The sequence below is a fragment of the Thermobia domestica genome, chromosome 9 (assembly GCF_964235325.1).
Source record: "Thermobia domestica chromosome 9, izTheDome1.hap1.1, whole genome shotgun sequence".
NCBI lineage: Eukaryota > Metazoa > Arthropoda > Insecta > Zygentoma > Lepismatidae > Thermobia > Thermobia domestica.
In genome coordinates this window covers 135,802,359-135,874,447 of record NC_137462.1, presented here as the reverse complement: position 1 = coordinate 135,874,447, position 72,089 = coordinate 135,802,359, and the positions used below count along the sequence as shown (strand labels likewise).

Here is a 72,089-nt window from a genome sequence, read left to right as displayed (position 1 = left end):
ATCCATTTTCTACTACTATCATATATACAGTTGCAAGGCACTATAACAATATCTCGTCGATAGTGATTTCGACAACGCGCAAGGATCCGCTGCGAAGCACAATCGGTATTTACGAAAAGAAACACGTTTAGTGGATATACAACAAAAGATAAAAATGTATATGCGTATATCATCGTGAAATAGACAAACTTTCCGTTAAGAGTGATATTATTAAAGTTTTGAGCACTGTGCGACACTAACACTATGTTGTAAGAGGTCATATATCTATATATAAAATGCTAGGTCCATATGTTTGTCTCCAAAGGAAAGTTTATATGTTTGTCTTCTATCCTTTCGACAATGAAACCGAAAACTGGAAGTGCTTGAAACGTGCCGTTTTTATTGGTCGATTGAAAATTTTGTGTAGATTGTCCAGTTCTAATTAAATATTGGAAATCATGGCCGTTATTTCTTTATTACATTTTCTAGGAGTACACTAGAAGTGTTGAAATTTTAAAAAAGTGAAGCATCATATTCTAAGTTATACATTCCAACACCACATAATTGTAAACGGGAGTAGTATATCTCTCAGGAGTTTGTTTCCTGTAGAGGTCTAAACCGGCTGGAATTTTTAGCCCGAGCCCGGCCCGGCCAGTGAATTTACAATGTGAGGCCCGACCCCAATCCGAAATATGTTTTACACTTAGGCCCGAGCCCGGCTCGAGCTCGAGTGATAGTCAAATGAGCCCGAAATAAGCCCGAATTACATAAACTTAACTTAATAATTAATGCAAATTGTATCTTTGTTTACAGCAATTAGAGGTTTAATTTTGCAGTTGTGCTTTAAAAGTTCTCCAGAAGGAACGCTGAATATATATCGTTGTACAGTATATTTACCGAGTTAGGCCCGAAAGGCCAGAGAAATATGGTTGTATATTAAAAAATTCACGGCCCGAGTATATGCTTTCTAGGCCCGAGCCCGTACAGACCTCTAGTTTCCTGCCCAAATGACAATGGAAAACGAAGGATAACCATTTCTCCACTCTAAGATGAATTTTTATTGTTTGGAATGTTTTGCTCAAGGAACACCACATATCACTGACATAATTAATTGTGTGTGTAATGTTGTATAATGTATTTGCTTATTACATACTACATGCAAGAAGAGAGAAAACACTGATCATACCTCAATTAAAAACTGCAACCGGAAGTAGGTTCAAGTCTTGCAAACAGTGCGAGATATTGAAAAAAATAATCGAAAAAATCTCCCCTTTATGGTGCCCGATTTTTATCAAGACGTCTTTCACTTGTGTCTATAAAGGGACAGGTACGGATGTTGTGAGAAATAACAAGGAGATTGATGCTCATATGTGAATAATGCGTTGTGCAGAGAGCACAGATTCAGCTAGTATACTATTAAATTACTACGTTTATATGTTTGTGCCCAATTCTTTTTGACATACGATCTCTGAAACCACAATATGTACAACTGTTTTTCTTTTTATCGATTACAAATTTTGTGTAGATTTCCCATTTCTTATCAAGTTTTTATTACTATTATTATTATTTTTTTAACTTTCCGCTATTTTTCTATTCGACGTTTTAGGGATAATTTTGAGCCCATATGTTGTTGCTAGGGCGATTCTAAGGTTAATAGCCTTGTGTTATGCAACCAGTAGAAGAGTTACGTATAACAGGTTGGTGGGCATTGCAGGCTCATTGCTTTAATCTGAATGGTAAAACCTATTACAGGCTAGTAACTTGAAGAAAAAATAGACTGTAGAGCCACAACGAGGCGTAACAAACAAACAAACAGAAACATAATCTGACACTTCAAGTTCGCCAGTAACTCACCTTAACATTTATGTATTAAAATGCTACGTTTAAATTAGGGATGGTCAATTCCGGAATTTTTACTTTCCGGAATCCAGGAAGTAAAATCAGAAAAATTCCGGGTTCCGAAAAATTTGGCCATCCGTAGTTTAAATGTTTGTCTGTACCAATTCACTCCCGTCCTTCACATGTGTATTTAAAGGGACATGTACAGACATAGCGTAACGTTTTACTAAAATAATTTTTAAGTAACAGTTTCTCCAACTATCTATGTATACTTCTTGTCTTTGTCAGACACAGTATCTTCTGAATAATTTATCGGAAGGTACTGTGTCTGATAAAGCCAAGACGTACAAAAAGTTGGCGAAAGTGTTACATAAGAATTATTTTAGTGAAAGGTTGTGCTTTGCTCAGAGATTCTTTTACTTTACTTGAAATTACTAAAGATGAGCTATCATGAACATGTAGCATACGTGTATCTCTGTTATATTAAATAAATATTTCAACCAATGTTGATATGCATAAAACAATTCACATATTATTCATAGGGCTATATATCTAATCATGAATATATTAAAGTTCTAAATTTATATAGTTAATTTCCTTATTGTTATCAAGAAACTATGAACGATTACTGAATACAAAATAGCCAGTATGAACGTCAATCTAATCTGTACTGTTACTGCAAGGTCAAAACTTTATTTCAAAAGGAAAAACCTGTTTTAATACAATGTCTTGTGCACAGTCTATTTGAAGAGGATCTGCAACGCAGTTAACACAGCTGTAAACCAATAGTGTTTTATGCTCCAAGGTCTCTTACATTCGTTTATTCAAATTCCGAGCGAATATATTATATAAGCCACTACTAAGATGTTACGCCTGGAAATATCTATGTAGGGACTGCTGGAAAGTTATTATTTACTTGTTGGTTGCATTAGATTAGTATCAGATTACAAGTAAGTGCCGTTTCACGATGTGAAATTACGATAAGCTTCTAAACTACGCAAAGTCAATATTGAAACTGGCCGTAGTAGGTCTGTAACTTCCAATTCCAGTACAGGAGTAAGATCAAAAATGGAACGTATTCTTTGAATGTTCAAGCCATACCAGAAAATAATTTCTTGCTATCTTTTAACTGTTTTTGCTATATGAAGGTTAAATTACAAATCGGAAATGAAAGTAGATTTCACAAATTTTCGGTCGCACTAGAGGAAAAATGACAGAGATGAAACATATTTTTCAAATCCTTAATTGATTACAGAAAATACTTCTTCCTATATTTTACTGTTTTTATTCTATGTAAATTCATAATAAAATCAGAAGCAGTATTAAATTTATAACACTTGCAGTTTGAATATAGGATTACGGATGACAAGAAATCTAATCCTGGGATGCTGATGGATTACACATATCTACCTCTCTTTGTTTGTTACCGTATTTGCTCTATAGCGATCAACGTTAAATGGATAATTTTCAATTTCTAATACTTCCGATGTGACTGGAATGTTAACAGAGTAGAGCATACCTATTGTTGGGACGCTAAATCGATTCGACAGAAGACCGCAATTTGCTTTTGTTTTACCGTTTTTGATCTGTCAACATCAGTATTGAAACCGAAAGCAGAAATAAATATCTACCACTTCCGGTTTCAGTTCGGAGATGTGGCTGAAGATAGTACTTTTCTTAAGACGCTAAATACAGTTCAGAAGCCTGCTTGTTGTTGTATGTTACAGTTTTTGATTTAGAGATATCAACGTTGAGAGCAGAAATGTTTATTTCGACAATTTCCAACTTGAATACAGAGTTTATATATGAGATTAAACCTATTCTTGACACATTGAATCGATTAAAAATAAACGCTTCTCAATATCTCTTACCGTTTTTACTCTGATGCCTGTTTTGGGCAGAGAGATGGACGAACATAACCGTTCTGTAAGATTTCCGATATCTATGCATGGCATAACTTGAAATTCTAAAAACACAAAGTTTTAGCATCTCATGTCAAGATGTTAAGAAGACTCTGGAAACAAAAACTAATTTAACAATTGAATAAACGCAATTTCTTTCATTCATGGCCTTGTATTGTACTACTGCTCTGGCTAACACCGATTCTTCTGAGAATTTGTTTCTGTGACAGTGAACCTTTGGATTACACGAGCCATAGTTAGTACTACTATCATAATAGTAGTAGTAGTAAGTGGAGAATATTAGTATAGTAGTAGTAGTAGGTGATGAAACTACTAGTATATATTAGTAATAATAATTTATTACTATAGTAATGTGATCAGTATGGTAGTAAATGGTTGTGGTAGCAGCTAGTAGATTACTAGTGTAGCGCTGGTAATAGGTGTGGTAGTTCGGGCGTAATGGTAGTAGTAAAGTAATAGTGTTTTAGTAGTTATTTTAGTATGTGATGATAGTACCAATATACTAGTACTGATAGTAGTAGCTAAAACTACCACTATAGTGGAAGTAGTAGATTGTGATGATAGGATTACTATAGTGCAGTAACATTTGTAGATTATAGTCATCATCATCATCATCATCATAGGTATTCTGTCATTATTGGCAGGTCAGTTGCCACAGCCGAGAAGCTTCCATGCTCCACGATTTTCCGCTAACCTCTTCGTCTTCACGTATGATCTTTTTTTTATATATATATCATCCATTAATTGTAGCCTCCTTCGCCCTCTCGCTCTCTTTCCTGCCACCATACCTTCTAACGCGTCCCTCATGATACAATTTCTTCTCAGGCAATGTCCCAACCAGTTTCTCTTCCTCTTCTCAATAATATCTAAAAGTGTTCTTTTCTCTCCCACCATTTCTAACATCCTCTCATTCGTTTTCCGCTCGACCCAACTAATTCTTTCCATTCTTCTCCATACCCATATTTCGAAGGCCTCCAGTCGTTTTTCACCACTTTTACATAATGTCTATGTTTCCGACCCGTACAATACAACGCTCCACACGAAGCATTTCACAAGTATTCATGGTCCCACAAAACAGATTTTTCTACTCCTAAAGGCTTCTTTTCCTATTCCCACCCTTGCTTTTTTTTTCACGTTTGTACTTCATGTTATTACTAAGAATGTTACCCAGATATCGAAAACTATTCACTTGTTCCATTTTCTCCCCTCCCACTTTTATATTTAACACAGTTCCAATCACCATGGCTTTCGTCTTTCTAACATTTATTTTCATCCCATATTTTTCAAAGTCATTCCTCAAGTTTTCTAACATCCTATTGATTTTCTTTTCAGATTCTGCAACAATCGCCATATCGTCTGCAAATCTTATACATCTATTCATTCTACCTCCTAAAGAAATGTCATCTTCATCATGTAAGCTCTTTTTTACTATCTCTTCTAAATAGACATTAAAGAATGCTGACGAGAGACAGCATCCTTGTCGAACTCCCTTTCCAATTATACTTTCCTTTATCAGTTTCTCCCCTATTCTAACACTTACTTGTTGGTTCATATATAAGTTCCTTATGAGTCTTCGATTTTTCCATTCCAACCCAATCTTCTTTAGAACTCCCACAGCCTTTTCTAGATCAATACATACGACATACACCTGTTTCCCTTTTCTATAAACCTCTCACCGATCACCCTTAATAATCCAATTGCATCTTTTGTGCCCTTACCTCTCCCGAACCCTAACTGTTCGTCCTCAACTCTTTCGTTTGTTCCTCCATTCAATCTTCTGTTCAGTATTGGGAGCAGCATTTTAGCTGCATGAGATATGAGACTGATAGTTCTATAATCCTCACATCTCTTTGGGTTCGATTTCTTAGCCATTGGTATCATGATCGTCTTCAGGAAGTCTTTTGGCCACTCCCCTGTCTCATGTATTTCATTGCATAATCGGAGCAATTCTTTCTTTCCCTTGTCTCCTATATTTTTAATGAATTCGATTTGTATATTATCTATCCCGGTTGCCTTTCCATTATTAATCTCGGATATAGCCTTTTCAAACTCATCCCGAAGAATATTAAATCCTTTATCATTCTCGCCTACTTCATTTTCTAATTCAGCATTTAGACTGCACGGTCTATCCCTACTCTCATATACTAAGTCTTCAACATACCCTTTCCACCTTCCTATGACCTCCTTTCTCTCGCTGCCTATCTTCCCATTCTTATTTTCTACTGCTATTGTAATACCCCTTTGTTTCCTCTGAAATTCTATAGATTTCACCTCCTTGTATTGTACATTTCCTCGTATTTCCCAATTCTCTCTAATTCTTATATGTCCTCACATTTTCTTCTGTAAAACTTTTCCCTTGCTCTGTCTGTTTCCCTTCGTAACTCATTGTTTAACTTTCTGCCCTCTTCTGTATCAAGTTGTTTGTAGATTATAGTAGTCTTATATTAAACAGTAGCTACTAGATGATAGTAGCACTACAGTTAGAAGTAGTAATAGGTGGTGGTGGTAACACTAGGATTGTCAACTCTATAAAAGAAAATTATCGGCACTCCTCACAGGCACATATAGGCTACATAAATTTATTTCGGGGAGGTGGAAAAAGGGCATCATTTAGGGGGTTTCACAACTGCCCCCTCCAGAGTTTGGGATTTATATAGATTTTACCAATAGAATAGTAGTAAATCAGTGAAAACCGCAAAAGTTTAATTATATCAAGTGGTCTTGCCTTCCCCCAAGCAAAATATGAAATGACGCTTCTGGGTGCAAATCTTTTTTGGGGTCTAATTCAAGATGAGAATAAATTATATTACAATTTGTTAAATCACCCTTAAAATTAGACTAACTTTACAAAAAAAAAAGTTGGGATTTCGGAGGTCCGGACACTAGGACCCACCCCTTTCATGTGTTCCTGCTCTTTCATAATTCTCTAAACAAAGAATGTTTGTATTTTAAACCTTAAAATATATAGTTTAACCTATTAAAAATATCAGTGAGTTGGCAACCCTACCCAGTATAATTGTAGTAGGGTCTACTAGAATAAATTGAACGAAGAACGATAGACTACTGTATTTCGAATTATGTTTCCACGGATAAGAATCAGCTGATTAGGTATAATTTGCTTCCATAAAAAATGAGAAATTTCTTTTAAAAATGAGGGGGTAAAAAAGGAAAAGAGAAATACTATATGCATGAATGAATTCAACTTTCTCAATTCCGGTTTCCTCTACGAGAACCCTGAGGGAAAGAAGCAAAAAAAAAAAATGTTTAGTAGAAACCGGTCTGGATGACCTACTAATTTCCCTACGTATCGTCATCAGTACGGTGTCTCACCTGTAAACGACCACCACAACACTGCCTCCCTGAAATAAATTATACGTTAGATGCTATTCAACTCATTCAAAAGATCAGTCGGCTAATCGTTAATTGCTATATAACTGGAAAAGAACAAAACACGTTTCTTGAGTCCAATAACATGAGATTTTTTTTACAACAAAAATATTCATATAACAGGACAAAATGTATGAAAGTATTCTTAGAAATCTAAAAATATCATTTGTAAAAGAAATACGTTCTTTGTAATTTCTAAAGTTGCAAAAAATGAGTCGAAGTTCGTTCAGAATGTTGTGTTAGATATCGTGTCCCGCGTGACCTGTATAATATCGTTCTCCCTTCCTGATCGGAGAAGAATATCTTCACAACAGACCGCATTGAGATAAAAGAAATGTATGTGAGGTACGTAAAATTGTATGTTATATTTATAAACACTGTAGTTTTTGGACTTAACATACAACAAACGTATTATTGAAAACTCATGTTTTATAATACTTTCTGCATAAGTGTTAAATCTGTACGTACTTTCCGTATGAAACAATATAGGCGGTCAGGATTTTACATACAATGGACGAATATAACACATAGCTGACGAAGATAACATACATATACTGTATGTACAGTATGTAATATAATGAAGACTGTTAGATATCAGACGTCCTGTAATGGCATAATGTAACATCTAAGAGCAGTGCCTATGTAGCATACGGTTAGCGTATGCCCCCTACAGATTTCTGTAGTAAGCAAGAGGATTCCGTACAATATACCGCTCTCTGGAGAATGGATTTTTCTCAGTGCAGATGACGGTAGAAAAGTCTCAGGTTCGTCTTAATGCCATTCTGAACGCCTTTCTTTATGCTGATCTGTTAGAACAATTCTCATTACTGGACACGAGTAGTGGAGTTCAGCTGTAATAAAGCATCCTCTCACATAAACATGCTAATTCCACTATTTTGTTTTTCAATGCAGGTTGATGACGCAAAAGATTCTAATGAAATTTGATCTTTTGTTACTGATGTTGACTGAGATCTTTAACTCCAAAATCCTCTACTAGCCTCTTCTCTTTCTTCCTATTTCGCATAACGATTCATTCACCCTCATAGATCTAGGATCACAGCTAAAATCTTTAGGAATGTGAGACAATTTCCCACCATTACCAGCACGACAAATAACCTAGGCTTCTTGAACGGGAGTAAAATTTAAAGAGTCTCTTGTTCTAGGCATGTTTGTTCGCATGAATTAAACCACAAACGAAATACTTAATTGAATAAATAGGCACGGTGGATCAGTGGTAGAGATATTACCTCTGATGCGACGACTCCTTAATTCGATCCCAGGCAATGCAAGCTTATGATAGACAACATGGTGGCAGTAGGGTTTCTCGGGATTATTCCGTTTCCTCGCACATTATCATTCCATCAACTATGCCATAAACATTCACTTTCATTAATCTACGAAGACTAAAAATTTCAAGCAAATATCTTATTTGTATGAGTAATAATAATTATTACATAGTTGCGACTATTACATTTCTAATATATGTATTTATCTATTTATTTTACAGTCTCCCGTCCCCCACTTTCTCCAGTCGATCAGTGACCCTCGTTTACTATATAAATGGACCATCACTGCTTCACAATAACCATGCCATCCATTTCGGCGAAACTTATACTGAAATTGGGTCTTACCAAGCTTTTCAATATTACACCAACCAGATTACAATATATTACAGTTTAATATCCCTTCAGGTTAAGGGAAAAGATGATTAATTATAGTGAAAAACTGGTGGAATGAGAAAGTGGGAGGAAACAGGACTACCTCAACAAAACCCACGACCACGATGGTCTCCACTACAAACTTATTTGACAGGGAATCGGACCAGGGACCCCATGCACTAGGGGTAAGGGATCTACCACTCAGCCACTGCGTTCTCTTCAACAAGATTTCAATACAAGCAACATGGTTAATAAGATATAGCTAACAAACAGTATGATTAATTTATAAATCTTAAATATTTATTTAACTATAGTATTTTCTAAGAATGAAACAAATTAATTTATAGAAAACATAGAGCTGTGCAAAATGAGATGGTTAGGGTTAGTTCTAAATACATAATTTTCGAGAAAAATCGAATAAATTGCTGTGTAAATAGGTATCTCGTTTGTTGCCAATAATAATAACTGAAAGCTCTGTTCTGTAGGGATGTGCACGAACTAGTTCGAGCGAGTTTTCTTTGAAACTCGAATCGACTCGAAACTGACATCTTTGAGCTCAACTAGAGAACTTGGCTCGAAAAATTTCCTCCAACTCGACTGTAATTCGGGTCGAATTTCGAGTCGAGTCGAGCCAATTCGAGCTAAACCCTGTGTGTAGTTCCAAATATTCTCTTTAAGTATCCTACATAGTGAATTATCACTACAATTACTACAACTTTATTATTATTATTATTATTATTATTATTATTATTATTATTATTATTATTATTATTATTATTATTATTATTATTGTTATTATTATTATAACAACCCCATGTACAACCATGAAAGGTGGGCGGTTTGCATCTGAATACTAGAAACTAGTTGACTGTTGATCTTGGTCGTTGAGAACACTTCAGGAGGCAAGGACATCGGTCACGAGGTTCTGGGTTTGAATAAAATGAAATGAAATGAAATCTTTGAGTTTTACGACCCACGGTTATGCCGGTTAGGCTAAAGGAGACGGTGATGATGAGTAATGAATGAAATGGTGGAATGAAGAAAGTGGGAGGAAACGGGAGAACCCAGAGAAAACCCACGCACACGGTGTTTGTCCAACACAAAGTTCACTTGGCGGGGGCTGGGATCGAACCCGGGACCCCAAGCACCAGAGGTGAACGCTCTACCATTGAGCGGTTCTGGGTTTGAGTTCCGGAGGAGCAAGTATTCGGGCGCAAGCCAAAAATTGTTAAAAGTTATAGGGCGTGGGACAAACATGTTCAAAACTGCTATCTCGGATTTAATGTTGTCAACAGCTCGATCGTTTGGCTCACAGCTCATTCACTATCGAGCCGAACCGACAACTGAGCCGAGCAAACAGCTCACAGAACCGAGCTGTCTCGAACCGACGGCTCACCCGAGGCGAAGCCCAGCTCTACTATTCTGCTTAATTATTTCTGCTTCTGTTTATTTATTTGCCAGTATATATGTAAAAAAAACAATGGCTGTATCTATTATTGTTTGTATCCTGCTAACAGTGATGCAAATACTACTTGTAATATGGAAAACAATTCGTCTGTCAGCAGCATTGGTTTTCATTTCAGAATTTGGTTAAAAGTGTTCTCCCCAGTGACGTAGCACACTTTTGCGGGCCCTCCCGCAAAGTATAGAGAAGGGGCCCTAGTTGTAAAGCCGATAGAAGTAAAATTGAAGTTCTACTTCTTTAAATCTTTATTCATAGCAAGATTTCGGTGCCCCCTATACGTCAGGGCCCCCCCGCACTGCGGGGGTTGCGGGGGCAGCTGCTACGCCACTGCTTCTCCCTGTGGTTATACTACCGCATTTTATTTTGTTCGGGTTTCAGCATCGAGACTATATGAAACGTGGACCCACAATTTAAGATTGAATTCGAACTACCGTAATGTTTTATTGTTTTATTACTTTGTATTACATTACATGTTTTTTCGAAATATTATTAATGTTTTTCGTTGTTGTTGTTTTTTAAAAAGAAAAAAGATTCTCTCCAACATCGACACTTGTCTCCATGGACTTCTGATTAATCTTATACAGTATTCTACTTAATCCAATAGCACAGGGCCACGGGCAAGGGCGCCGATTTCTCTGTAAATTTGAGGGGGCATTCAGATGCAGAAGGTATATATATATATATATATATATATATATATATATATATATATATATATATATATATATATATATATATATATATATATATATATATGAAGATATTAAGACAAATTGCGCTCAAATTACGCCAAATATTGTATAGTCATAAATACAATAGGGGCCACACGAGCTTTGGGGGACCCGGGCTCCCTCGCCCCCCTTTAGAATTGGCGCCCTTGGCCACGGGCAGAGAAGCTTTGAGGATGATTAAAAATGTCCATGCTGTTCAGGTAAACTCAAACCTTCGGCGAGATCTGTTTTCCCTCAGGATTGTCAATCTAGAGTCTCAAATGAGAGCACGGTGCCTCAGTAGTAGAGTGCTTATCTCTGGTGAGTGGGGCTCCTGTTTCCATCCCCGGCCAACTAACTTTGTGGTGGACAACATCGTGTAGACTACACTCGTGCTCATAAATTAAGGATAATTCGGATACATGGTGAAACAACGCTCTGGTGGGCGGTTTTCGGTTGGAAATCACCTCGGGGTATGACCATGCGGTGCACTTGACCATTCGGTGCGCTGCCTGAGGTGCGGTCGTCGCACGGTGGCGCTGGCAGCAGTCCAAATACGCAGAGGTGTGTTGGTGCATGTCAGAGTACGGTGCAGCGTGTAAGTGTGCAGATGTTGTCAGACGTGCTAATGGAGACTGTGTGTTGAAAATGGCTCAAAGAACACATATTGATGACGTTATGAGGGGTAGAATAATAGGGAGACTGGAGGCTGGTCATACACAGCAGGTCGCAGCACGGGCCCTCCGTGTACCACAAAGTGTGATCTCAAGATTATGGCAACGATTCCAGCAGACAGGAAACGTGACCCGGCGCTACAGTACGGGACGTCCACAGTGTACAACACCACAAGAAGACCGATATCTCACCATCAGTGCCCGCAGACGGCCACGGAGTACAGCAGGTAGCCTTGCTCGGGACCTTGCCACAGCCACTGGAACAGTTGTCTCCCGACACACAGTCAACAGACGACTGAACAGACATGGTTTATTCGCACTGACCCCTGTTCAGAGGAAAGCCCGTAAAGTCTCGTGTCAAGAACACAGTACATGTCCAATGGAACAGTGGTTCCAGGTTAAGTTCACATACGAGTCCAGGTATAGTCTGAACAGTGATTCTCGCCGGGTTATCATCTGTCGTGATAACCCATAATGTCCTTGAAAGGGACCTGTATGGAGGTAGTGGTTTGATGGTGTGGGGTGGAATTATGATTGGTTCACGTACACCCCTGCATGTCTTTGACAGAGGAACTGTAACAGGTCAGGTGTATCGGGACGTCATTTTGCAATAGTATGTTTGCCTTTTCAGGGGTGCAGTGGGTCCCACCTTCCTCCTGATGGATGATAACGCACGGCCCCACCGAGCTGCCATCGTGGAGGAGTACCATGAAACAGAAGATATCAGGCGAATGGAGTGGCCTGCCTGTTCCCCAGACTTAAACGCCATCGAGCATGTCTGGGATGCTCTCGGTCGACGTATCGCTGCACGTCTTCAAACCCCTAGGACACTTCAGGAACTCCGACAGGCACTGGTGCAAGAATGGGAGGCTATACCCCAGCAGCTGCTCGACCACCTGATCCAGAGTATGCCAACCCGTTGTGCGGCTTGTGTACGTGTGCATGGTGATCATATCCCATATTGATGTCGGGATACATGCGCAGGAAACAGTGGCGTTGTGTAGCACATGTGTTTCTCAACTTATCACCAATATCATGGATACCGTGGATATCACTAATACCGTGGTACAGATATGTTTCGTTTGTTCGTATGTTGTGTTCACTATGTACATATGCTATTAGCGCTAGTTTTGTGTTGTGGCACGTTGTGTAGTACCATAATCTGCAATTACCCTTAATTTTTGAGCATGAGTGTACATGTTTTTATGTGTTTTCACGGGGTACTCCCGTTTACTCTCACTTTTTCATTCCACCAATTCTTCCATCATCATTCACTTGTTTTAATCATCGTCACCCTTAGCCTAAAGAGGATAATCATGGGACGTTAGACCGAAATACTTTCTTTCATTTCTAACGTCTCAAATCGCTTGACTACACCACATACCACCTATGAGATGTAGAACTACAGTTTAAAATGGTTTTGATTCTTGATTTTGAGTTTACTGTCTCTTTCAGCAACGAAATTATATGAGACATGGAACTACAGGTCAACGTAAAATTCGAACCAAATGAGTTCCCGCCGAGAATCGAAATCTGGGTCTTCGCCACATCAAAGGTGCGTTACGCTAACCGCTTAAACACGAAGAATCTCTACCAGTTTAAAACGGAGGCCACTAGACCAGGGAGTAAGACATATAATTAAATCATAAATCTTCACTAAAATATTGCAAAGTAATCATGAGAACACTAATAAAATATAATACAACAAGCATATCATTAACATTTATTACAGTAAGGAATTTTCACAGACTGGTAATAATTATTCCGCCATAAAATTGTCCAAGGTTTTGTAATATGTAGTCTTAAGAATTATAATTTATTTTATTACTATTTGTTTCTTTTCGTAATGACTATAATAATCGTTTTCATTTATGACTTTTCAAGTTCTTCATAACCCCTTTTCTAGATTTAGACATGACTAGGGACAAGATATCCTGCATTCTACTCATCCTGAGATCTATTTTAAAAAATATATATGAAAAGATAGGAAAACTCATATTTAATCTCAAATAAAACTACAAAAACTCAAAAAAATATTAAAGAAAAGGAAAGAAACTCAGAATTCTGAAAGTAAATCCTGATACTAAAACTGACAGAATTTCTCAGGGATGGGAACAGAGTAAATTCAGGAAGTGCTACACTTTTTTCTTTGATGAGTTCTTTATGGAAGGGTTCAGCTCAAGCAACACTAAATGGAACGTCTTCTTATACTCCTAGATTTTCTAATTAGTAATTACTTTCATCAAACCAGTTAAATACCAGAGGCGGATCCAGAGGGCGATCAGAGCGATCGCACCCCCACAGAAGAGGAAATTTTCATATTTTATATATAAATAAAACCCATCCCAGAGTTTGAAGCTCTTAAAAGTATTATAGCTCTAAGTAGCAGTATTACAACTCCCTTCCCCCCCAGAAGTCCGTCCTGGATCCGCTCCTGTTAAATACTGCACTTACTTATGGGTATTTCTTTGAGTTTTACATAAGCACAATTACAACAACGACTTTAATACTTTAGACAAAGCAGCGAAAATTGAGTACGGCTAACACGAAGCTAAATGTCATATCGTAAAACGCGAAATATAAAATAACGTTTTGTGCTGGATCTCAAATAAAAGCGATTGAGAAACACTCCTTTAGAAATAAATAAACTTTAGTTTTATGTTTAATTTTCTATTTTTTTTTATTTTTTTATTTTTTTTTACAGTGCTTGATAATCTAGAATGTCTGGTTGGGTTGGGTTATTCTGGTTGACACGTGTTTCTCACTCCTGCCATTCAATTATAGACTATTGTATTTTCCAATTAATTAAACGTCTTCATGTCTTCAATTTCCTCCACAATTCTTACTTTCTTTTTCTCTTTTTTAATTTTTTATTTTAGTTTGTTTTTAAACAATAACTTTCCTCATTCAAATTATTTAGTGCTGTTTTCCTTATGCTAGTGCGACTCATCTGCAATTTTTATTGCATTCATCACTTCCACTTACTTTGATTTTCTTGGAATGATTCTATCTTCGTCGGTATTTTGGGGAAATCCGGACCCCCACAACATACTCCCTGCATATTTGCCTTATCCAGTTTTTCCGTCTTATGCTAATTTATATTGGCAAACAAATCTGAAAAGGAGCCTGCAATTAGTGGTGGATTAAGACATTTTGAATTGATAAAGAATGGTTAAAAAAAGCACGATAAAACGTTTCTGGTTGATTATGCTCAAGGAAACATTATTTAGAATGAAGAAAATAAGAGTGTATATTTAATCTAGAGAATCAAGAAACTATACTGGAGGAGAAAATATAAACAAATATGCCTAGTTCATAGTAAAAAAAAACGTCAAAATTTCACCTTCTACACTGTGATATTCTAAACTTCAGTCTTTAGTATGGTGTTTTGAATAAATAAGAAAGGAAATTAAGACGGTGGATGTGTTATTGAAGATGTGTGAAGCAATTTTCCATATGCAATATTAAAGTTTAATCCCACTTTTATGATGTATATGTATTTTTTTATTCATTATCATTACCTCCCTATTATTTTCTTATATTTCTTTTTGGGGATATTGCCCCTTTCATTGTATATTTTTATGTGAGGTGCTCAGCGCACAAAGAATTCAAGTGCACTTTTGGTTATTTTGAACATATTTTATATTTTAAATTTCTTACTCGAAGACATTTTCGGTACTGAAAAGATTCATGCTCAAATATTGTACATAACTATTACCGTGTTAATTTTTCCATGCCTTTAAACGGAGCGTACAAACCTAGTATATCTTTTTCTTACATTTTTGGAAATCCTTTGTGCTCTGAACACCCACATTACTTTTGTTCTTACATGCTTACATTATGTTGATTGATTAGTTAGAGTTCAGTAGGTGCATCAGGAGACCCATCATGAAAAGGTCAATGACTGACACCAGGTGAATATCAAAAATTCACACCAAAACTTCTAAAATAAGTGTAAATCAAATACAATTATATATCAATTGAACAGAAATATCTAAAGAAAAAGAAAAAAGTTAAACTTACCAGATTAACATGCTGTTGAACCATCTCTCGCCCTGAGAACTCTTTGATGCGATGTGGAGTGGGGTCATCTAGGTAGTGTATAGAAACAAATTGAATATTACACTATTTAACCTGCAGTGTACTAGTCAGTTGCGTGCGAGAGGATGTGTTGCGGCAGAAATCTACGCCGGATTCATGTCTCCGAAACGAACCACAGATTATCAATCTTTTCACGAACTACCGTATATATCTACATCACGAACCAGTAAATGTGCAAAATTTGGCTTGTTATGTCTTATGTTGCTGTTGATATTGGAACAACTTAGAATTTGTTCTGACAGCGTGTAAAGCTTCCATTAAGTTTGCGTAGCTAATTTTTGCAGTGATTCGCAAGTAACGCAAAATTTACGGCTGTCAACGTTATTTTTCTCGAGTACAAGATTTTGCATATCCGCCGGCTTGTGATGCATGGGAAATAGGGTATTAGCCAGTTCGTGAAAACAGAAGAAATGTTCAATTATGTTCAGGTTTGGAGATTAGGTGGACTGTAGAAAATGTTCAGTTTCATTTTGATGTTAACTAAACCACGTTGCAACGGCTTCATGCCTCAACCATTATTATCCTGGAATAATATCTAGATCATAGGATGGACATGGTTCTCTAAAATGGCTACATAAGCACTAACAGTGAAACGATTGCTAAGCTCCGGCACAGGAATCACTAAAAACCAGGGTTTTGCGACCCACGCGATCACTGAGCGACCGCGGGTCATACTCTTTTTTGGGCATCCAACATATCTAAACACGACCCGTAGTTTGAAATAAGGTGAACAATGACTCATCGACCATATCATAGAAACGGTCCATTTTGTATGTTCGTGGCACCATTGGTATTGTACAAAAGTATTATGGTCAACCTGAAACTTGATCTCGTATGTTCGTCTCATGTAATTTGCGGCAGACTATGTTTGTCGACACAGGTGGTGGGAAGAACTTAATGAGTTCCTCCGTCACTTGCACCGCAGTCACTTTGACTCCTCTGAGTAACAAACTGTTTCAATGCTCGGCTGGACCTGTCCCTAAGGATTTTCTTTTGACCGCTGTTCCTCTTCTCAATGAAAATAAAGATAAAAGACATTGTAAAGGAAGATCAGTGTTGCAAACTTTTCGAGCAATAACGTGTAATATGTGTTGGCGCAAACAGGGAGTGAGGTACTAACGTTTTCTACACCTTAAATCAGATATTGACAAGAATTGTTGGCGTTGACTCTAAGTCTAGAAGCATCCGCTGAACAGTGTTGCCATCAACAGAAGGGAGAAATTGAGTTTGGAAGAGATACAATAACTCAATTGGAGAATAAGAGAGAAAAGGTGACTAGTGCTGTATGCTTTAAAACCTATAATGCAAGGCGGTAGAGCATGAAGAGTAGAACCGTGGTTAAATGAGATCGATAACTGACTGAGATATACGATATCTTGTAAAAGCTGACAAGTAAGGTTTGTGAAAGGTGGCAACGCTGCATAGCGTGTTGGAATCCCAACAACCTGGTTATCATATGAAAACAGCGTTCAATTTGCATGGGTTTATGTACCCGTAGGTTTTTGAAGACGCTGAAAACCATTATGAAATCAAGAGCAAAAAAAGCCGCTGCTGTGCAGCGTTGCCATCTTGTACAATCCTTAGTTCTCTGCTTTAACAAGATACCGAATATATCTGTCAATACGTGAGTTATCAATCTCACCTAACCGCGGCTACTCCTCATGCTCTTGTGCTTTGCATTATAGGTTTTAAACCATATAGTACTATTGACCTTCTCCGAGTTATTGTATCTCTTCCAAAATCAATTTCTCCCTTCTGTTGATGGCAACACTGTTCAGCGGATGCTTCTAGACTTAGAGTCAACGCCAACAATTCTTGTCAATATCTGATTTAAGGTGTACAAAACGTTAGCAACTCACTCCCTGTTTGCGCCAACACATACACGTTATTGTTCGAAAAGTTTACAAAACTGATCTGCCTTTACAATCTCTATTATCTTTATTTTCATTGCTGATTCCAATGATGACATTCACTTTAGGTCATTCCATTTACAAAAACACAACTTTGTCTTGGGTTGGCAACACTGTTCATCCCTTGCTGTTTGTCAATACACGAACAGATGTCGCCCTTTTTCTAGTTACTTCGTGCAAAGTTTCGTTTCTCTGTCTCTTTTAGTATCTGCGTTATCATGGTTGGACATTCTCAATTACAGTATATTATAAAATGGAAACATCATTTCATGACTTTGTCGTCAAGTTGGCACGGGTTAAAGTTCTCGTAGAGAGCTGCTATTTCATTAATGCGTGTTTACGGTCACATAGAATACATTTGGGGGGTGTACGTATCGCAACACGAAATTACCCAAATAAGGGACACCCTAATATATATATATATATATATATATATATATATATATATATATATATAGAGAGAGAGAGAGAGAGAGAGAGAGTAACATTGTGTTCTAGTCTGGAAAAAGCACTGTTAATGCAACTTAATTGAATTATCATTTAATAGGAAACCTTTTCTCTCTTTCTCTCTCCTTCTGTAAGAAGAAAGTGTTTCGACAAGCAGTTGCAGACTGCTGAAAGCACATTTGTCCAACTAATTAGACTGATTGTTTGATTGATATTTAAAGAAGGAACCTGGGATACGCATTATTATTATTATTATTATTATTATTATTATTATTATTATTATTATTATTATTATTATTTACAATAGTATATCTAGAGCTCCTCACTTATTCAATAGCTATTGCACGTTGCCGCGGATTCGATTCTCTGTATCCGTTTCAATGTCTTAAAATGTGAACACAATATGTTAGATCCGATTACACCTCAAACTGTAGAGCTATGTTTCATGTAGCCTCGATGATTAAATGGAAAACTAAATTAAAACAGACAACATAGGAAATGTAGTTTAAAGAAATACAGTTGATACAGGCAGTCTTCAACCTATAATATACAGCTTTACTTATTTATTTTGTAATTCAGATTTAACAGTATCTTCTCATCTATGCTATTACTAATATCTCAAAAGTATGAAATATATATATTTGTAGGCCTATATGCATGTAAGTGTGGATGTGGGTAAGCATGCACGTACTAATATGTAAGTATATTATGTACTTAGAGCTCGAAAAATAGTAATTTCATTAATTTTGAGTCATTGAGTGATGGTTCATTACCGCATATATTGCTGCCCATTTACTGATGATATAGTACATGTTAAAGATATTTTATAAAACGGAAAAAAGGAAACTTAGAAATCTGTGTGATGAACCTTGATGGCGAAATGGAATATTATATGCTTAGATTTTAATTTTTTAACCTTCAAATCATTACAAATTTCAGTTAGTTACATATTCTTATATGTGCTGCATGATTTTTTAGTCGTAAAAACATTATTGTTTTAGTAATATCACTTATATAACATATCTCCTAAAGCCAGGAAAAAAGAAAAAGAAACGGTAGATATATAAGTAGTTTTACTTCATTACGATGAACTTTTTTTTTAAAGTTCGCTTAATTTGCCAATATATAAAAAAAGTTAATAATTTCTTAAAAATATAGAATGGACGAGAATTAATTCTCGAAAATTCTTTATAACTTTTTAAACTCTTATCCAATTTTCAAGAAACAAAAAGTATTTGTTACTTACCGTACGATGGTAGAATTGTTATTTAAAAAAAAAATCACCTAAGGGCCACTATTATCCGCCCGTTATCGTAAACTTTTGGAGATGTTTGTGACCGACTTTTGCAAATACTCAGCGATACGTTTGCAAGAACTTGATGGATTCACTCCTCCAATTCATCAAGAATTTTTTATTTCGTGTGATTAATTCCCTCTTTCGCCCACTCCATAGGAAGAAATGGGAGGGTGTTAGATCACGATGCTTGATGGTGACAAGCCACACACGGACGGGATCCCACCTTGCACAAACATTAGATCATTGTAATTATCCCACGTGGATATAGTACCCTTAATATAATCTTCAACCATAGCAGGGTGCTGTTCTGCATTCATTGTGTCCCGAATGACGTGAATATCATGCTGCACTACACTGTGATATTTGGGCGATGATGGCATTTTTAAACATCCGTCCTCTTCTGCCCAATAATAACAATTATGCCTGTAAACCCAGAACATGAAACACGGATTCATCTGACTATAGGATATTATCGAAAAGATTCGGGCAGTTTTCATACCAATCAAACATCATCTCTCCGTACCCCAACTGATAATCACAGTCTTCCGGTGATAATTCCTAGCAGTAGTATGACTTCCATGGATGAATATGCAATTCATATTTCAGGGCAGTTCAGATTATGTGTTGGGTTAAACCACTTTCGCTAGATGCCTGTCTTTGTTATTTCTGAGAACTTCGAGTGAACATTTCCTGGACCGATTGCACATTTTCCTCTGTACTAAATGTTACGACCGTGTCTCCTAATTTCTGCTAGAGAACCTGTGCCTATTAGCTTTGAAGGATTCCTTATGCTATTTGCATCTATAGAAGAAACGAGGTTTTTTCACACTTCGACACCTTTAAATGCTACTACCTCAACCTTAGCTCTCTACACAGCGTATCATTCACATATGAACATGAATCTCCTTGTCATTCCTCACAACATCTGTACATGTCCCTTTATAGACATAAATGAAAGACGTCTTGATAAAAATACGCAAGGGGTACCATAAAGGGGAGATTTTTCGATTATTTTTTCAGTATCTCGCACCGTTTGCAAGATTAAGCCTACTAACGGTTGGGATTTCTAATTCATGTATGATCAGTGTTTTCTCTCTTCTTGTATGCAGTAAGTAATAAGCAAATACATTACATGCACAATTAATTATAATGTCAGTGATAAATAGCGTTGATTGGTTAAATCATTCCAAACAACAAAGATTCATCTTAGACCAGAAAAATTGTTATCCTTCGTTTTTCATTATCATTTGGGCATGAAAGAAAGGCCTGAGAAAAATGCAATCCCTGTTCATAACTGTGTTGTGTTGTAATGTATAATTCATAGGATATGAAGCTTTACTTTTTTAAAAATTTCAACACTTCCAGTGTACCCCTAAAAATGTAATAAAGAAATAACGGCCACCTTTTTTTTAAAAAAAAATATTCAATTAGAACTTGACAATTTACACAAAATTTGAAATCAACCAGTGAAAATGGCATGTTTCTAGCACTTGTGGTTTTCGAGATCTCATTGTCGAAAGGATTGGAGATAAACATATAAACTTTTCTTTGTAAACAAACATGTAAACCTAGCATTTTAATATATAAATTTTATACTCTTTGTGCATCTCTTGTTATGCGGAATGGTTCTGATAACATCTAGGTGAAGCTAAGAGAAAATCAGGATATAAATTTTGTATATACATTTATGAAACGAGACGAGACTTTTTTTTTTTCGAAAATTGAGACGAGTTAGGATATAGTTCGTCTCGGATCGAGACGAGACGAGACGATGAAACCTTATAGGTCGTCTCGTTCCTTAGGGAATACTAACCATGAACTTACAGGTGGTGTAAAGCAAATAACTAACCCTTGTTTGCTTAAAATCAACATATTTTATCAATGCAAAGTTATTTATCTACTCCTGGTTTCCTCTGCGTGATGTACTTAGAAGAGCAGTAGTCTGTTACGTCACAGAGTACCCATTTGGAAATGGCTGGACTAGTACATTAATGTAATATCCAATATCCTTAGTTTGGATTCCAATACCGCCAAATGGAACTTTTTTCTTTACTTTCGAGTGACGATATTGTAGAAGAAAATAAGGTGATCGCGAAAAAGAAAAAATGGAATTCTAAATTTTAACGAATATTTACATTTCTTGGACCATAGATATTGATAAAATGATTCTTTTACGTCTGTCTGTCTGTTCGTCATGATGTACACTTGCCCAAGGGTAATTTCATTCAACATATTTGAACCAAATTTTAAACCTAAGGCTTTTGTGATTCTCCAGGGGGAATTTTCGAACTTTCTTCCTGGTCTTATAAATAAGAGTAGTTTTATGAAAGGTAAAAAAAAAAAAAAAAAAATACTATCTTTTTTTCAAAAACGTCTCTTACGATTTTGTTTACACTTCATAAATCAATTTTATGTTATTATGTTATATTATGTTATTATGATATACCGAATAATTTATTTCGGTTATTATTCGTTAACATTTAAATATTTGAATCATTCAGTAACAATACTACAAACTCCAAAATGTGTTAGAATGAAAACAATGATTAATACACAAACTGCAAATATACCCAGCATCCCTTCTAGTAGTTCCAATAATTCTCAATGTTCTATATGTAATAAGAGTTTTCTCAACTCAAGAGGACTAACCATACATAACAGCAAGTGCCACAATGACATTAATAAGGATAAGAAAGTAATCGATGCCACCGCGAAACAACCTAGTGCGCAAGTTTCGAATACAAATGCCAATGTGATAGATGAAAATGCATTAATTTCTAAATATAGTGATATTTTACGAAAATTAAAATCATCAGTAAATATTTTACGAAGAGTTCCGCGAGGAGCAAGACATGTTATGGCAGATTTGTTATGTGAAGTGCTTGAACAGATAGTGAACTCTGACAATTTGGAATCCTGGATGAATCTGTTACTCTTCCCCTACGTAATACTTTGTATGCCTCCACATACTGTAAAAACCAATAACCTAACTACGTGGGTAAAACAAAGAATCCAAAATTGGTCAAGCAGCTCCAGTGACAATATAACAAACCAAACATCTTTGAAAAAAATAAACAGAAACGTAGAACTGACAAATTATCTAATAGCATATTTATCAAGATAATTGAAAATAAACTCGCAGATGGAGATGTACATGGAGCAGTCAGACTTCTTATTTCCGAAGATACTTTAGCTCCAACAGATGCAACCATATTGAAAGCCCTAAAAGCCAAACATCCTACACATGCATATGCATTTACAGCTCCTGATATAAATGATTTTAGCACTGATCTTAACAACGTCGCATCTAATGAATTTCTTAAAGCACTGAAATCCTTTCCTTCAGGATCGGCTGGTGGTTTAGATAGCATGCGCCCTTCAATTATCAAGGATTTGATACTATATAATAATCAAGATTCTAAAGATCGCCTAATTAAGAACATTTGTGAGTTTCTTTCAAAGATTATATCAGGTAATGTTCCTAAAGAAGTAAGACCCATTTTCTTTGGGGCATCCTTAATAGCCTTGACAAAGAAAAATGGCGGTATCAGACCCATTGCCATTGGGAATGTTTGAAGGAGACTTGCATCCAAGATTATCTGTGGGAGGATTAAACAACCACTACTCCAATTCCTTGCTCCACACCAACTTGGAGTAGGCGTTCAACATGGTGCGGAAGCGGCAGCACATACAGCACGTATCTATTACTCATACCATCATCAGAAGCCCAAAGCTTTCTTAAAAATAGATTTTAGGAACGCATTCAATGAAATAGACAGATATACAATGCTATCTATCGTCAAACAAAATTTTCCTTCGATATATCCCTATGTACACCAAAGCTATGCTGAAGCCAGTAATTTATATTATGGCAAAGATTTATAATCTTATCAGAAAGAGGAGTCCAACAAGGTGATCCTTTAGGTCCAGCATTATTTGCCGTAACATTGCAGCCTATAGTCAATAATATCAAGACAGACTTAAATATCTGGTACCTCGATGATGGTGCAATAGCTGGAGATCCGGATATTGTATTAAATACATTGAAAATGATCAACACACAGGCAGCTACAATTGGTCTGCAACTAAATTTCTCGAAATGCGAAATCAGCTTTCTTGAAACTACAAATGAACAAAAGCACACACTGTTTTCGTCATACAACCAAGTAGCTCCAGGTATCCAATTAATGTCGCCATCAAACGCTTTCCTCCTTGGAGCTGCTCTCTCAGCTGAATCAAGAAGAACTCTATTAACTGAGAAGATTAACCAGTTGGACATGTATTTCTCACGTCTATCATCAATATCTGCTCATTCTGCCTTTTACTTACTAAGAACATCATTTATTATATTTCCTACGATGTTCACCTTCATGGAAAGAAGAGGATTTACTAGAAAGATATGACAACAGTATAAAATCTGGTTTGGAGTCTATCCTAAATTGTGTCCTTGAGAATAGCACATGGCTTCAGGCATCTCTCCCAGTTAATCTTGGTGGATTAGGCATTCGAAGAGCCTTAGATTTGGCTATTCCCGCCTTCTTGGCATCATTCTACGGCTCTCAATGTCTAATAAAATCACTTCTCCAACAGAACAACAATCTCCACTGGGATTCTGAAGTTCAAGATTGTTCGTCTACATGGTCATTGTTGGTGGGCTCCGATTTACCCGACCTCAGTTTCAGGGCTAAACAATCCACATGGGAAGAGCCTATCATACAATCAAATTTTTCATTTTTACTACAGTCTTCCGACAACCCAGAAGACAAGGCCAGACTGATCGCTGCATCGTCCATTGAGGCAGGTGCTTGGCTCAAAGCTTTGTCCTCACGTCCTCTAGGCCTTCACCTGAATGATGAATCTTTTAGAATAGCAATTGCGTTAAGACTGGGAGCAGATATTTGCGAACCCCATAAATGCCAAGCGTGCAAAAATCCTGTTGACAAAAAAGGACTACATGGTCTCTCCTGCATAAAAAGCACAGGTAGACATCCTCGACACTCGAGCTGCAACGACATCATTGTGAGAGCACTCATCTCCGCAGGTGTACCGGCAATAAGGGAGCCAAATGGCTGTAGTAGAACAGATGGAAAAAGACCAGATGGGATGTCCTTAATTCCTTGGAAGAAAAGTAAAGCCTTAATTTGGGACTTCACATGCACAGACACTTTTGCACCTTCCAACCTTCCTTTCTCTTCAATCCAGGCGGGCAATGCAGCAGGTCGGAAAGAGATAGAGAAAAGAAGAAAATACAACAACCTTATGGAAAAATATCAATTCGTACCAGTTGCAGTTGAATCCGGTGGCTCGTGGGGAAGGGAAGGCCTAAACTTTATAAAGGAAGTAGGAAAACGCATCACACAGTTATCCGGTGATGAAAGGGCAACCAGCTTCCTAATTCAAAGAATAAGCATGGCGGTGCAGAGAGGTAATGTAGCTTCAATACTAGGAACCATACCTCCTGGTAAAGCACTGGAGGAGATTTTCTTACTTTAAAAACAAGAGTAATGTGTCCATATTGTTGTACACTAATTATTCTTCATTGTTATTCATTATTGTTTCAACTGCAACAATGTAATTTTAATTTTATGTTGTAACTACATACTGTAGTGTAAGTCATTTTTCTGTGAAATCAAGAAAACGAACTCACCCCAATGAAGTTTATTATTGGGGTGAGTTTTGGAATGATTTTCTCAAAAATTACTCACGCCGTTTCATTAATTAAATTTTTCATTAATATTGATAAATGGTGCACAAATAACTTCCATTAGAATATCCATAAGAGGTGTTTATTTTCTTGTGGTTAGATTTTTTGACAGTTTATGTTGTTATTTTTATTTTATAAACATATACTTAATTAATAACCCTAACATATGGCATAAGTCACGTTTTTGTAAAAATCTACAAGAGATAGTTTACTTTTATGGATAAGTTTTCTTTAAGCCAAGTTCTTTTTTTTTTTTTCGGAAACGCCTGATAACTTTATTTGTGTTTCACAAGAATATGATCATTAATAACTGGAGCAAAATGTAATGTAGAATAGGAAATTGGTGCAAGAACGTTTAGTGCGGTGGGCCTGTAACTTTTATTGGTATGGACGTAATATCGATGGCAACTAAAGATGATACTTGAATTAGGAATTTACATATTTCGGCACTAATAAGCAGCTATTGGCAAAGAGCAACGGTGGACTAGGAAACTGGACTTCGAAGAAGTAACAGATAAAGTTAAAGTGGAAGTCTACGGAGTCAAGGCAGAAAAGTAGGAATTTCAAGCTATAAAAATACTGTATAATACTATATTTATAATAACATTAACCGAAAAATAAGTTGTATATAACTATGCATATAAATTATATTTAGAATTGCGTATTTTCAAATGCGATGCTTAAAAAAATTCAACTATTATAAAATTCAGAATGTCAGTTATCAGCTATAGAAACCAGAGGTGAAAGTGGATTTTAAAAGGTAGTGGGACACATGACGTATTGCCATCCCCCGTCCCTATCTTTGCCCATTGTAGGAAGTGGAGGAACGTCATAGATACTTTTTGGAAGTGGGGTAATAGCATGCCCCCATGTTTCCCCTCACTCTTACCCCTAATAGAAACCAGAAAAGGATACCATAAAAGTTTGCCTAGGGTTTTCAAGTTCTCTATTTACGCCCTTATATGATACTTAGGATAACTGGGTATTAAAAAAAGAGACGAAATTAAGAATTCATTACGTATGAATGTGCTACTCTCATCACTTGAAGGTCAAATGCCGTTTTAAGATGACAGCGAAGATAGGCTTAACATTGGGAAAATCCCATAAGAAAACAAGACTAACAATGTTGTGATGGATTGACCTCCTACCTGAATGCTGGTGTATTGTTGAACAAAGAAGAAAAAAAGGAAAAAAGAAAGAAAACATGCTTTGTATTATTTGGGGAAGCATGACGTAAATTGGTTTAGATAAGCTATTATGAATTTGGGAAATACTTCCTGGTATACAATTTGAGTTACGATACGCCCTTTTACATTGATGAGAAAATGTTTTCTTCTTTCTGTAGGCTAATTTAAAATGTTTAGATAAACATGAACTCTTATTCTAATATTTATTCTAATGTTAGGGACTTTAATTTACAAAGACTCCTTTATGTGTTTTGAGAAGGTGTTCGTCAAGTTGATGCGAGTCATGCCGTCACATGTTTAGCTTTTAAGTGTGCAAAAGGCTTACCTTGTTCTCTCTCCCAAATTTGTCCAAAAGGTTTTATGGGATCCAAGAACACATACTTGTATATGTCGTCGACATGACCATTATACAGAGTACACGTGTTATGACTTCTTACACCATTTTAAAGATCTGTACGTTAACAGAGCCGGTTCAGAGGGGCATAAACTATTGAAAACTTTTTCTTTTTTTTTAGAAAATATCCCCGTTTTCCTCGAATTTCCCTTTTCAAGTATATGATACAGACAGTGTGCGAATTAGATAATTTATATTGGGGGGAGGGATAAAATTAGGCCAACGGGACGTAGAATCTGAACGTACAATAATTCAAAATGAGACAATATTGCCTTACCCCACACACATAAATATGATATGACATCTGTAATAAATAAGGGATTTATTAATTCAATAAATCTACGACAATAACTATGTATACGCATATTTTTTTGACATGCACACACCACACCTAACCTTTTTGAATGTGTACTCACTTTTGTGCTCGTAGTTCTCTAAGGTTTGTTTACTTAATAATTCGACAGATTGATAGCCCTGGTCACAAGCATATGTTAATTTTTCTGCTCATGTTTAAATCTTCCACTTTGCTTCATTACACACGGCCTTGCGAAAGAAAACCTTTAGAGTGAGGCATAAGTCGGCTAACACCCCTGCAGCACACGAACGGCTTGATGTTCACCTTGGTTCATGGTATATGTTGTTCGGGTGGGTAATAGACCATATTGCACGATATGGTTTCCATGGCGGACATCTTGGAAGCCGCCATCGGGGATCCAACTTGGGATTTTTAAATGTGAAGGGGGGCATGTAGGGTATCATTTGACACGAGCTCGATCTCAGGCAGCTATGTATTGTCCTTCTTGAAGAAAACACACTGCACGGCGCCTCTGCCAATCCGCATGGACTCGCAACAGCATGTCAGGGTCAATGGTTTCACAATATTGCAGAATTCGTTGCACACACAGATATCACAGATGGGTTCTTGATACAACAGGTTCTTCAGATGACCCCAGAGGAAGAAGTCGAGCGGCGGAAGATCTGGGGGTTGAGTTGGCCACTCTATCGGTCTCCATCGCCCTTCCCAATGTCCCGGAAATTGTCTATCGAACCATTGGCGTGAACATAACATATAATGAGGTGAAGCTCCGTCTTGCTGGAAAAGGGATAGGAAATCACCGCCCTCATTCAAAAGAGCAGGTAACACATCATCCTCGAGTAGATCAGGATATTTCTCACCAGTGAGAGTGCCATGGATGAAGTACGATCCAATAATGCGCTTCCCCCAGATATCACACCACACTATCACGTTTACCCAACCACCTCTTTCCTTACTTGGTGCCAACCTGGGTTTGTATCACTCCAGTATGTGTGATTTTGTTTATTGACCTCTCCGTGGACAAAAAATAATGTCTTATCACTGAAATTAACTCGTTGTGGGAACATGGGGTGTTCCTCACACCTTTCTGTGGCCCATTCATCAAACTGCACTCTCCTGTCTGGATCATCCTATGTTAACCGCTGCTGAAGTTGCAGCTTGTATTTGTGCCACTTGTTCACATGCAGCACCTGTACCACTGATAGCTGACTGATTCCTGCTGTGGATGCCACAAGACCAGAACTGCGTTTAGGGCTTTTCACAACAGTACCCAACGCTTCTGTCGCCTTGTCGTCGGCAGAAGTGGTCCGTGGGCATCCAAATCAATCGTTGTCCTGCACCGAGCCCGTCTCGTGAAACTTCTTCAACAACTTAAACACTCAACGTGTGAGATGTTCCCTCTCTCTCTCTCTCTCTGGGTGGGATGCATTATACTCAGTCGCAATCACCCTGGCAGATCGTCCACCACTTTTCTCCACTATCTCGATTCGTTATGGGATTGTTAGCGACACCTTACATCACGTGAAACAGAGAAAACATGCTGTAGTGCCAAATTTTCACCCTCTGTGACGCAATAACTTCTTAGCGGCAGGTGAAAATGTACTGCACCGCTATTTTCCTGAGATTGAGCTCGTGTCAAACGATACCCCACATACCCCTTCACATTTAAAAACCCAAAGTTGGATCCAAGATGGCCGCCATGGCAATCGCTCGTCAATATTGTCCATTACTAGGGATGGTACTTGGGTATTTACCCACTGGGTAGGTAAATAAAATTGGGTAAATACCCGGTAAATACCTAAATTTTATTTACCTACCCAAAAATGGGTATTTATTACAAACTGCAAGATTACATAAATAGAAGGCATAGTGAGTTCTAAAACAGCAGAATAAGATCTTCTAAATACAAATGTGGTTAAATAAAGATGCAAACTTGCCACACTGGAAACTCATAACTTGTATCTGGTAACATCGCTACAATCAATTCCTTTTCGAATTTAGTTCAGTACTAGTATTGAGTTGAGAGTTGTTGAGAATAGACGTGCCTCTGACCTTAGTTGAATTTCCTGTTTTCTTTTATTCAGAGAGAGAAACAAACTGAAAATGGATAAAAAGAAAAGTAATGTTTGGAGCGCTTAGAAAAGTACGAAGTGATAAATCTGTAAACTACAAGTACTGTGGTAAAAATTATAAACACGCAAATGTGAATAAAATGTCAGATCATGTGAATAAATGTTTCAAGTGTCCTGAAAGTATGAAGAAAACAATTTTAATAGGTTTACAAGGGAGAAGTTTGTCTAATTGTTGCCAAAATACTGGGATGGAATAAGTGAATGAAATTGAAAAACCTACGTCAAGTTGTATCGTGAAGGAACTCTTCTTATATGAAACTGGCACCAAAGTTTTATCAGGCACCTTCGTCACTAAAGAGTCACCAATGCTCTTATTGGTAGTTACCAGTAAGAGCATTGCTGACTCTTTACTGACGAGGGTTGCTGATAAAACTTTGATGCCAGTTTCATAGCATTGCCACTTTTATGGATACAATGACAGCTGATGGAAACGTAAGTACATATATAAAGCATAACACATGTAAGTTAATAAGTTAACCAGCTCACACACACACATCACATATATTGTTACGTTTTGGGTTGAGCGATAAGGAAGTAGTTTGCTAGCCTGCAGTGTCTATAAGTTTTCTCAAAATTCAGATAAAAATTGCAAATGGAAAAGGACAGTTAACAACTTGTGTAATTAATTAAACAATTATCTTCTTATATATGACATTGCATTTACCCTAGCCCAGCGCAAGCGTTTTCTACAAATGTACAAGTAATTTTATTTCATATAATTCAACGCCATGCTGCATGACCTTGTAAAACGAGTCAAAAAACGATGGCTGAAAAGGGGTTGGTAAAACACATTACAAGTATTTCCAAATAGACTATAGTTTGTAAAATAATGGCCAAATAAGTTAAAAAATAAGAAATGGTAAAGAGTTATGAAAACAAATGGACAACATGCAAGAAAATTTTGATGTGTTTTACTTAAGAAATGTGTGGTACTTGTTCTTTAAGACATGCATCCAAGTTCCCAAGGATTCATGTTAATCACTATATCAGTAGTTTTCATCAGAACTTCTGTTACTAGTAAGTTTCCATCGAAATTAAACGAGTGAATTACTTTTAAATAATAGCAATTTCTACGCGCTTCGTTCAGAATTAAAAGTGCGGGGAGGGCATTCTTAAAGTCTGAGCTGATACAAGGACTATTAATCTTTAATTTTTTTCAATAAATTGTATATATAATCTTTTTAATTCGCTATTTTGTTACCTGGGTTAGTACCTCGCGCAGAGAAACTTTTAAACATTGATCCTTTTACCTCCATTACATGTATACAATAAATACTGTCATTGACAAAAATATGTATAATATTTACTAACTTTCCAGGTTGAACATTCTTACTGGAACTTCCTGCTGGTCCAGCAAAAGTTCTCATTTCCCATCAATTATGTGTATATATTGGTCCGATTTCCAGCGAGACAGAAATTTGTGTTTGTATCTGGCAAATAGCAGCAGTTTTCAGGAGAAACAAGTACATACCGGTGCTAGTATGGTTTCAAAAAAATGACGATTGTGTGACGAGGACGACAATTGTCAAATGTGACGTCAGAAAGAATTTTTAACACTTGAGAAACAATCTATAAAATATAGAATTGATAAGTACAAGTGCATAATTTCAAATATGATATTATTTCGCTTTAATACATATTTTATTTCAAAAACCAATTCCAACCAAACACAATTATACACACAAATGATTGAATAGTACTTCGTTAAGATCAGGAACTTTTTTTCATTTCTAGATTCCTAGATTCCTAGATTACGTGTAAAAGTTCCCGCATTTACTCCTACCCCTACTGTGTTTTATTTGTAGTTATTAAAGCATGTATGATGTAAAGAAAATATATTTCAAGTCATGTCAGTTGTAATAACTTGTCGCCCATAGTCACTTACAGAATGTAAATAAAAAGAAAAGCACTTATCCGCGTTCCATGTACTTTTTTAGTTTCTTTATTTGTAGCAAAATAAATGTAGTCTTTTTCAGAGTCATCAGTTTTTAAAAATATGTTTCTGGAGAAACTTGCTTCTTCTATGTTATTATTATCAAAACAGGAGCGACCACATAACTCATTTCTATTAATGAAAATAATAAATTTATTGCCTTTTGATATTTGTTGTAGCTTCTACTGGATCTACTGTTACTTTTTCATTATTTTATACACTGCTAAAGAACGTCTGTATCACATATAGGATTGAAAAAGAAAAAAACCCTTATATTTACCTAATTTGGGTAAATACCTGGGTATTTACCCAAGGTAAATACCCAAAAAATATTTACCGGTAAAAATCCCATCATTATCCATTACCCACCCGAACAACATATACCATGAAGGGAGTGTGAACGGAGCCGTTCATGTGCACAGGAGTGTTAACCGACTTAAGCCTCACTCTGTATTTTAGTATTATGAAAACCACTAAAATTATCAGTTAAACTGGACTTACCTTTAAAAAAAATCGAGAAATGGATTGTTGCTGGTTCAAATTTCTGACATCAAAGTCAAATCGAATGCCAAATATTTTAGAACTCTAAATTCAAATTTCGATCTTGCACTTCTACTCCTCCCTAATGCTGTATTCTCCACGATTTTTTTTTTCAAATATCGATTCCGTGACGGAGTTAAGGAAGTCAACACTTACAATTACTTTACTGTTAGGTTACAGATGATTTTATACACTATGTGCTACGTTATCAAACGAAGTATAAATATTACATTGATGTTTTCCAGACAGCATTATTGGCGTGGACAGCAAACTGTACAGCGAAAAGAAAGATGGAAAACTGAAGGGTTAACTTTCAAAAGCCCGCTCCACTTGAAGTGTTTATACAGACACGGACAATAAATCGTATTAGTAAATGCTGAAACAAATCTTCGATTATGCGCTTACCTTCACAAACGTGTCTGCTCACTACGGACGCATTCCCAGCATGTATGTTAATATTAGCCAAGAGATAATATAGAACTGAGATTTTGAGTGCAGTCTGTAAAAGATAGTGATGTCCAGGCAATAATAGTTCGCTTAAGTTCTATTAAGTCTGCTTGTTCTATTTATTGAATATTATGAATATTATGCAAACTTGCAAACTAAAATGAAATATATAAAAATTAAAACAAAATTATAATTGATACAAATGTGGTGGATGAATATGACACGTCCGATCTTCGCAAAGTATGGTGGAAGAAGCTACTTGTTTAGTTCTTCTTCGCCAACCGCTAAGAGCATTTATAATCCATATATGATTTTATTGTGAGCAATTAGTACATTAAAATTCACGGACAATGACGAACTCAACGATACGAGGATACGGTTGCAAGTAACAACTGTAGTCATAATAATATAATTCAACTAAGCAATGGCGAAAATAATGGGGAAATTAGAAATGACCAAAACTGAATGGCTTATATCGCTCATTTCGAAATACGTCTAGTAGATTAAACTTACAAGAAAAGACAAAAATAAGTGAAATTTGGCGTTGTACTAAGCATGGTTTGAGGGGGGAAAGCGAGCATCCCCGGTGGGGATACTTCAGTTGATTACCTTGGTGGAAACAAAATGTGATTGATAGGGAAAATCCCCCTCATCCCCCCGGTAATTCGCACCCTGGATACAGACATGTAAATGGCACCGTTTGGAAAGTTGCTTTATTCTGAAGGGAATGAGGTACGGGCGAAAATCGAAGGGTAAATAGTAATATGTTAGGAAAGTTTTATATTACCTAGGTACGTCCTACTTCTTTGGAGACTTCTGGGTTATTTTAGGGATATTCATCGCACATTCGTAAATACTTTACCCTCCTTAGTTGCCAAGATATCAGATTGATATTTTATTCATACATTGCGTACACCACTTAGTATTTTTCAAAGATTTCGAGATCTGTACGTTAAGATAGGGCCGGTCCAAAGGGACCTAAACTTTCGAAAAGGTGATTTTTTAAAAAAAAAATCCATTTTTTCAAATTTCCCTTTTCAAGTAGGCTATATGATACGGAAATCTAGTAGCTGATTGAGTGAAAGTCTAAAATTTGTCTTTAAAATCTCAAAATCCCAACAGGGTTGGACTATATATTTAACCTGTCTGTCCGTGTCTCCGCCTGTTCGTTCTTTCGGGAGGCAAAGATCTCAAAAACTACTTGATAGATCACCATGAATTTTGGCCAGAATGTAGAGACTCAAAAGTTAGAAATCGAGTTCGTTAAGGAATATGATATTTAAACCGGAAGTGGTGCAAATCAATCATTTCCGGTTTTGATGTTGATCACTTTAGACCCAAAATGATAATAGCTAGTGAGAAGCAGTTTCTTTTGCACCCGATTAAGAGTCTCATGAGTACATTTTATGTTCAACTTTAACTTCGTACTAAAATCGGAAGTGATAAAAATCAACCACAACTTCCGGTTTAAAATAGTGATCAATAGAGCAAAAACGATAACAGAAGCGAGAAGCGGCTATTTTGGAACCAATTTAACATTCTAAGAATAGGTACCATCTCTCTCTCTTAAACTCTATTCATATCGAAAGTAAGAGAAATAATCCACATTCATTTTTAACATTGATCGCTATAAAGTTAAAATGACAATAGGTATGGAGAACAGGTTTTTTGCAATCAATTAAGCTTTCTGAGAATATATTTCATTTCTATTCTAATATCCATACCAAAACCTGAAGCAAGGGGAGATCCAGGACGGACTTCTGGGGGGGGGGGGCGGTGGGTTGTAATACTGTTAGTTAAAGCGACTTTTACGAGCTCCAAACTCTGGGATAGGTTTTATTTATATATAATATCAAAGTTTCCTTTTCTGGAGGGGGGACGATTGCCCCGATCGTCCCCCTGGATTTGCCCCTGACCTGAAGTGCTAGAAATCTACTACCACTGCCGGTTTTAATATAATTGAGAAAAATATCACCCCATATAAACCAAACTCCTCCACGTGGTGTACACGTGATACTGTACCTGGTATCAAAGTATGAAATAGATGTGTCCTTTAGGCTAAAGAAGACGGATGGTTAATGGAAGTAAGGGAGAGAAACTGGAGAAAGCATACAGACTAGACATCACCACCACTAAATTTAATTTAAGTCTACGATTTAGATTTGATTTGAGTTTAGTGTTCCTTTCAACATTGAGACTGTATGAGACTTTGATATACAGCTTAACGAGGGAATTGAACCACATGACTTCTCCTCAGGAATAGAATATGGGTTTCCCGAGCTAAAGGCGCATACGCTATCCACATATACGTATACCTCACAGCTACGAGGAACCTCACATATTTGAGATTGAGCCAGTGTCTTGTCGCACCAGAAGTGAACATTCTTCCATTGAGCTTCCATGCTCCTTAAAAGAAAAACAAATTTATTAGTAATAACAAGAATATCTAATAGTAAAGTGTTCGTGCTGAAACAGAATAGCTCGCTCGAAGACTTCCATTCACTCATAGACCCAGCGGCAGGTGGTACGAATTGCACAGGACCTTCACACTTTGACTGCTTCAAACAGGTTTTGAAGTGTGTTTTTTCAATGACATTGTTAATTATTTCTCCTGATTTAATTAGAATTCTACTTATACTATGATATCATAATTATATATTTTCTTTTTACATTATAACAAAATAAAATTTTGGGATAATAGAAGGTACTTCGATCTTTTTTCCTCTTTCTTTCTTTTCCTTTCTTTTAGTACTTGATGAGAAGAGATCGATTAATATTCATACAAAAATATGTATGTAAGACAAATGTACGCTTATAATATGAAAAATATACCATTATGCTACTGAAATTATTTAGTTACCTGTAAGTACACCTCAAAATTTTAAAACATAAGTCATGATGGGATAAAGAAAACAGCACATTTATGTTTCAATGTACGTATTTACAATTCTTTGTTGTGTAGTGAAATTGGGACACCAAATTCATACGATCTTCAAAACGATGTACTACATTTAAAATTCACATATTTTTGAGTCCGTTAAATAAGTCACTTTCTTTAATGTTTTTTGAATATGCTTAAGGGGAGTGGGAATAATAAATTACCAGTTAACACTATTTTTGGAAAAATGAAATGAAATCTTTAAGTTTTACGTCCCACGGTTATGGCGGGTAGGCTAAAGGGGACAGTGATGATGAGAGAAATGGTGGAATGAAAAAAGTGGGAGGAAACGGGAGAACCCCGAGAAAACCCAAGAGCACGATGTTTGTCCACCACAAAGTCCACACAACTCGAGCAGGGATCGAACCAGGAACCCCAAGCAGTGGAGGTGAACCTCTACCACTGAGATTTTTTTGTGCTTAGAGGCCTGAAAAAATCTTCCTCGTTCTTTTCTTTTTTTCTTTTTTATTTAAATTTTCTTAAACTAGTTGCACGAAAGTTCTTCTAATTATTTTATTGCATAATGTTAATACTTCTTAGCGTTTTAACTAAAATTAAATTTTCTAGTAGTAAGTTCCGAATAACATAAACCAACTGGAGAAAGTGTGGATAACATATCGCGAGGCCCACCCTTCTTGTTCCTGATTTTCTTTGTTGGTATCCACTACCGTTTAAGTGGCTTCACAGTAGACTTCATGATACTGGGTGAACGCTACAGTAAAAATGTATGATTTTCTCTCGACAGACCCTGTTATTACTTTTTCTCAATTAAGTTGTGTCTATAATTTACGCCGGTTAGCAGATACAGACATGGATTTACTATAGGTAGATTGTACAATCTCAATTTAAAAGAAAGCTCCCACGTGACTATGTGGCTGCCGATGTATTGTAATGGAGCAGTTTGAGGTGTTAGGCTGAAGAGGGTCAGGCAAAATCCAATTGCAATTTTACTTCCTTCGTAGGGATTACGTTGGCAAATGTTCGGCAAAGCTGCTAATCACAGCGTTGTGACAAAGTTGGCAGTTGGATAGCCTACTATTTCCCATTGTTGGATCTACTGCTAGTACTGCTATCCTAGGAGTTTAGGTGTTTTAATTAGGCTTTCAAAAGAATAAAATTAATTTATATATTTTTTTTTTATTTTGACGTCAAAATAATTTTATAAAAATATTTTTTGTACATGTAAGTTTTTTTTTTTAAAGTTGCAATTTATAGGAAATTTACTGTCTTCTTTTGAGAGGACAATCTTGAGCAGGTGGTGTTGCTTGCAGTGTTGTCATCAATGCAGTCGACTAGACGTTGCTATCATTGGCTCAAGCAAGGATAAGGCCACCGGAAGTGAGAAGAGGAGAGGATGCAGAGATGATTCGGCTGCTGCTAAGAAGAGATGGAGAAGAAATAAGAGCTGGAGAAGACCAAGCTGGAACAGAACTCCAGACAGCACCACTGCTAAGAGCCAATGGGCTGCCCAAAAGAAGCTGGCGCTTGTCTCTTTCCTGGGCGAGAACGCAGACAGCGGCGAGCAAAAGAACCAGGATCTGCAAAAAAGACCAAAATTAATTCGTTATTAATGAGACGAAATTTCTTTCCACAACAATAATATATATGTACGTACATAACAGTGCCGAAAGAAAAAAATGATTATGCAGGAGAAAATATTCGTATTATTAAGGAAAACATATATATATATTGGTGGCTCAGCAACGTTCACTCATACAAATCACTTTAAGGACTATTAAACTATATGAGCTGCAGTGGCATAGTCTCCAGGGCGTTCACTCACCAATCTGGTGCAGCGGTATAGAGCCTTCACTTCTGGCGCGTGGGATCCCTATTCAACCCCAGCTCGCTCGAAGTGGGCTTTGTGGTAGAAAAAGCACCATGTTTGTAGGTTTTCCCAAGGTTCTCCCGTTTCATCATCACCGTCTCCTTTAGCCTAGCCGCCATAACCGTGCGTAGAACGTAAAACTGAAATATATCATTTCATTTTAAATTTAGGATTGAAAGTCTTGCTTCGCTACAAAATAATTAGTTGTGCATAGTATAGAATTTCATTTTAAAAACAGTGCTCGGTTTGATACAAGTATTGCGAGTCTTAAGGACGGTGTGGAGGTCAGACTCAACACTTCTACTATTCCTCACACACATGAGACGAGAAGAGAGAGTCCCAAATCTTGTGTCGTTGATAACATTAGAAGAGATGTTGAAGTAAGCACTACCCTCCAGGCTAAGGTTGATCAGGAGACGTGATGAGACTAGAAAATACACGATCCCTTTTCGGCATAAGACAGCTTCAACTCTTGCCTTGTAGGTTGCTCTAGCCCATGGAAGCCTTTTGCACCAGGATTTCCCAAAAATAAATTTTAGATGAGTCCTCGAGAAAATAGAGAAAAAAATCCGCTATACCAGATTGGTGAGTGAATGCCCTAGAGATTATGCCACTGCAGCTCATATAGTTTAATAGTCCTTAAAGTGATTTGTATGAGTGAACGGTGCTTAACCTATAAAAATTCTCATTATTGCAACTTTCTCTGGAACACTAAAAATTTGAAAGAGAGGACTACAAATACCATTTTAATAATACCAATAAAATTCAATAATAGGACTTTTCACCAAATTTTATTGGGTACAAAGCTTCCATGCAGCCCCACTTCAACGCCAGTCTGATATTAACCCTGACGATAACACCCTACACTTTTCTGACGTGTTGCGTCAATCAACTCTTTTCCGAATCAAAGCAAGGGGAATGGAGTTCTCGCCTCTACTGGTATTCCTTGCTCGTTAGATTGCTTCTAATATTTCTAAACAACTAGACATGATAATTTCCTTTGTTTATTTTTTGAAATTATATTTTGTTTTCCTAATGTAGATTGAGACTTATTATAGCCATTTATAACAACGGAGCTGTTATTTGTTTTTAAATAAATCTAATTATTGAATTGAAGAAAATTAAATATATCTAGGTACAAATAGATCTAAGTAGAACAGAGAAGAAAGAAAACAAATGATTGCTGATGTAGGTTATAATGATTGTGAACTCTTTTGAGGTGTGCTGTCCCGGAATTAGTTTTACCTCAGTGCTAATAAAATTAGCTACGAAAAGCAATTTTTTTCTACCTATTTAAATAATTCCGTTTTATCGTAAATTGAAGTAATTGAATTCAAAAAGATTGCTATTGGCACGAATTAGTTCTAACGAATAACGCTGACCGAAATGCAGCATTTTTGGAAAACAGTTTGGGTAACACGTCTTGAAATCGTGTGGTGTACCTGAAGCGATAATTTAGTAACGTGTTATTGTCAGGGTTAAATCATTTTCGCTGAAGGAAAACAGTATAAATCACGATTGTATATTGAGAACATAAAAGGGTATTCCGTTTTTAACAAGATATGTTTTCTGCAGTGGTAGCCACAAGAGGGAAGCACAAGCAACAAAACTGTTTTTTTGCGAGGCGGACAGTAGCGCTCAAAGTGGTGAAGCGATGAACTACTATCACTCATGAAAGCAGCAAAGTGTGACACTATTGTGGCACTAGGCACCTTCATAAATGTGCTTCGACCTTCAGTTTACACCAGAGTAAAAGATAAAGATAAAACTTAATGCTGTCTTGATGGAATGGTATAATTGAAAATTATTCGACCTCTAATTCACAACTGTTTTCTTTTCTTTTTCTTCAATTTTACTATTTGTAATTAGGATGACTGCACCGTGATTTTAATACTTTAAAATTTAAGCACTACTAATTGGCAACCCTTACAGGATAATAGGTACCATTCCTGTTTCTCAATCAGGAGGTCCCAAGTTCGAATCCGGTGGCTACTCATCGTTACACGATATTTCCGAGTTTGTACCTTAACTCCATCAAAGGATTACCGGTATGGTACGCAGTACCGTGACGTGAAAAATCAGTCCCCGGGGCGAGAGTATAGGACGGCGCCCCCCGTACATATGAGTGAGGTCGATAGATCAAATGCGAAGCGTAAGAACATTTTCAAAAACAACCCCTGCTTTTCCTTGATTTTGAGCACTTTTTTATTACTTTTTCTTCCATTATATATATATATATATATATATATATATATATATATATCGTTTCTTTTTTCCTCCCGAATTTTACGCCCCACTCGCCCCCTCCCATGGTACGCCACTGATGGTACATGTAAACACAGTTCCTGTACGCTTTTCTTTACCTTGTTATTTTTATTGGTTGTCAATAAATCCAGAGTGTAAATTTCGTTCGTGTGTTATATCTGGAAACATATTTTAAAAATAAATAAAGAAAAAAGGACATATAAGATATCAAGTGGCCTTGCATGAACCATATCGTCTAGACATTTCCTCAGTGTTTATCACTCACCTACACTTACATTTTGATGGGAATTACGTGAAACCCGATAGGAGAGAAAAAAGTAATCAATTGTCTCTTTCTCTCCCTCTCTCTATGTCTTATGGAACCCAAAGATTCAATCCCGCGTTCACAAAAGTCCTTAGCCAACCGAATCCAGTTTCTATTTCTGCGAGATCCGCCTTAATGTTGTCTTCTCATTTTTACACTCATGTCCAAAATTATTGTCGCATATCTATAACTGTCTTCTTGTAAGAATATAATTTGAAAATGATTTTGCAGAGTACTTTTAATACTGATACTATTACTGATACTAATACTGATATGTGTATAACCGGGAAATGTATATTTGTGGTAAATTTCATAGGAAAAGAATTATAAATACGAAAATCATAATGAGTAAACTAAAATGTAAGTAAATGGACAAGAAAATTTTATTTTCCTTTCATTGTTCTTATTTACTGCTCTTTTGACATGAAATTTACCACATACTTGTCTTTGCGATTATAAAATACTAACATTATAAGAAATACCGGGCGAATTCGTTATCAATTTATATTACTAGAACAACATATTTATAGTCATGCGACAATAGTTTTGAACATGAGTGTACGTACGACTTCGTAATAGGGTTGGCAACTCTGGAAAATTAAAAAAAAAAAAAAAAAAACGGGCACCGCTCTTTAAACTCCCTATGATATACTAGGTCTAAGTATGAAGTTTCTCTCTTCGGACCCATCCATGGAAAGAAAATTTACTATCGTGAACAAAAGTGCATTAGCACATGTATTCTGTATATCCTTAGTGCATTCACTAATGAGCTTAATAGATACATGAAGCTATAAATGAGAAACTGAAATAGGCATTGGTCGTTTTATTGTATTTACCAGTAACTGTCATTTCATTAAAATTATCGACACAGATGAACAAAAATATATTAATCTTTACGTGACAATTTTCGACTGGAAACTGAAATGTATTCTTTGAACTTATACTTCAACTACAGGAAATTGCTTTAAGGATTCCTTTTTAACTCTCAATGAATTACAAAATTCATCACAAGTAAATTTCAAAATTTCCCTGATACAGTCCCTGTCATCTCTTTAAAATTATCTAAACACATGAGCAAAATATATTAATCGTTGATAGATGGTGAAAGGTGATGGTTTCGGATTTACAGAATAAAAGTTTCTTTTAAAATCTGTACTTCGAACTAAAAGAGATTGCTTGGAACTAGGTAAAAAAATTGAAAAAGCGGTCATAAAGGGGCTGGTGAGAAGTTTGTACCGGCCACTGGCTTTAATCAAAATAACAGCAATATTTCCGACCAGGCCGGTGAAAAACCGACCAGTTGGCAACCCTACTTCCTAATGGACGTTTTCCGATTAGGTTTTCAGTCAAAAAATGGAAAGCGTTTCTAATTTCTTCCTTTCTGGTTACATGGCTTGCCCACCTGAGCCTCCTAGACTTGGTGACCCCTAACGATGTTTGGTAAACGGTATAAATTATGCAGTTCCTCGTTATGAAGTTTCAACCATTTCCTAATCCCATTTCTCTTGGAACCGAATATTCGGCCGAGGATTTTATTATCAAGAGACTGTTACGTTTTATGATAGGATAGGAGAACAATAGAAACAAATGCAGAGATCTTATTAAACGCTTGCAGGGACATGGGTTTAGAAGTAAATGCAGAGAAAACTAAATACATGGAAGTGCGTCGGGGCCATAATACGACAAATTATGGATGCATTAAAATATTAAATAATACTTTTGATAAAGTGGATATTTTCAAATATCTAGGATCAATATTAACAAAGGAAAATCATATTCACGAAGAAATTAAATGTTGACTAAAACCAGGAAATTCGTGTTACTATTCGGTTCAAAATCTCTTGTCGTCGCGAATTCTGTCGAGGAATTTGAAGCTTAAAATATATAAAACTATAATCATGCTTGTTGTTCTGTATGGTTGCGAAACATGGTCACTTACTCTGAGAGAAGAACATAGACTGAAAGTATTTGAGAACAAGATCCTGAGACGAATATTCGGACCCACGAGGAACTGGAATGGGGAATGGCGGAAACTTCATAACGAGGAACTACATAATTTATACGGTTTATCCAACATTGTTAGGGTCGTCAAGTCTAGGAGGCTTAGGTGGGCACGTCATGTAGACAGAATGGAAGAAAGTAGAAACACTTTCAAAGTCTTGACTGGAAGACCAATCGGAAAACGACCATTAGGAAGACCTAGGCGCAGATGGAAGGACAATATTAAGATGGATCTCGCAGAGATTGGAATACAAAGTAGAAACTGGATGTAGTTAGCTAAGGATAGAAGTCAGTGGAGAGCTTTTGTGAACGCGGCATTGAACCTCCGGGTTCCATAGGCCATAGAGTTAGTTAGTTAGTTACGTTTCATGCAAATTCTAAAATATCAAAATGAACATGTAATATAAGATGTATGATATTCAGTGCGTTCGTTTGTTTAGAATTAGTTTAACGTTCCTTTTCAGCGAGGTTCTATGAGAAGTAGACTACAGTTTAACCAAAAAGTCTGAAACAGATACGTTTCTGCCGAAATTTAATTCCGATCTTCCGTATCAAAAATAAAGTATCCCAAAAGCAATTACATACAAAGAACTTTATTGAACTTTGCCCTAAGGTTAGAAGTAAAGCAATATCACAATGGATAAAATAATTATTTTAAAAAATATGTTTATATGGTCGTTCGATACTTTTGTTCTTTGAAAATTTAGTGTTCTTTCAAGTTTAACATCCCATGATATTGCTCTTTAGACTGAAGGAAACGAATGATAAATGGAAGTAAAATTAACTTTCTTGTGCTCTCCCATTTGAAATTAAAAACAGGACTACCTAAGACACACTTGCTAGCCACTAGACCAATTTGAGGGCTTTTTTAAAAACTTTTTTTTTTTTACTTTTTCAGTTTTCCTACTTTCAGAACCCTGTCTTACTTTGATTATTATTTCACCTAATCAGATGTTAAAAAAAAAAAAAAGAAAAGAAAAGATTGGCTACAAATTTTGTGTAGCACAAGGTTAGGGCATTTTCTTTCCTCTTGTTTTATTTACTATGTTGCAAGTTTGATTTCTCGCGTAAACTCTGTGTATTAACCGGTAAAATATAGGGATGAACGTAAATAGATAAATTATGTACTGAGAAAAATCCGTTCTCTGGACAGCAGTATATTGTACAAATATAGGGAATCCTCTTGCTTACTACAGAAATCAGTACGAAGCATACGTTATTTGTATGCTATATAGGCACTGTTCTTAGATGTTACATCATGCCGTTGCAGGTTGTCTAATATTTAACAGTATTCTTTATATTATATACATATATGTGTATGTTACCTTCATCAGCTATATGTTATATATATTTATATATGTCCATTTGTACGTGAGGTGCTGACCGCCTATATTGTTTCATACGGAAAGTAGGGCCTACGTACAGATGGAACACTTATACAGAAAGTATTATAAAATATGCATTTTCAGTTACCGTATACGTTTGCTGTACGTTAAGTCCCAAAACTACATTATTTACAAATCTAACCTATGATTTTAGTACGCCACATACATTTTTTTTCTGTGTGATTATCGGATTCTCTCATGTAAAAGACAGGCCCGTAGCCAGCCCAAAAACTTGGGGGGAGGGGGGCGGATGAAGTTAGGGGGGCCCGATCCAATCATATGATAGTTCATCACCATATTATAGTTCTTTCTTAAGCTTACTGTGAAACTTCTAGGGGGCCAGCAAAAATTTAGGGGGGACCGGCCCCCCTAGACCCCCCTGGATACGGGCCTGGTAAAAGACGTATTTTTGCGATTTATATATATTCAATTGGAGTAATTAGAGCGGTTATTGGTCCATTCAAGGAGGAAAGATCTACCAGTACTAGAGGGAAGTTCTCTACAAGTGCAGAAAAAGTATTTTCATTTTCAAGATATTTCCACTTAGATAAGACTTTAAAAAAGGAACTTTAAGGATAATTGCGGCCTATACACGTAAATATATTTCTGGACTTGAAAGGGAAAAAGAAATGCTGCTAATATACAAATGCGGCCAATATACAAATGCGGCTTATATAAAAATTGTGTTTATATGACCGCGGTTAATATACGAATGTGACTTGTATACTCAAAGTTGTAGCCAAGGTAGCCCTCTTTTCTGGTTCTCAGGACGCACAGAATAAATGAAGGCTTTTGTATATTTCTTGTTGAAAGATAGACAATAACAAAGATAGACAGGATAGATAGACAAGACAGACAAGAAGTAAAGATAGACAAGAAGTAAAGTAAGCGTAAACAACATAGGGTAATCTTCTTTAAGGTAAAGAATTATATCCTAGAACAAAATTTGGTCGTCTACTTACCAAAGCCTTCATGGTGAAGATTATGTGTGTAGGAAGTGTTCGTTCAGTACGTTGCAAGTGTTGATCGAATGATGCTTCAGTAATGAAAACATCAGGCTTTTATAGGAAAATTTCAAGAGCTCCACCCCGTTAAAAATATCCTTCTTCTTAGAGACAATGCTCCCATCCTATAGCTAAGAGTATACCAGTTCGTTAACTACCTGTGACCTTGAATTAATCATCGAAGCTATATTCTAGAAAATAACGATAGTACTTCGACTAATATTCTCAAAATATTAGCATTAAATAGGAAAATAGTAGCGTTGTTAAACTATTACGAAACTAATATAAATAATTTTTTTTAAAAAAAATCTTGCAAATAATACTGTTATTTTCTGTTATTTTCATTAAAACCGAAAATTTAAAAAGCAAAACAAAAATTGAAACTCTGATTCATTTTCAAGTGAAGTTGCATCAGCAAATAATTTTCATGGTCATCCAGCACGTGGGAATTGCAGTAACTATCTATAATATGAAGCTTCCTTTGTTTCCTATGCAGCATTCCCTATGCGTAGGTACTCCGGAATATTTGTCACGATCGCATGCATGTAACATGCTTTGAAAATTGCGTAATGCAATAAGTATTTTATAGACAGGAAACCAAAGCTGTTAGTAGATTAAATATAATATGTTTTGGATAATTATCTCTCGTAAAATAAGAGCAAATGCCCCTTAGCAATGGGATTCTCTGCTTTAACATATCACGTTTATGCCCTTTAGATAAAGGAAGAGAAATGATTAATTCAATTAAATGTATTGGTGGAATGAGAATGTCTATAGGAAACGAAAGAACCCTGGCGAAACCAACGATGCTGTTTATCGCAAACGCAGATGGCCTGGGTTCGAATCACGATACCTCTTACCAGAATTGAGCGCTCTATATTGAGCCATCATGGATTAATAATTAAATAGAATAGCTTATCAAAATCTTTGTGACTGAAACAGACCTGAAGAAAGTGAACACATTCCAAGGAAAATATTAGTATCACTTACATTTGTTGTGCATTTGTTACTTTGATATACAAGACATCATAGGTGCGTCCCTTGATTCGATCCCATCTCCCACTAAGAGAACTTTGGGTGGATAAAGCCCCGTTTGTGGGAGTCTTCTTGGGGATCACACATCTTCTCCTATTTTTTTTTAAATTGCATCATTTCATTAATTATCACCATCACCGTTCTCTTAGCCAGGTTGCTTAATCGTTTAAGAAACTACTACTAGCTGAAATTGCGCTAATTACACAGTGCATGATTCTAATATGAACGTGAATCTCCTTCCCACTTCTCGCTATATCTATGGAAATCCCTTTACTAACACAAGTGAAGGACAGGAAGACTCTCAAAGGAAAGTGAATTGCTATAGACAAACACAATGTAGTATTTTAATATATTGAAGTTGGGGGCAATTTGTTGCAAGCTTGGATAAGTAATAGATGATACCAAATGCAAATACTTTTTTCTTATAATTTCATATCCGAGTAAGCCTCATTGTGGGTCCATAAGCCTTCGAAGTTGCCAGCTTGCGATAGGTTTTGTCATTCAGATTAAAGCAAAGCGCCTGAAATGTCCATCAATCCGCTATACGTAGCTCCTCTACTAGTTGCCTTTCACAAGGGTATCAACCTAGTTGCAATATTAAACTAATAGCACTGTGCTAATAGGGCCAAAACGACGCCTAAAATGAAATTAGAAAAATAAAGACTTTTTTTTGAAAATTTGAATGAGAACTGCCAAATTTACACACAATTTGAATGGTACGTTTCTAGCAATTGTGGTTTTCACAATCTCATTGTTGAAAGGATTGGCCACAAACATATATATGAACTTTTCTAGCATTTTAATATATAGATAATCAGTGGATGGCATTGAGGTGGGTAACCCCTAAGATCCCCTACATCAAGAAGAAAAGATTAGCTCAGAATCATATAGTTCTTGTAAGATTTTTCTTTCCCATTTGCTACAACTTTTCCCTAATTTTAAATGATCAATCAGTTCTTGGATTTTAAAGTTTGAATTATTAATTTTAATGCTACAAAGCAATTGTCCATCTATTTTAATTAAAAACATTCAAAATATTCAATTATTTTACTGCTACTTGCATTTAAAAGCACAACGACGCCAGCTTCAATATCTTGATTCAGCAAACGGAGATGTGAAATTTTAAGGAGTTCAATTTTCTTTTATTTCACACACAGAAAAGGATAATTTTTAAAAACTTGACCACCATCAGAATACAATATGTGTTGGGGGAGCCATAGCCACATGGGAGAATTTGCCTCTTGCCCCCTGCGCCATCGTGAATATTAGAAGTTATATTTTTCAGTTTCTATTTCCGTAACATCTCCAACTTGTTTAATATTAAATATAATCTGAATTTCTGGTCAGGAATTTAAGCACAATAACCAGGTATACGGCCACAGTTTCTTCAAGAGTTATACAAAAAAAAAAAAAAAAAAAAAAGCTCTGTATTTCGAAATACAAAACTTACATGCAAAATCATTTTACTCTTCAGTTTATAGTCGATATACATTTTTATGATAATTTACGAAATTTGGTATTTTTCTACGAATTTACTGTAAACACAACAAACTCTGGCACTTTTTTTAAAATCGAAAAATGTAATTTTACACTATTTCATATTACAAAAAAGAAGATAATGAAGAAGGAGAATAAAAAGAAGGAGTTGTGACAAGATAGTGTTATGCCACATTTTCACCGAAGATGAACTAAGAGTTTCTTATAGATCTTTGTGTAGTATTTAAGAGGCTTCATCCCGGCGAAATTAAAATACCGATAATTTTACAGTAACTATGTGATATCTTCAAATAGATACAAGGTAATTGAAATGTGGAACAAGAGCGCCCTAGACAATATTATTGTGCATGAGGTACCGTTATCACAAGTCACCTAATGGCTTTCTGTTTTCAACGTTTAGAAACGCGAAAATAAAAACCGATTTTCAAAATGGCTCGAAATCGAAAGAAGATAAGTGAGTCGTGATAACGGTATCTCATGTAAAATGAGATTGTCTATGGCGCTCTTGTTCCACATTTCGATTATCTTTTATTTATTTGAAGATATCAAATAATTACTGTAAAATTAGCGGTATTTTAATTCCGCCGGGATGAAGCCTCTTAACTGTCAGTAAGATGTTTCAGAAAGATGTTTCAGCCCCTCTCCTGTTTTACTTTTTTTCAACCAAACCATGTTGGCCTATGATATTATTTTTCTGTCTTCTCCATAACAATATCATATTCTCCCATTACAATTATACGTGTACCCTCCTGCCCTTTTGTATTTTATCTACTTTCTCATAATTTCCCTATACATTTTTTAGTTGTTTGTCGGTGCACATATCATTATCACTACTAGATTCTTCTATTTTCTCTCATCATCCTAACATCACAACTCTGTCACGAACACATTCTATTTACACAGCTTTCTCTTTCAGGCATTTACCTGTTAGTATCTCATACCATTACGACCACCTTTCTCATTACCTGAATAAAACAGAATTATAGATCGTGTCTTACTAAATTTTTCCGTATGTGATGCATTTGTGTCAACTTGGTTATTTGGTTGATTTGAGAATAATGATAAACGAAGTCAACATCGAAGTTTTTGGATAACATATGGATAAATCTGAAGGTAAGTATCCTTTATCTAATAAAGTATGATTTTATTACTGTTGTGCATCCGAAAGGGAGCACGATTATCTCCATAAACATAAGTAGTTTGGATTTTTTTAAATTTTAGAATTATATGAGACATGAACACCTCGATTTAACGATGTATCTGAACTATATTTACTCTGACTGGCAAGCGACTCTAGATCTCTCATATAAAATATGAACTCCGTCTCTGGGTATAATGGAAGATACTTTAATGAAGAATAAGGCTAAGCATCAATCGATATTGTAAAATGCTTGTCATCAGTTAAAATCAAGAAGTAGAAGTTCGTGCAAAATAATTATCGATGGAAAAAAATACACTCATACGGAGAAATAGAGAGAAAATGTACTTATCTGGAAAAAATATATGTAAATAAAATGATTGTAACAATATTTGACAGTCAATTCCTCCTAGTCAAATGAACCGGTTCTGATTGCTTTTGGTACACGAGTAGACCCTTAGATAACTTAGGTTTTCAGCACCTTTGCTTCAAGAGGGGGCGACATGTAAAAATAATCGAGAATGACCGATATTAGTGTTCCATCTATACTTTTCGAGCTGTCTCAGATGAATACTGACAAGTCCAAATTCATGTATATTGGCATGGCGTTGGGAAGAAGGTGATGTGTAAATATAATAAGACACGACCGATATTAGTGTCCAATCCTAAGTTTTGGTGGGTCAATGAGATGAATTGTGACGCTTCCGATACAGTTTAAGCCCAAATTCATCCCTCATCGACATTAGATGTAATATGGAGGGAAAAGAAGTTGACATGTGAAAATAAACGAAAACGATCCATAGTTTTAGGCATCAGTGACACGAACAGTGCCACTGTCACGCTGAAATGTCGTTTAGTTCAAGTTCAGCCCCCACTGATATAAGGGTGAGGAGATGTTACTGTCCAATCCATAGTTTTTTTTTTTTTCGGTGAGATGAGTACCAGATGACGTTTCAATCCAAGTTCATGTCTCATTTCTATTCTCACAGAGAAAGGGGTTCAAACACTTACCATAAAATGTTTCTTCTCTTCTATACGAACGGTCATTTTTAGCAAGTCTATATTTAACAGAAGAAATGTTTACTGACTGATCAACGCTTAGACCAAACTGATTAAGCTAGAAACTTTAATTTGAGACAGTACATAGTATGTGTGACGTACGGTAGTACTAAGGGAGGATTTAGGAGTTTCAAAGTAAAAAGGAGAATGTGGGTTGTAACTGTTACAATAAGATGCCCATATCTTAAAATCCCTTTAGGTTAGAGATATGGGGCCTTATGCAGAGTCGTTTTGTTACGTTGATTAGTGCCATACTAAAGAGTTCTATTAACATATGTTTCCTGCATTAGTCAGGCTTTTAGTATGATGCTAATAATGCGTCAAAACGACTCTGCATAAGGCGGATGGAATTCGAAATTTAGACTTTTCATTTAAAATAGTTAAAGATGTATTTCAGCAATTTTAAATGTTTGATATGTCATGGTAGAATGGTTCACTGAGGTTCCATAGGACGCGTTTGAATTTCGTGCAAGATTTCGAGTTCAAATGAATTTTATATGATAGATGCGGAAGTAAGAACGCAAAATATTGCTCACAGGAACACGTGTCCATTTGCTAGTTACAAAATATGCACATATGCTATGGCTCAAAGATTTTTTAACCGCACGATCGAATGAAACATATAGTTACTACAAGCCACATTGCAACGAGAATATTAAATTACGTAGAAGATGAAGTTGTATTAGCTTGAGTCTTGTAATAGGTACTGTGAAACCAAGTTAAAAAAAAAGTCGTCTAATACCTCTTAAATAGGCAGTATGTGAATGCACGAAAGCGAGACATCAGAATCGTTAGAGCTGTGCTGATCGATTGAGGTATACTTGTTCTAGTTTTTTCCTAGTTTATATTGGATTTATTTTACAGTTATTGATTCTACAGTTTAAATGAGATGTGTCTTATTAGAAATTACGGAGCATTCAAGTCTGTCTTATAAATGGTTTAGGTATGATGATTACTGGCAAAAATCCCGGGGATGATGAGGGAGACATGTCAACTCCAATCTTTTAACTGGGGGGACTGTTCCCCCAATAATCCGATTTGAAATGTGTTTCTGGAGAAGAAATGTGATTATTTGTATCCAATTGTCACAAAAAAAAGTGAGATGAAATTCATGTCCTCCCAGAATAAATCTGAAATTTGCCCGCCTCCAAATGTTGAAGACAACTCTGCTCCCCTGATCCTCCACAGCATTGTTTTGAACTTCATAAATATTTTGAATATGGCGTAAAAGAAAAAAAAAAAGATTATGGGAACGGTCTTATTCGTCACCCCCCCCCCCAATGTTTAAGACAGTTTTGCGGCGCTGATGATGATTACCATGTTTTAGAAAGAACTTACTAGCTTATTTTTGTTGACCTCTTACTGAGGTTAGATTTTATTTACTTACTTATTTACTTCTTCAGGTTTTGACGTCCAATTCTTTTTAAACTTTTGTTTTTTTTTTTTTTTTTTTTTTTAGAATTGTGTAAGTCTTAGTTTTCTTGTTTTGTTTTGCATAGTCTATTTTCAGGTTAAGATTTAATTAACATATACTATGAACAAACAGTTTGCCAAATATGGGTTTTAAACAAAGATTAGCCTTTGGCTAGCTGGGAGCTCCGCCCCTAGGCCCCCGAGTTTGCTCGGCCTACGGCCTCGCATCTCTTAGGTATCAGCCTTTGCATCAAGAGTGAATTTTGCGTTTTTGCTCTTTAATCACATTTCCTGAATTTGGCACAGCTGGGGGCTTCGCCCCCTGACCCTCACGTTTACTCGGCCTACGACCCCGCACCTCTTAAATTCACAATTCTACAAATTTCAAGTTTTTTTTCCTATTTCAACTATCTAAAAGATAATATTTTGTATCCCAAGAAAACGCCCATTTAAATAACATGGAAATTTCTTCATCCTCCTTTAGACCCCTTAAAAACTAAAAATATTTACTTTTGGATATTTTCCTGTAGGTTATTCTCGGAAGGCTACAATCATACCAAATTCATTACTCTAATAATGTCGGAAGTACCTAAACATTTTAATGTGCAGAAGATGTCCCATATAAATAACATGGGAAATATTTTTCAGTTCCCCATAAAACCACTCTAAAGTCAGAATTTTTAATTTTTAGCGATTTACTTTGTTAACGCTAACGAAAACGTATAAGCATACAGAATTTCACGTTTTTATTCTAATTCCAAGTACCTAAAATATGATATTATAGGTCAAAAAAAGGGAACATTTAAATAACATGGCTAATTTCTTCATCTCCCCTTTAGAACCCCTAAAAATTAAAAATATTCACTTCTGACAATTTTCCTGTCGGTTAGTCTCGGAAAGCTAAAATCATGCCAAATTTCAACTTTCCATGTCAACCGGAAGTATCCCTTTAATTTATGTTAGCTCATGTAGTTTTATATATAGTTAAGATAAGATAAGATTTATTATACGAGTAATACTGTTGTATCAAGAACATTTACATATCACAGCTTACAAACCATACTAGCAAAAATAAAATGTCATTTTTTTTAACAATGTGTTCGAAAATCTGCAACTATGGCAACAAGGTTTGACAGTTTATTCTAAACGCCAAAAGTAGTTATAAAAAATCACAGGATGACAAAAATTAGCGGGTGAAAGACTTTTCCTTTAGATTTGCTCTTTTATTTGCTTCTTGATTACAAGTTGACTAGTTAAAACAGTGACAATCTGATTTTCATAGGAGATAATAAGAAAAAAAGAGACGCAAACATAAAATAGCTTCCATCTTTCATAACAGAGGATCACACCTAATCCTCCTGGGCTGTTCCGTAGTTTATGTGAGGCCTCGAGCGAAAGTAAATTGTGGGACTAACGATGTAGGTGAGAATTCCATATCGAGTATAAATTAGATAACTTTTTATTATTTATATCAGTAATAGCGATATCCTACTAAATATTTAAAACAGGTTAAAGTAATAATAATAATAATAATAATAATAATAATAATAATAATAATAATAATAATAATAATAATAATAAAAATAAAATAATAATAATAATAATAATAATAATAATAATAATAATAATAATAATAATAATAATAATAATAATAATAATAATAATAATAATAATAATAATAAAGTATCGGTACACTTATTTGTGGAAAGCCTTTGGTGTTGAGAACTTTATTTTCTTGAATACAAGACACCTATGTTTACAGTTTAATAATCTACAGATTCATATCTGCTTCATGTGAATTTTATAACGAAGTTTCGCTGTGTTACAGATTAAGTCGTTTATCCATTTCGTAGATATCTTTAATATATTTTTTTATATAAGTGCATTTCGAAACATTAACAGTACACAGTTGTAAAAACGTCTTACACAATCATGATTCTTCATCTCTAAATATTTTGAATCTCAACAGTGAACTTATTACTTTTTGTGAAGGGCTTAACTGTTTCCTTCTAGTATAAGGTCTGAGGCAATTGCCGTACTTCCTCCATCCACATGCCAGCTCTGATATCAACTGATTACCATTGGCACATTCGTTTATGAAAGACGCCCAATAGCCAAACTATATTGTATTACTTCGTTCCCAACAACCAGAAGACCTTGAAATGTATCAACTGATGCAACATCACCAGGAAATAGGTTATGCCATTGTAGATATTTATTTTGTCTTGTGATTTTCAATTCAAATTGTTTAAAAATTAATATTTGAGACATTAACTAATTAGAAACAACTAGTTTTATACTAATTCTTAGTTTTCAAACTTTTATTTTTATATAATAGATTGTTTACAAGAAGGAGGGAATCCACTAGAATCAAGGACTGTCAACGTTACTGCAACATGCATTCGTAATTATGTTCTACTGCATGTATTTCATTTAGAAGGATAAGAAAAAAATAAATAAAAAATGGTCATAAAGATACACGTATATAAGGCATGCTATATCCTTTCGGCAGCATCATTCAACCATTATCCTCCTCCTAGCACCGAAGGATCTAAGGACTCTTGAAAAATGAAGGCTGCAGTAAGTATATGCTAAGAATTTTTGTTTGTTCATAGGGAATTCAATGCTCGTCTTTTCAGCAGTAAGGCAATTCGAGACACGGACCATCTTAACATGGAATCCGTGCTTCATAATCAGTTATCAGGAATCGAATCAGGATCTCCTAACGAAAGGCAAAACGCAAACGATGTTAAGATCAGAGATTACTTGGAGCTGGAAATTTATATGAAAGGAAAAATTAACATAGGCTGTCTGTAATGGATTTAGACTGATCATCATAGGGCTTCATATACCGTAGCTATATAAAGAACAGCGTGCTATAATCAGCTACCTGTATTGTGTTTAGTATGGACAGTTTGGACTTACTTATGTTCACAAACAAAATCGTATCTGTGCATGCTAGCTGTGAACGAGCTAATGGTGTAACTAAATTTGATGTTAATCATTGTCCAGAATTGAGAATTAGTCCATTTCCATTGGCTAGAGTGGCTCATTTGCAATGTATTTGTGAAGTGCACATTTCATTTTCGAACCCTAGTTACACCATACAAATATTGATCAGAATAATGGAAATATCCGTGCACTACAACGAGTAATCACTGTGAGTCAAACACTAAACATTCGTTCTCTGTGTCTGTCTTATACTATTGCTATGTTGAGTGATAGTTACTGGTAGGCGAAACGACGTAGTGCGGATTCGTATGTTTGTAAGGCTAGACCTTTCCGATTGTAAAAGAGAGCAATTCGTGGGTACGAGGTTCGTTGGATCAAGAATATTCAACACTATCAATGTGCTAGATTGACCTATAGCAACAGTTCAAGATAATGATAGTACCCTCTATATAGAACGCTCGTGGCAACATTATCGGAAGAGAAGAAAAATAGTGGACGAAAGTCTAGGTCTGGGGAATCTCCGAATTTTACAGAGGATTGTCACAAACAACTGTATTGCTAATCCGCACTGCAGAATTCAATTATCATCACGAGCTGTTTGTAAATCTCAACATCCACAGCCGGGTTGTAATTTCGAAAATTGATTTTAGAGAGAAAACGATTATGAAACATGGACCACAGCAGACTGGAAGAGAATAAGTAATATGGTCTGTTGAGTAATTTCTATCATTTTTTCTAGCACAGACCGGATTTATGTATGGAGATACCCAAAGATGTGTATCCTCTGAAGTGACTACTTCATACCACAAAATGTGAAATGACTTTGCGCTAGATAGGCCACAATTTCATAATATTCCGTTGTTCTATTATTACTTATATTTAATGTCAATGACAAATGTTGTTCACTAAGAAAAACACGTTCTTCCAGTATAATAATACACTAATATATATAGTATGATTTGAATAACGTTAGAATGTTTTTTTAATATCTTCTCTTGCATTCTCAATTTCCCAACTTGAATCCTATTGAGTACTTGTGACCAGTTTTAGAGTAACGTGTACAGCGTACATTTCTCCACCATCTCTGATCCAACTGAGTGATGAGCTGTTTCAAAAAAGGTTCACTGTTTCTCTGAGGACAATTCGCGAGTTATGTGCCTTAATTCCGTAAAGAATACAGTCTGTATTATAGGCTAAAAGAGGTCCAACGCAATTATTTTGCAGTTTGTTAAGATGTTCCATTATTTTAATAACTATGTGTATATCGTTTAGATTTGCTCTCTTTAGATGATTTGGATGATTCATTACTACATAAATACTTAAGGTTCTCATGGATTAAAGTTGTAGTATTGAATTTAGAAGTAAAGATCCTGATGTTTGTAAGAAATTACAATCGGTGAATGTATTCTATTGACTTCGAGCAGATAAAAATATTAGTTTTGAAGAGTGGTTCTCAACCGATGTGTCGCGACACACTGGTGTGTTACGCATTGCCCCAAGATATGTCGCGAAATTTTGGAATTTAAAAATCATGAAGAATTTAATAATAATTAGTTAAAATCGAGACAAATTGTACTAGTCCACACCCCCAGCGGTAGCAATAATGTTCAGTGCTATATAGAGTCATTGTAGAAACTAATTGGTTTCACTATTATAATAGATATTATTATTATTATTATTATTATTATTATTATTATTATTATTATTATTATTATTATTAAAAATATGAAACAAGTGGTTGCGATGTCCTGGATAATCAGTTAAGTGTGTCGTCAGTCAAAAGAGGTTGAGAATACTATAGTGCTGCCAAAATGTCTTGAGCCGTGGCAAAAATGCGAACTAAAGCGCACACCCACGCGTTGAGCCAATAAGAGTTCAGTTGTTGCTAAGCGAGAGAGCCTTGCAGCCGTCTACGCCAAAGGGAGTGAAATTCCTTCAGCCGATAGCAGCGCTTGGAACGGAAGATTAGGTGTCAAGTCAATGTGGTATATCTATAGTACTGGATTTGTTTAGAAAACTTATTATTATTTTAATTATGTAAGATGTGTATTGAATATTTGATTTGATATCATTTTAAGTTTAAAATCCATTTCAACAGTGAGGTTATATGAGACTTGGAACTACAGTTTAATGTGAGATCCCAATTACATGAGCTCCTGCCGGAAATCCAACCCGGGTCTCTAACACAGCAGAGGATTACTAATATTATAAGGATTATAGAGCTTCCAGGTGGTTAAGCGGTTAGCGTGCGCCATTTTGGCATGGGAGACCCCGGTTCAATTTACAGCGGGAGCTCATGTAATACGGATCCCACGTTAACCTGTGGTTTACGTCTAATGCAGCCTCACTATTAAAACGGGCACTAAACTGGAAATCAAGTCAAATCAAATATTCAATACACATCTTACCTAATTAAAATATTAATAAGTTTTGGCGAGAATTGAAAGTGCACCATTGTTTTGGGTAGATTCAGCTCTTTGGCTATCATTCTCACACTCAAACCATGGTCGTTGTCCAAGACCACACTTCTCGTCAAACGACGTCCAGAGAGTTCGTTGTCCTCCATGTTATCCAGTTTGTTATTGAAATCCTTATGCCAACGGAAAACCTACGTTCTTGTCAGGACTTGGTTCTGGTAGACCTCATTAAGGTTAGTGTAAAGGGACAAGTTTTGCCGATAGATGTCACTACAGTCTTCGTATCTCTCCCATGTGTTTTTTACCTTCCACGAAAATTTACAATTTCTTTTTTAAATTTCAACCTAGAGACTTCAAATTTTTAGAGAAGGAACTTCATAACCTATTAAAGGGAACAATCCGTGCCGATTTTTTATTTACAATTTTCTTCATTGTTGAAACAGTTCCATTCTTAAAGGTTTGGATATGCATTACAACAATCAAGCCATTTCAGCAATGAAGAAAATTCTAAATAAAAAATCGGCACGGATTATTTCCTTCGATAGATTATGAAGTTTCTTTTCTGAAAATTTGAAGTCTGTAGGTTGAAATTTGTAAAAGAAATCGTGAATTTTCGTGAAAGATAAAAAATACATGGGAGAGATACGAAAACTGTAGTGCCATCTATCGGCAAAACTTGTCCCTTTAAACCAACCTTAACTGTGGTGAATAACGCTCAAGCGGTTTATCAAAGCTTAAAAAAATATTAATGGCGTATCGTTGCTCAAACGAACGCTGCATTTTGAGCTCCAAAAATTATGACGTCATTTTAAAAAGCGGTTCAGATGATAATTGATTCTTACCCTACCAGAGTTTTGAAGAGACTAATCCGGGTAGTATTGGTTAGGTAAAACCCTCACCACCAATCCCCTCCGTAGTGAATGCACTGTTGACGACTAGAGCGCCGTGCGGAGGTTAGTCTCATTACCTTCCAGACAAATCGTGTGTGTTTGGAAAGGTTACTAATTTACATTTCTAGATATTCAGGTCAAATTTGTTTTCTTGACGCGAATTTTGTATGTTGTGTAAATCTTCCTGCAGTAAGTTGCAATCTATGTGTGAATTTATTTCTTTATTAACAATAAATATTTATATCTGTGAACGGCTAATATCCAAATCACTAGCGCTTCCTACTACTAATACCCAGTGATATTACCATTTTAATATCAAACACACTGATATTTTGTACAATTTTGTTTCACTTGTTAATTGAAGTTTCTTTAAAAACAAAATAGGCTGTGACTGTGAGCAAGTAATTCAAATATTCGTATTATGAGAGATACATTGGATTGTCTGTATGAAAAAGACTAATAATAATAATAATAATAATAATAATAATAATAATAATAATAATAATAATAATAATTAAAAAAACATTATTCGACGATACTGGTTCAAAACAGAAAATCCTGTGCTACGTTATTAGCCACACAAAAACATATATATGGCAGGGTTGGAAACATCTTAACAGAATCCCAAAGAAATGTTCTAAAACTACAACTTTATAGACCATAAATTAGTTAGAACACGATAAATGAAAAGGTTATCTGATTTTTTGTACCTTGAAGGATAGTTTTCAAACTTTTATCTTACTATGTGCATTTGAATAACTAAATTTATTAATTCAATACTATATTGTTCGTTTTCCTTCTTTTGGCAGATTTTTCTAGCTTTGTTGATCGTTGCTGTTTGCGTTGTGGCTCAGGAAAGAGACAAGCGTCAACTTTTGTGGGGTAGCCCTGTGGTCTTAAGTAACAGTGGAGCCGTCTGGAGTGTACCCGCAACCTGGTCTTCTCCAGGCCTAATTAGCGGAAGACAAATAATTTCCTCTGGTTCACCTCTTCTCGCCACATCAGGTCTTTCAGTCATTGGCTAAAGAAGAGAAAGAGAAACTTACAGTCGACTAATGTCCATACGAAAAGGCAAAGAAACATGTCAGTTACTGTCATAATATTAAGCGATTACAAATAATGGAACGATACTCGAATGCTTGTAACAAAAATGTACACTTGAAATCATACATGCAATAAAACAAGTTTTATATAAGACCAATATTTGTGTACCTATAATTTTAGTTTCAGATATATATATATAATTTCCTCGGTTCCAATACTCGTAAGTGTAAATTTGATATTTTTCTTTACTCGTAAGTATAAATATTTAAAGAATATTTTTCTATAAAAGATTAGTGTATTCAAACATTTCTAGAATCAAAATTCAGTTTGGTTCTTAATATTACCATCAACTCTTTACAAACAATTACACGACTGATAAAAGTACCGAAAGAATTATAAATTCTTTACAGTTTGTCTTACTTACTGCTTTCTAATGTAATATTATTTTTTACCAGTACTTTCTTTACGTTCCTTATGCAGCTGAGTCGAATGATAAAGCTGTACTGTAAATAAAAATGGGATTATTATTCTTCTCATTTTTGCTTCAGACTAGCAAACTTAGTAGAAGTGGATATTCTCAAATTTCACACACACACACACACAAAAAAAATCATGTTAATTTATAACTTATAGACAGTTCTACAATACTACTTACTACGGAAACATTAAGTTCCTTTCTTTCGTGCTTAAGCTGGATAAGTTTATTTCCTTCGAAACTGAATATTGTAATAATACTATAATTAACAACTACAGTATTTAGTACAAACATATGTATTGTAACAAGAATTTTAGGAATGAGCAAAATATGGATCAAAAGATTGCAATCTTGGCCAATAATTAGTTTTTGGATTAGGGGCCACAAAATTTTTGAACGGCCCTTCAATCGAGTTTTCGTATTTTCTGTGGAATAAGCACTTCATACTGAGTTAAGTGATAGTTTGAGTTTGACTACAATTTGTTAGATTACTTAATCAAAATCTTTTCTATCGATGTATTCTTATATTCTAACATTCTCCCCTCTTTACAAAATAAGACTTATACCTTGAAACCTAATCTAACATCTTATGTAATCTTATATATCTTGTAGCCTAATCTAACAACTTACAACATAATCTAACCACTTGCAACTGAAACGTATCACAGAAACAGAAATCAAATCAAAGAAATCTAGGAATCCTCCGAATAATCTTCGTTTCCTTTCCATCTTCTAAACTTCCTTCTTCTTTGTTGCGCCTGCCATCTCTCCTGCAGAAAATCTATCTGTGCCTGCATGCACTTTTGTTTCTCCATCAGCTGAGCAAGAATTACGTCACGCTCTTGCAGCTCCTCCGTCCACGAAGTGATCTTGCCGGCTTCCACAGAATCACAGTTCTTCTCCTTGCTATCAGACTCTTTCCGATGATCTCGTGACCTTTTCTTGTACCACCAATTGGCCCAACAATGTTTAACTCTCTTGGGAGAATTCGTGTGCTTATCATCTAAAACTCCTATATCTGGGTAGTTCGGTACCTCTACTTCATGCGGCTCTGACATATGCCCTTGTAATCCGTCGGTTGCCACTGTTGCCAACCCAATCCTGTCTTGCTGTTGATCCGTGCATTTGGTCCTGTCACGCTGTTCATCCTTGCACTGTGAATTCTCTTGGTTCCACTGATCATACCACAATATGTCCCTCATGCCATAGTGTGGATCACAATCGGAAAGTGTGCGTTCCTCTTCCGTATCACAAAATATGTGATCTAACTTCAGCTGATTTGCCATTTCAACTAGTTCGTCCTGTTCTGACTTCCTGATGGTATTTTCAGAGGCTTCAAAAGTGTCATATTGACAGGCTAATGCAAAATGATTCCTACGTCCACATTTTAAACATTGTTTTCCCCACGCAGGACAAGCTCCTCTCTTGTGTTGTAATCTACAGAAACTACACCGAGCAGGAAATTTCGGTGACGATCTTGGAGATGATGATGATTTTGGAGATGCTGAAGTGGAACTAGACCCATGCCGCTCGTTAACTTTTGCAAAACGATTTTTTGTCGGATGCACCATATTTATACCAGACTCTGGTTTAGGCTTATATAACCTCAACTGTTGTTCGGTGCTTTCCATAGTTAACGCAATGTCTATAGCTTGCTGGAAAGTCAAATCTTTTGTGTTTAACAGCTTACGCCGAATCGCTTCATCAGTGACTCCAAACACAAACTGGTCTCGAAGATTCTCATCCAAGCAACAAGTGTAGCCACAAAATGATGATTGCTTTTTTAGATCTAGTACAAAGCTATTAATAGACTGATAAGGCTTCTGCTTCATGCTGTGGAATTGAAATCTCTCCGAAATAACGTTCACTTTTGCTGCATAACATGTTTTCATAGCTGTCTTGATTTCTTCATATGACTTTTCTGATGGTGAATCTGACCAACACATATTACAAATTTGCTCATACGCTTCGGAACCAATAATAGCAAACAAAGTTGAGACCTTTCTGTCATCTGGGATTTGTGTGGCTATACATAAATGTTCAAAACGATCCAGATATGCTTGCAGGTGATCGGTTTCACAGTTGAAAGGTGGAAAACTTGGCAATGAAGACATTGTGTATCCTAGCTCTCTCTTTTAATCCTTCAATACAATCTGTTAACTTTAATTCTTTTTGGATCAATACTGGTATCCTAGAGCTTGAATCCTATCCTACCGTAGACTGCGCCAAACTTGTTAGATTACTTAATCAAAATCTTTTCTATCGATGTATTCTTATATTCTAACACAATTATATGTAGTTCTCCAGATATAAGACCTACAAAAAATGATTGAAATATATTGGATCTTTTGATCCAAAAATATAGATAAAATAAAATAAATTACAGGGAAGTAGTTTAGGTAGTAGAGTTTATGCGAAGTTTATGTTTATATAACTTACTTTTTTATTTTAAATTTAAAACACTCTATTACGGATGTAAATGGTTGGTATGAATAATATATAATATTTTAAAATTTCAAAAATGCACTGTATAGTCCATTTTGAAGATTGGGGTAATCACGATTTTAAACTGATTGCTCACTAAGTGGAGATATAAGCCTATAGATGTATATATATTTACTAGGAATGCAATGTATATACCCGATTGCAATGAAATGAGCTGAGCGAGCTTAAACTAAGTAATCAGGAAGCGTTTTTCGGTGATTACTCCTCGATGGTACATCGGAATTTTGATTTCGACCTATGTTCTCACTCAGCACGACATACTCTATCAGCGTGCTAAGTTTGGTTGAGATCGGCCAAACGGTCTAGGAGGAAGCGTTTTTCGGTGATTATTCCTCGATGATACATCGGATTTTTGATTTCGACCTATGTTGTCACTCAGCACGACATACTCTATCAGCGTGCTAAGTTTGGTTGAGATCGGCCAAACGGTCTAGGAGGAGTTCGCGGACAACCAAACGGCTAACCCGAGTATAAGAGCTTCGCTTCGCTCAGCTCAAAAATGGAAAATTGTATATGGATACAAGTTTGACTGGAGTTTTTAGTGTTTCTTTAGATAGGTCACAATAGCGTATGCATTATAAGTCTTGGAGTTTAAGAAATTATTTGTATCCCCGTGAAAATAGGACTTTTCCCCATTTTCTTGAAAAAACCGCCCTGACCATTTTAGGGTCCGAAAAAAAGAAAAACCCGTTAAAAGAGGACGTCTAGAAACATTACTTGAGGCATACAGTTTATTTGAGTAAAACTGTAGAAAAACACATTGATATCTCCATGAAATGCAAGTACATATGTAAATGTATTAAATATATTATTTTTGTCTCAAATAGTATGCAGCTATGAACAAAATTATTTCACGCATTCCGAAAACAGCAGAAGATCAGAATAGGAACGTGGAACGTTGAAACCTTGACAGGTAGGTGCTATCAGTTATTGAATAAGAGATGGTAAGAAGAAGAGTGAACATAGCATGCATCCAAGAGACTAAACGAAGGGTTCATGATCAAAGGAAATAGGAAATGGATACAAGGTTATATAAAATATACGGTGAAAACATGGAATTGTCTTGGATAAGAACATGAAGGAGAAACTGATGAACGTGGAAAGAGTAAACGAGAGAATTATTATAGTTAAGCTCGTGCTAGGAGAAGGAGAAACTCTGAATATAATCAGCGCCTATGCTTCGTAAGTTGGTTTTGAATAAGAGACAAAGGAAGACTTTTGGATGGAACTAGTTGCAGAATTGTTCATTACACGAGAAGCTTGAACAGATTGCGGACAGAGATCCAAAAAGCCGATCCCAGCTAACTGAGAAAAAGGCATAGAACAAAAAGAAGATATCATGTAGTGGAGAGTACCTTTCATACTTTTTTCTGTCTTATGGAATTTTTTCAGATCTTGAATTCTTCCTTTTATGGTTATTGATCATTCATTCAAATTAAAAAAAAAAAGGTGTTCAAATAATAGACTAACTAAAAAAGCTGACAAAGTTTTGCTTTAGTACAACAGGGAATATCAATAAATTAGCTAATTTTGTGTTATCAAATATTCCATTAATAAAATAAATGAATGTGAAATAAAAAATAGTAATGTAACTAATTATATTTTATGTTTAAGAAGTTTTATGAAATCGCTAATATAATAGTAACACGTTTCGAAATATGCAAGACACACTAATTATTTCAAAAATATGTTATTACAAATAATAAAACTACCTATGGTACACAATAATAAAATAAATAATAAAACTAGGTAGAGGCAACCGCACTACATTTTCCCGCTCCAATTACTTAAGCTAATTTACCAAATTTAATATTCATAAAGTATTAGGGCCATTTTCGACATACAATTTTCAATCTGTCAAAGTTGAAAGAAGCAATTTCTCACTTAAATTATATAACTAATTATATATGGGGAGTGACGATGCGTAACATAAGATTAATGTTACAAAAGTGTGGTATTTTACAGAAATCCGGAGACAAAGAAAATGAAATGAAATCGTCCTGCGATTATACCGGTTAGGCCAAAAGAGAAAATGATGATGATAAATGAATAAAATGATGGAATGAAGAAAGTGGGAGTAAACGGAAGAACCCCAAGAAAATTCACGCAAATGGTGTTTGGCCACCACAAAGTTCACTTGACGCGAGCTGGGGTCGAACCAAGGACTCCATGCACGAGAGGTGAACGCTCTACCACTGAGCCACCGCGGTCCTGGAAGACAAAGAGATGACTGGGGTTTTCAGTTCAGGATTCTTAGCTGAAGAGAGCCTGGTTCATGTGGAAACGTCAGATGACTGTTTGGCCATAGATTTCCAAGTAATAGCAGCAACAGAGGCAAACGAAACAGGAATCAAAGGTGGAGTGCTGTGTTTTAGGCGACGTTTCGCATTGGCTGTCTTTTCGACTATCGTAAGCTCTCGGATATGCTTTCCTCTTTGAAAGGCTTGCAGCACACAACAGAGTTCTTTAATCTTACTGTTCTGTAGATCTTGTGTTCAATATCTTTCTGAACAACTAACATTCTTTCCTCCCTTCTTTCGACGTTTGCTCTCGCTGGTCCCGCCCCTACATCCTTGTCTTGACCATAAAAAGGCGAATGCTAAGCGTGTACCTGACTGAACGTCTTCGTAGCGAGATTTTAAAGCTACTGCCTTACATCTTATAAATGTCGTAGAGAAGGCGTATGGTATCTCGTGAAACTTAAGGCATTACCTGAATGAGCCCAGAGACAGTAGGTTATTACATGGAGCAAACGTTGTAGTCGTTTCTCCTGACTATCTTCTTGGAAATGAGAGGTACTAAGAATGCTAAGAGATTCAAAAGATGTAATATGAATACTCAAATAATGTCATTTTTGATGGATCTACAATCGCTCAAGTACCATAGACAAAAGGATCTTAGTGAACGAAAATTTTAAAAATCATTCCTACAGGAGATTCTCATTCAAGATAATTTGACTGTGAAGCAGACAGTGGAAGACGTTGAATTGCTTATCATAATAATATCTACAACAATACTTAAGATATTATTATAATGTTAATGTAAGTTTTGTGGTAACTGACTAACGAATATGTTTCAGTTCTGTATTAGAAATATTTTCATGTTAAGAGAAGTGGTTAGATGTGTACCAGAAAATTGGTATTAATAACTGGTCGCCAGTGGTAATGAGTCACCACCAGGAAATTAAATGAAATGAATTCCTCTAAATCAGCAGCTATCTGACTTAATAAATAAAATTATAAAATGTACTTCTTTAGAAATAACCATATTCTAGTTTAGTTCCACATAGTTTTAATTCCTTCTCTTTTCTATTATTGCTTATTTTTAATCAAACATTATTTACCAGATTCGCCCACATCTCCCTAAGTCCCTATTGATGCACATACAATAACATTTTATGGATAAGTTAAATTTGGATCAAATCACCTTCACCTTTTATGGACTATTTACAGTGTAAATTATAATTCCGAAGTCATATATTTTACTACAATTTCGTTCGTTTTTTGTTTCAGTACCATTTGTATTTGTATATATTATTTTTGCTTTAAATGCTCTAGATATATCATGCACTGAGGTTACAGTAGATAATTATAATTTTACTTTTACTGAGGTCCACAATACAAAGCTAGTTAACAACTTAGCAATCATAAGCATCTCCATTTCATGAAAGTCTAGCAGTAGAATATACTAAAATAAATTATACTGGCCACTATTTTATTTATTTTCCGGAAATTTAGGTTTCGGACTTTCATTACACATATTTATTACAAAATAAAATTGTACACTTATTTTGTACTACATTTCATATAAACATACATATTCATGAATTAATTTGTGTAAGCTATCCATTTTAACTTTTTGCACCAGAAAACCTAAACCAATCTAGAAATATTGGGCCAATAATCATGCATTGAAGCAAGACGTATGTCAGAAATAGAAAGCATAATGTTATATATACTTTGCATGTATGTAACTTAGCTGGCAATTTCCATTGGAGCAAAATACAATAACTGATTACAAATGAAAACATATTTTGAAATCCAACTAAATGTTCAATTCTCTGCTAATTGAAATCTGAATATCTATGGTCATAAATGAACATATATTCAGTTCAGTTCAGTCTAAACATAATTTATATACATATGTGGTGAGTTAAGTTCCGATAAGCTCCGCCGGACCTGACCTATGTATTAAGAAAGTGTAAGTGTAAAACCACACCTAAGTAATTATTGTCATGTTAAAAACCTGGCGGGCCTTAACGAAATAAATGCCAATGTGGTTACCAAAACACTAAATTTTATCACCCAGACTAGTTTGTTTTAGAAAATTTAAGTATAATGCAGTGGTTGCTAGGTAACAACCATAGTTTCGAAGGATGGTAGTTAACTTAGCTTAAGCTCGATGCATATTAAAAACTACGTCACTGCCAATAAGAAGCAAATCTTCACGTAGTGTGATCAATCACTATACACGAATTAAAGTAGTGTGTTGGTTAGTTTAAATTTAGCTCTATCAATTTCCAACCTACTGCACGAACTTCCTACTTACAGCATCTTGAATATACTCTGGTTTGAAACCAGTTAATAACGTAATCTTCAAACTCCAAACTTAAAATAATAATAATAATAATAATAATAATAATAATAATAATAATAATAATAATAATAATAATAATAATAATAATAATAATAATAATAATAATAATAATAATAATAATAAAAATAAACGGTAACCCAGTTTCTCAGTTAATATTGACCTATATTTCCTGTCAGTGGAAGAAAGGATTCACTATGACCTGCAGTTACATAAAGGTCGGCTTCAAGTGCGCCATAATTTCTAAAAACTCTTCTTGATAAACTTGTGACAATACCGTGGATATAATAACGGATTACAATGAAGAAGATGATTCTACTGAACTGTTTGTTGAAGAAGTCGAGACACTAAATGAGCCTTCGGGGCCAAATGAAACTAAGTATTTTAAAGAGTAAGCTTTATTATTATTATATAAGATATAATTATTATTATAATATTTCTTCTTTTTACTTTACAATACTGTTATTAGAATATCTACATTGAGCGTTTCTATTTTTCATTGAAGTTGCTTGGCTTTACAGGAAGAAATTATTTTTAAGTCACCCCTACCTATACACAATTTTTTATAAATTTGCAATTTAAAACCCTTCAGAGAAGCTCCGTTGTTATTAGTCCAAAAAAAATTTTTCATTAAAAAAAAACTTGTAAGAAATTTAAGACCCATGTCAAAAATTCTACAACTTTCATTTAATTTCGTTTTTTACTACGACATACAGTTGTGGAAACATAGTTGAAAAACTCTACAAAAATTTTTAGAAAGTAGATTTTCTTTTATGAAAATTTGTAACTTTGATGTTGTGTAACTCTTTACATAATAGTTCAACAAAAACACTTTGCATTCAAAAGTTGTAGAACATATAATACTCTACAACGTCGAATTATAACTCCCCTGTAAAGTGTATGATCGAAAGATATGATCGATAACTTAAAAACGTGAGGAATTAACGAGTGCCAAAGTTTTTTTTTTTTTTTGTGTGTGTGTGTGTGTGTGTGTGTGCTTGCAACGCGTTTACATAAGGGTGAAGAGGTTGGAAACTTGGATTCTGAACCCAGGGGGTAATCCACATGATATATCAAAGAATTAGAAGTACTTGATTTTTTGTAAAGCAATATGTCTCTATTCCCTGGACTGTATAAATAAGATGGTCATTTATATTGTTGTCATCTTCCTTGAGTATGTTTAACCCTTGTGTATTACCATGGGGTCTTGCGAAACCGCAGAGGTGTTTATGATGATATATCTTTTAAGCAATTAAGATTAAAATTCAGTCTTTTCTTGCATTCTATCTCGAGTGTATGCTAAAGATGCCTACTAAAAATTTCAGTTGTCTGTTTGATGGTTCTGCGTAAAGAACATAATTCAGATGGAGTTCTAGAAGACCCCATGGTAATTCCCGTATAACAATGTTCTTGGTAGTACACAAGGGTTAAATAATTAGCCAAATATGCAGAGTGAATTGTCTGATTTCTCAATTCTTGGATAGACTGCATATTAGTTGGCAGTCTGTGTGTCAATAGATGTTTCTTAACTACCAGGCTATATACATTATGTAGGCAGTACAACTTATGAGCTTAGATGCTGATTACCCATTTTACACTAAATTGCAAGCACTAAGAAACAAAATTTACAGTATTATTAAAGTTTTCTTTTCCCACTCTTTAAAGATCATGTGAAAATTTAGCAGTGTATTGCAGTATTACCTTAAGTATTCAAAATTAGTGATAACGGACAACTATAGTACTAATCTTAAAATAATAATAGACCTATAGGGCTGTTCATTTGATAAATTAAATACTGAAAAAATATTATTTTATATTTTATTTTAAACTTATTTACATATTTTTGTACATTTTTATCAATGAAGATTTCATAAACATTTCTTTTTTCAATGGAATCAGATTGAAGAGTTTGGGGCTTTCTTTCACCGTTTCCGTGTGTGTACTCGACCGAATATTTGTAGAATTTAGATAAGAGCAAGACCTGGAGAGGCAAGAAGAGGAGAAGAGAGAAGTGAGCTTCTGCTAAGAAGAAGAGGTGACGAGACGAGAGATGGAGAACCCAAAGAAGTCAGGATAGCTCCGTTGCTCAGAGCCAATGGGCTGCTGAGGGCCAGTGGGCTGCCCAACAGAAGTTGACGCTTATCACGTTGTTCCTGAGCTGCAACGCAGACAACAGCGATCAACAGAGCCAAAAAGATCTAGAAAAGAAAACAAACGTCCATTTATAATTAATTTTATACTGTAAGCACTAATACTATATTTGTACTAATATTTTTTAATATGGTATGACAGAAACATGAACCTTCAGATTCTCCAACTTCAACTAGCTCGACACCTTAAGATAGAGGTTCTTAAACTTTTTCGAAGTAAGGACCAATTACATTAGTCAGAATGTTTTACGGACCACCTTATTCTTATTCCATTCTAAACGTTTTGATCGTATATACTTATATCTTTAAAAATGTACTAATTAGAATGCCATTTTTTATATTAATATAAGCAGTACAAAATACATATTGACGTTTATCAAGAACATTATGTAGTGCAGGTACAACAATAAATTTCATAAAATGTTTGTTCTAGGGATGGAAGAAGGTCTAACTAGGTTTGCTTTTGAATTTCCAAACTCTGAGATTCTCAAGTATAATGTATAAATACCCATTAATTACTTTTTCTCTCTTTTTCTCCTTACTAATGCTCGATTTAATCGGTTGACAAGGACAACCTGCAAGGGCTACTTGTGATTCGCTGACCACAGTTTAAGAAACCCTATCTAAGGAAATCAAATCAGAGAACCCCATCAGTATAGTACGACAATGGAGAGTAAAAGAGCTCGGCTTGCAAGAAAGAGTCAGAGATTCTGGCTTTGCCTCTCTTATTTCAAGGGTGTCGAGTGCCTGTGCCATTATTTGTACTTTAATGGATTATTAATATGAAGGATGCTTTCTTCTCCTTCTTTGGAGATGAATGGGGATTCTAATGGATTGTATTTAGTAATTTCTTCTTCAAATTTCTTTAAATGTCCCTTCCTTGGAGAAAACTAAATCCTGTGACGTGTCATTTCGGTATCCATTAATTATGTTTAACTTAAGTAGTATTACAAGCAGTATTTATGTATATGTAACTATTAGAAATATGTGCGTCACTGTTAAAAGAACACAAATAACATTATGTATAATCTGCTATGTAATACATAGTATTCTGCTATTTAATATATAGTATTCTGCCATTTACTATATAGTATTCTGTTATTTAATATAGAGTATACTTTCCTTTACATATACTTGCAGATAGTACTTAAGTAAGTAATGTTTCCAACAGAATAAAGCCATTAAATATTTCAATCATGCCATTTTATCCATCTCCATGTCACCTATTGACTGATATATATATATATATATATATATATATATATATATATATATATATATATATATATATATATATATAGTATAAATGATAGAACATAGTAAGGTTAATAAAATATAGACCAAAATTATAATTAACTCGTTAAACTTAAATTTTTGTTTAACTAAAATAGTGTTCAATATTCATATATACAGTACATATATGAATATTGGACATACGTATGAATATTGGACGTTATTTTAATCAAACAGAAATTTAAATTTAGCGACTTAAATCATAATTTTGGTCAATTTTGATCTGTGTTTTGTTAAACATATTATGTGCTGAAATCTTGCTAGTGTCATAATGAAAAGTTTGAGAAGGACATACTTCACGATCAGTTTCATCTTAATAAGTAGCATGGTACTAGCAGAGCATCACTTTTTAGGATTACAAAGAGATTAGCTTTTCTCGAAAACTACGCAAAAGGGGCCGCGGTGGCTCAGTGGTAGAGCGTTCACCTGTGGTGCTGGGGACTCCATGGTTAGATCCCAGCTCGGACCAAGTGAACTTTGTGGTGAAGAAACCCCGTATGTGTGTGTGTGTGTGTGTGTGTGTGTGTGTTTACTCTGAGTTCTCCCGTTTCCTACCACTTTCTTCATTCCACCATTTCATTCATTGATATCTCATCATCATCGTCTCCTTCAGCCTAACCGGCATAACCGTGAGACGTAAAACTCAAAGATTTCATTTCATTTCATTTCGAAAACTACGCATGAGGGGTTATACTCATCCATACAGTGGCGTAGAAAGGGGGTGCCCGGAGGGGCCGGCTTCCCCAAAGAGGTCCGACAATGTACTTTGGTACTTTGATGTTTGTAATTTTTTATATATTTTTATGTTTATATATTTTTTGTTTGTAATTTTTCTATATGTACCTATAACAGCACTTCCCCCCCCCCCCAAACACACATCCTGGCTACGCTATTGCATCCATATCATATTGTTCAACAAAATAAGATCTGTCCAGGCGCGCATCCTGAAATTTTTCGTTGGAAGGGGTTCAAGTTTTCAGGAGGGGGGAATTCAATACTACAATTCACTACTTCTTTGTAGTACTGAATGGGTATTATTCTGTACCCGAGAAGGCGATAAGTAATTGTAGACTACTTCAGAAAAAATATAGAACTATTTTTTTTTTTTTTAAAAGAGAATGAGTACAGATGAAACGTAAGATCAAATTTGCATGTTACATCAACCATTTCCCTGTTAAAAAATATAGTTTTATTGAGCAAGTGTACAAATATATGTTGAGTCAGCAAGATTTTTTTTTGGGGGGGGGGAGTGTTCAGACCCTGTGGAACCATGTATGTGCTCCTGGATCTATCGATTGATACATATTTCATGTCTGGACAGTTTGGTCCCTTTAAATGTTAATAATATTTGTGGAATGTTAAATGTATATACATCACAGACTGTCAGTCACAAGTTCTGCAGATAAGATACTACATGGAATACCAACTTATTGCCATCAAATGGTATCGATATTTGTTGGAAAAATATAATACGTATGTACGTACTTCAGTCAGACAATAACGATGAAAAGAGAGTACTTGTCGATATGAAGCGGAAGGTACAAGTATGAATTTGTTGTTATTAACTTTATATCTCTTTTTTTCTGTTTGCTTTCAAAAGGAGTCATTGCTCTTCTTTACTGACGTTCAGGAAACCGCTTCTCGTGTGACAGGTTCTGTAGCGGAGAACGAAGGTTACCTTTCCCAAAACCGGTTTGAAAAAAGGAAGAATAAAATGTGACATACATTCTCCTGGATACAATTTGTCAATATTCTAAATGTGTCCGTCAAGCAAATATTTCGAGAGAACTAATTTATTACAGTACTCAACTTAGACTTTATCTTATAAATTAAAGCCATCTATGTTAAGAGAAGTATATACCAAACTATATAGTTGGTTCCTATTATGAGGGGAGTCACTATGGCTTTGTGGTAGAGTACCAGCCTCTCATGTCAGGCGTCCTAGGTTCGATTCCTGGGTATGTTAGTTTGTAGTAGACAACATTGTGTCCATGGCTTTTCTCTGTGTTCTCTCGTTTCCTTCTACATTGTCATTCCAACAATTATTCACTCTAATTAATAATCAATCTTCTTTAGCCTACGGGGCAATGGTAGCTCAGTGGTAGAATATCAACCTCTGGTGCGTGAGGCCCTTGCTTCTATCCTATCTTTTTCGTAGACAAACACTTTTTGGTTTTCTCGAAATTCTCCCGTTTTCTCCCAAACTCTTAATTTCATAATTTCGTTCATTCTCATCATCAATGTATCTTTAGTCTACATAGCATAACCATGGTACGTGAAAGAATAGTTTCATTTCTTAGGCGTACGTGCTATAGAAATGAGAGGTAATAATTATGTCATTTTAGACTTCCAAACTATGCTATGCGAAAGTGAAATGAAATGAAATCTTTGAGTTTTACGTCCCACGATTATGCCGGTTAGGCTAAAGGAGATGGTGATGATGAGAAATGAATGAAATGGTGGAATGAAGAAAGTGGGAGGAAACGGGAGAACCCCGAGAAAATCCACGCACACGGTGTTTGTCCACCACAAAGTCCACTTAGGCGGAGGCTGGGATCTAACCAAGGACCCCAAGCACCAGAGGTGAACGCTCTACTACTAAGCCACCGCGGCCCTGCTATGCGTAAGTGTTGGAAGACATGTATCAGAGCAGAAGTGGTAACAGACATTGAGATGCGGTATTTTGCAATCGGTTCAGTGTACCAATGATAGGATTCATCTCCGTTATCTCTCCATTTACACCGGAAGTGGTTCAAATTAGCCATTTCTGGTTTCAACACTTATTGCAATAGAAACAAAAATGCTAATATATAGCGGAAAGCAATTTTCTGCTATCGATCCAGCATCTCAAGGGAGCATATAGTCACGCCCCACAATGATCTACCAAGACTGGAAGTGGTTCAAATGCACTACTACTTCCGGTTTCAATACTGAGTTTTTATAGAGCAAAATGTGCAAGAGATATCGAGATGCAGTTTTTTTTTTTTTTTTTTTTTTTTTTAATGATTCAGCATCCCATGAGTAAGTTCTATCTTTTACCTTCAACCATCTTTTCAATTTAGAAGTAGTTCAAATTAACATTTCCCGTTTCAACACTTTCCGTCACAGAACTAAAACAGTAAGCATAGTGAGTAGTGGCTTTCTGATACAGATTAGCTTCCGAGAAATAAGTTCTATTTTTGATTAATCTTATTACTTTATTGTAACCAGTAGCCATAGATTTACTATTTCATATGTTTAAATATTGAATATTGAATATACAGTCTTGCGTCCAAGAAAGTTACATAACATGAACTCAATGCCAATGCTGGGGCCGCAGTGGCTCAGTGGTAGAGCGTTCACCTCTGGTGCTTGGAGTCCCGGGTTCTATCCCAGCCCCCGCCAAGTGGACTTTGTGGTGGACAAACACCGTGTGCGTGGGTTTTCTCGGGGTTCTCCCACTTTCTTCATTCCACTATTTCATTCATCACTCATCATCACCGTCTCCTTTAGCCTAACCGGCATAACGTGGGACGTAAAACTCAAAGATTTCATTTCATTTTCTCAATGCCGATCCTAGCTATACGGTAATGGAGATAGGTATGATTTCAGTTTTTACCAAGATTTCAAATGTATTCGAAGAAAATGGTTTTAAATAAAGAACTTTAGAAGGAACGAATTAGGAAATCGAACACAGATATTCAAATTAAAAACATTTAACGGAGACACGAGGCTCAGTGGTAAAATGCTCACTTTTGATGCGATTGGTCCCTGTTTCAATTTCCGGTTACGCAAATTTGTGGTGGACATTTTCGAAAGGTTTTCTAGAGTTTCTCCAATTTTCTCCCACCTTTTTACTTCACCATTTTTAAAAAAAATCAA

General features: G+C 35.6%; 3 long non-coding RNA genes across 3 annotated transcripts in view; 1 reads left to right on the top strand and 2 right to left on the bottom strand.

Annotated features, from left to right (window-relative positions):
* Window positions 1-36,182: 36,182 nt before the first annotated feature.
* Window positions 36,183-43,853, bottom strand: LOC145694149 (uncharacterized). Its single transcript, XR_014132944.1, has 2 exons — window positions 43,726-43,853; window positions 36,183-36,518 (listed from the first exon to the last, which is right to left on the bottom strand). It is a non-coding gene; the product is annotated as an uncharacterized LOC145694149 (long non-coding RNA).
* Window positions 43,854-52,337: 8,484 nt separating this feature from the next.
* LOC145694148 (uncharacterized) lies at window positions 52,338-57,369 on the top strand. Its single transcript, XR_014132943.1, has 2 exons — window positions 52,338-52,489; window positions 56,978-57,369. It is a non-coding gene; the product is annotated as an uncharacterized LOC145694148 (long non-coding RNA).
* Window positions 57,370-66,589: 9,220 nt separating this feature from the next.
* Window positions 66,590-72,089, bottom strand: part of LOC145694147 (uncharacterized) — a 5,856-nt gene continuing 356 nt past the window's right edge. The window contains exon 2 of the long non-coding RNA XR_014132942.1: window positions 66,590-66,983. This is a non-coding gene — a long non-coding RNA (uncharacterized LOC145694147). The remainder of the gene's footprint in view (window positions 66,984-72,089) is intronic.